Source organism: Bombyx mori, chromosome 7 (assembly GCF_030269925.1).
Source record: "Bombyx mori chromosome 7, ASM3026992v2".
Classification (NCBI taxonomy): Eukaryota; Metazoa; Arthropoda; class Insecta; order Lepidoptera; family Bombycidae; genus Bombyx; species Bombyx mori.
Window position 1 is genome coordinate 6,521,595 of NC_085113.1, and position 72,089 is coordinate 6,593,683.

Consider the following 72,089-nt stretch of genomic DNA (forward strand, 5'->3'; position numbering starts at 1 on the left):
CCCACAGTAGTCCACAGTAAAATGGTAAAAATCACATAACTGGTATCCCAACTAAGTACCTGTCATGGCCACTACTCTCTTACGAACATTGTTTATTGATATCAAAACCCCCTGATTCTTCTGTTCTGCTTCACAAAATCCTTCGCCTTCAATATTATTTCTCGACCAGCACTTTTTACAACTTTAGGCATCGTAAATACTAATTTAAATAAAGAAAAATGAATAAAAAACGCAATGGTAACGAACACAACAGCAGTACTTGACAGCAGCACCTGATAACAACAAACATGGCCGACCTGTCATTTTAGTTCATTTATCGCCGTGGGACTTCTTTCGTGAGACAAACTCTACCACCTACCACAGATTACTAAGAGGTGTGTAGGTCTTGAGAAGAAACTAAAATCTGCTGTATGAAGTTAGATACAGGCTACATGTTTTTTTATGCTGGCATCCAGAATTACTTTCCAACAAGGTTATAAATTGCTAGTTGAAAAAAGCGCGGGAAGCATAAAATTTGGCGGTCGTGTTTTTTATTTAAAAATTTTTTTAATTATCGTATAGTTGGATTAGGATAAGTTTGTACATATTTTTTATATATTTAATTTTTCTTTATTTAGTGTATTTAATTTCGTCGTCGGGTAAGTCTTTTTGACCTTGTTTCGTAAAATGGACCCCCCGGGAGATCCCGGGGGGACTCTTGCTTCTAATAGTTTTAATATTTTACAAGTAAATGACGAATGTGACTTATCGTCAGTGCCCGCAGTGGCGCATAATGTTGTTGTCGAGCATGACGATTCTACTGTAGATACCGATTACTCCGGACATCAAACATCTGTAAATCGCAAACGTGCATCTCGCAGAATTTGTAGACACTGCAATAGGAAAAGGAGCAAGTGTGACTCGAAAGGCAACACCGTCTGCCAGTGCCAATGTGAGGAAAGTGGTCCTAATAAAGCCTTAAAGATTAATAGCTCTGTTCATGATCCAGTGTCTACTAATATATTTCCTAATCATCCGACTCAAATGGAAAGTAATGATATCACTCCTAGATTTATAGGAAGACATAAATATTGTGACTCGGATGCTGCCCCTTACGTCATTCATATTCAAAAACAAATACAGGCATCTAATGACAATACCATTTTGCACCCAATTTCTTTTGGCAAATTTTTGAAAAATTATTCTATTAAAAATATTGTTAATGGCAGTCTTAAGAGAATTGGTAGAAACAGGCTATCACTAACATTTGAAAATTTTAATGCGGCTAACAATTTCATGGATTTAGATATTTTAGAGAAGAATAAATATAGAGCATTCATTCCTACCTTTCAAGTTACTCGCATGGGTATCGTTAGAAATATTCCTACAGAATGGTCTGAAGAAGAAATAATTAATAATATCAGTGTTCCGTTAGGTTGCGGAAAAATCCTAAAAATTAGGAGATTAAGAAGAAAAATCACTGTAAATGATAATAAAACTTTTATTGACACAGAATCCGTGGTAATAACATTTGATGGACAGGTTTTACCTAAAAGAGTATATATGTGTTTTACATCATTACCAGTTGATTTATACATTTATCCTACAGTTCAATGTTTTAATTGCTGTAGATTCGGTCATGTTAGAGCTCAGTGTAGATCGAAACCGCGTTGTTTTAAATGTGGTCAAGATCATACAGGAGATTCTTGTAATGTAGAGGAGGAAAATGTTTCTTGTTGTCTTTGTAACGGCTTACACTTTGCTATAAATAAGAAATGTCCAGAATTTGAAAGACAAAGGGCCATAAAGCAGACAATGGCGAACAGTTGTGTGTCATACTTGGAAGCATGTAAACTTCATCCTCCAGTGTATAAATCGTATGCTGATGTTCTTTCTTCAATTCCATCGGATCGTAAGAATCATTCAACGTTTCATGAATCTATTGCCCCCAGCCCAGTAATTGCCAGTAAAAGTCCATCGTCATATAAAAAAACAGTTTTTATGAAACCTCGATCTCCCTTTAAAGGTGATAAAGGTTTTGATCAAAGGGCCCATAGAAATCTTACAAGAGATTACGTTGCTCCATCTCCTTCTAATGGCTGTGCTTTAAAATTTAATGAAAATTCCGAATCTCCTGTGGCTGAAATAATTATTGCTCTTATTAATTTACTTGCTCCTAATAACGCTACACCGTCCAACGCAGCTGATATCATAAGACAAATTTTAAACAAAACATACAATGGCTCCACAAATAAAAAAGATGATTCAGTGGAACTGTCGAAGTATTCTAAGTAAAAAGTCTGATCTCATTCACTTAATAAATAAACACTCTCCAATCATAGTTTCTTTACAGGAAACATGGTTGAAAAGTATATATCCTTTCAAAATCAAAGGATATACCTGTATCCGTGAAGATCGTATTGACGGGTACAGTGGTGTTGCTCTTCTTGTAAATAGTGTTCTTAGCTTTAAACTTGTAGATATACCTGATCATAGTTTTGGTTTATCCATTATTGCGGTCATTGTAAATAATATATGTATAGTTAGTGTATATATTCCCCACCCTTCTGTAGAGATTTACAAAGAGTTTATAACTATTATTTTGAATCTTCCTAGACCAATCATAATAATGGGTGATTTTAATGCTCACCATCAAACATGGGGAAGCTCAATATCTAATGAATTTGGAGATATAATTCTTGATTTTGTTAATGAACAGAATTTGTGTATTTTAAATTCTGGAAGTCCAACTCGTAGAACTGGTCCTGATCAAATTGTTAGTGCTCCTGATATATCTATTTCCTCCCCATCTCTGGTGCCGTCTTTGTCCTGGAAAACATTAAAATTAAGTTATGGAAGTGACCACTATCCTATTATTATTTCATTTTCACACAATAACATAGTAATTAAGGATCATTCTAAACATAAGTCTACAATAAAGTACAATCTATCTCAAGTAACAGATGAGGATTGGAAAACGTTTCAATCGCGTTTGGATATTAAACTTGCCAACTGTGAAAATATTAATAACTTAGATTCCGATGCACAAGCAAAAATTTTAGCTTCTGCTTTTATAGAAACAGCTGATGAAGTTTTCCCTTCTAAAAGCCCTTCTGGTATTTTTATTCCTTCTCCTCCTTGGTGGGACCGGGAGTGCACTCAGGCGGTAAAGGAGAGAAAAGCAGCCGAATTATTATATTTAGAAGAAACTATTACAGAAAATTTTGATATTCTAACAGAAAGAATCAATAGTACTCGGAATCTTTTATTAAAAAAGAAACGAGAAGGTTTTAAAAAATTTTGTGCTTCGATTTGTCCTAATATCTCACCTTCTGAAGTATGGAACCAAATAAGAAGATTTAGATCTGCATATAAAGAAAATACAGTCAAAGACTTGCCTTATGATCTGGCTGACAAGTTTCTTGATAAATTAGCTCCCCCTTATGTTCCAGAAGAGTGTTTAGTTCTTATCCCGTCTGTCCTTCCTTTCTCATGTTCAGATCCAGTTTCAGATTTTGATTTACCTTTTTCATTTAATGAACTGAAGGGGGTAATCTCGAATCTTAAGGACTCTGCTCCAGGTGATGATAAGATTCCTTATTCTTTCTTTGTCCATTTGAGTGATTCTAGTCTCACATATTACCTCAACCTTATAAATTCTATGTTCATTACATGTGTTATCCCAGAGTCATGGAAAAAACAAATTATTTTACCCATTCTCAAACCGGGTAAATCTTCATCAGATGTATTGTCATACAGACCCATAGCTCTCTCATCTGTAATGTTGAAAATTTTAGAACATTTAATTAAAATTAGACTAGAATGGTTTGTGGAAAGTAACAGTTTACTCAGTGACAGTCAAAACGGATTTAGAAGGGGTAAAAGCACAATGGACAATCTTGCTATCTTTATAGTGGATATTTTGGTAGCTTTCTCAAACTCTGAATCTATTGTAGCTGGATTTCTGGATATTTCCGCTGCATATGATAATGTACATATTCCTACACTGCTTTACAAATTACAGAAAATAAGGGTTCCTGTTAGACTTGCTAACTTGATTATTACTATAATGTCAAATCGAACTATCATTTTAAACTCTACCTCTTCAGATTCACAACAATCTAGAACTTTATGGAGAGGTCTTCCTCAAGGATCTGTGTTAAGTCCAATTTTATACAATATATACACTTGTGATTTGGAAGAGACCCTTGGAAATCAAGTAAGAATTCTTCAATATGCTGATGACCTCCTTATGTACACTTGCAATAAAGACATACATAAGGCTTGCTTATCCCTTAGGAATTCATTTCTAACTCTTAAATCTTGGTTAGATAATAATGGACTTTCCCTTTCTGCCTCCAAAAGTTCTATTGTTGTATTCTCTAGAAAACGTTCTCTTCCTCCAATTAGTATATTGTATGAGAATGAATTAATTTCTGTAAATAGTCATGTTAAATTTTTAGGTTTAATTTTAGATTCAAAATTGAATGGAATTCAACATTGTAATTACATTACAAACAAGTGTTTGAGTAATATGAATATCTTACGTTCTCTTGCCGGTGTATGGTGGGGTGCCCACCCATTCAATTTAAAACTTTTATATAATGCCATAGTAAGATCAGTTTTAGATTATGGTACTTTTTTACTTCAACCAGGGGATGTGAATGCTTTCAAAAAACTAGACACTATACAGTCTAAGTCACTCAGAATTATCACTGGAGCCATGAAATCTAGTCCTGTTACAGCATTACAGGTAGAATGTGTTGATCCTCCTCTTCATTTGAGACGTCAATATTTATCTGATAAATTCGTTTTCAAATCCCTACAAATTCAAAATAATCACATTATTACCAAACTTAAAACTTTAAATGAACTCATAGAATACTCTTCATTTTGGAAACATAAACAGTTACCATGTTTAATAATTAGCTACAGAAAATATTTGTCTATTCAAACTCCAACTAATCACTCTCATATTTTCCCTCTATTTTGTGTAAACTATATGGCATTGATTTTAAAACCGGATATTCATCTTGACATGGGTATTTCTAAGTATCAACCCCAACCAAATACTAACTTTAATTTTGTAATAGACCAAGACTGGAATGACTATAACCATATATATACAGATGCTTCCAAACACCCTCAAGGTTGTGTTGGTGTAGGAGTCTACCATTCGCAATCAAAAATAGTTGAAAAGATAAAATTACCATCTGAAACATCAGTGTTCACTGGTGAATGTTTTGGAATATACAAGGCCATAGAATACATTTTGATATTCAAACTAAAGAAAACTTTAATACTAACCGATTCAAAGAGTGCTTTACAGGCTCTTGCAAATTTTCCTTTTAAATCTCAACCGATTTACCCTATTCTCTTAGACTGTAGAAACCTGTTAATGAAATGTATGAATCAAAATCTTACAGTATCATTTGTATGGATACCTAGCCATTGCGGAATTAAAGGAAATGAAATAGTTGATAGAATTGCAAACGAGGCTATAAATTGTGGTGATATTTATTATTTCAAAAATTATAGTCATGATTTAGTTAGCCTCCCTAAAACATATTTGAATAATGCTTGGAGTGCACAGTGGTATAATGGCGATAAAGCGAAATATTACCGAAGGGTACAACCAACCATTCCTTCCAAACTAGAGATGGCGTTAATGGTTGAATTTATTTATCTGTTAACTGGTAATTGATAAAAAAAATTACCGATATTTTTATTGGTTGAAAATACCGGTAAATCTTTTCGTTGAAAAACTAATTTTGCTAATGTTAAACTTGAATGGTAGAGTTTCTTACATTTATTTTCGATTCAGTGAACTTTAGAAGCTACAGGCTTAGGGCTAACTAGCTTAACTAATTAGTAGGAAATGATTAGTGGGAAAAACTCTTTACAAATTTTCCACCACGGCGGTGCGCTGGTTCAATATTTTTGAATTGATTTTTCTTACAATAATTATACATTGCAATTTTTTCCGCTCCCAAGCACTTTTCGAAATGATCCCATATTTCTGCATTGCGTTTCGGCATTTTAAATTAGATATACACTTTAAAAATCCACAACAACAAAGTAAGCAAAGTCTCAAACACACAAAAACAAAGTCAAAACACACAAACACAAAGTACAAATCTCTTAAAATACAAAAACACAACTTTACCAAAATAATAGAAAAGATGCACTGAGCCGCCAAAATGTCAAGTATCAAACAAAATATTACGTTTAAAAAATCAACCAATCGCGTCATCTTCGCGTTCGGTAAAAATATCGTTTCATTTCAATTTTTTAACGAAAAAAATTATCATTAACTGTAAAATACACCAACTTAAATATTGTGCTTTATTTTGAGGGGTATAGAGCATACAATGAAATCATAAAATTCAATATTTTTTACATGATAAGTTGAAAACATCTGCAAGGCGAAAATGAATCTTACGTGTTGAAATAAAGTTGAAACTTGCATAAATATAATTTCCAATAATTGCCTATGCCACTACACGCAGTGTGTTTGTTAAACGGTATTTTTAACCGTTTTGGGTAATTTTATTTATCGAATAGAAGTGTTAATTTTTTTTACCGGTAAATTTATTGGTTAATGGTTATATTAGCCACCTCTATTCCAAACCATGGTTCTACAAATATAATTTTAAACGCCACGAGACTTCCAGTTTGATACGGATGAGATTAGGCCACACGTGTATTCCGGCACATCTAGCGACGATCGGAGTGCTGGATAGCAGTAAGTGTGAGTGCGGTGCGGACATTGGCGATTTAAATCACATTATTCTTTCATGTCCCCTTTTTGATCATTCACTTCTTTATAGTTCTTTATCATCACTTAGTATTCCTTTTCCTATATCTGTACCTTATTTATTACATACAGTAGACCCAGTTATTTATAAAATTATTATCTTATTCCTCAACAGTTTTAACCTAAAATTATAATTATATATATTATTTATTCTTCCTAATTATATTAATCCTAATCCAATTTTCCTGCCTAAACCTTATCTAACTTATATTTTCTGATTTGATTTTTGCTTCCTAACCTTTATTTTGAAAGTGGCAAATAACACTTGGTGTTGGGTCCAAAATGAAAAAAAAAAAAAAAAAAAAAAAATTGCTAGTTTCATGGTCAATTGCCAAAACCCTTCCCTGTGGCCGTGACGATTGAATTTTTATGGAATTTTTAGACAACGACAAAGAAAAGTCCACTTTATTCGTACGTTCGTAATACATAGTTTTTGTATAACGGTGTCAAAGTTACTCCAACTCAAAAGTAGAAAAATCTCATTGTGTTATAACTTAGGTATTGAAAATCAAAATGTCAACTCCAGCAAGAAGACGCCTGATGAGGGATTTTAAACGGTCTGTATCCAAAATAGATGTTTATTTCTGTGTACATATGTTCTAGATATTTCACTACAAGGTTTTAACAACACCTATTCTCCGAAAATAAAAGTGGATTGCTGATTCATCAAATTACATCACAATGATTTCAATCGATTTCTACTATGAACCACATTTTGATGTAGCATTTTGTATACAAACTTATAATGTTCGTCAGTGTTCTTGTTGTTAGTAGTGAAATAAAAGGTAGCGAATATACGTAAGAGACAGCTAAATAAATTAAAAATCTTAAATATAAGACTTATGATATCGCATTGCTCCTAATATTGCACTAGTTAGTGTAGTTTGAATTTCGATTTCTATTTTTAGGTTCTAGTAAAATTGTCTTCCATATAGTGAAAAAAAAATTCTGTTTGAATCCAAAAAAACTAGATATTTTCACTAGAAAAGTCTAAATTTTGTGTTGTTTTTGTGACCTAAATTTTAAATCTACTATTATAAAAAAGTAGATAGACAAAAACTTTTTTGAAACCTATTTAATTAATTTTGTATATTAAACTTATAATTGTTGTTTTCAGCTTACAAGAGGATCCACCTACAGGTGTGTCAGGAGCTCCAACTGATAACAATATTATGATCTGGAATGCTGTGATATTTGGCCCTCATGATACTCCATTTGAAGATGGAACATTCAAACTCACAATAGAATTTACAGAAGAATATCCAAATAAACCCCCAACAGTACGATTTGTATCAAAAATGTTTCATCCAAATGTTTACGCCGATGGTGGAATCTGCCTAGATATCCTGCAAAACAGATGGAGTCCTACTTATGATGTTTCAGCTATACTTACTTCTATACAGGTAGAATATGTATTCAGAATTGAAATTTATTCATAAACTGGTAGAATTAAAAATTAAATTAATCAAATTTAATCATAGACTTAAAACCTAAAAATATGTGTCCAACATATTTTTGATGGGATCTGAAGGAGTCATATAACTCATACTTTACAACATTTACAATCAGTAATTAGTACATTAAACAAAGTCACAACTGTACAGACTGATATGTGCATGCATTCCAAAGTTGTGCACATTTTAGAGGTATTCAAAAAACATTGATACTGATTGTACAAAAGTTTTGAAAGTAATTAATGACAAAGTCTGCAAACAAATCAGTATTTGTTTTCTTTATTGTATTTTGTTCATTTCTAACCTTTAGCTTAGTTAAGTAAAATCTTAAGTTTAATAGGGAAAATGTGGGTTATGTTGGGCAAATCAATTTTGTGATAGATCCCACAAAATAGTTTAGCTGATGAATATAATTTTATCAATAGTTTGTATTGACAATTGAAAACTCTACATTTACTTTTTCTATGAAATCCTGTTAACAGCTAGAATATATGTATATGGATTGTTCATCTTCTTAAAAGCTTGCAGCAGAGTGAAAATTTTACCAGAAATATGCATGCTTTATTAAGAGAAAATTTAGGATGCTAACCAATCATTGCTCAACTGCTGCCCCGTGACCTCGTTATACATACTGTTAAGCAAGAGAGTTAGATTCACCAAGTCTTACGAAGTATGTAGTGATAAAGCCAAATATTCCATCATAAGATCTGAAAAAGGGAAAACGGAGTACTTGACAATTAAGGCTGAGGCATAAAATTCCACAGGACATCATACAACTGTGCTGTACATTAAACGGTGCGACCCCAGCATCAAGTATAAATTCATCTCCACCCATTATTCAACATTCTGGACAAATCAGATCAAAGAGAAAACAAGTATTAAGCAAAAACAATTCTGTGTGAATTGCTAACTATAAATTTGATTGACACCACACAGGGTGTAAGAGAATCGATCCTGAAGCTGTAACTAATAATGTGCCACCTTAGCATAAAAATGTATACAGGAATCTTTATTAATTTGCTAAGCTGAGCAAAATATGTGAAAGCAGCTGGCTGATGTTCTTTTGCATCACAGTGCTGTTATCACTTGCCTGAAGGATCGGTACCATGCATCAGCATGTTAATTATATGTTTTCCCTTGTAACAAACCTATTACAATGCAGTCCACGTAAACTTATAAGCATTATATAAAGTAAGCAAACAATAATAAAAACAAAATGAAATTCTGCTTGGAAATAAGTTGAATGTAACTGTTTTAATGTCATGCTAGACATTATTTGATAAACGTTGTAGGTTTCTAATTACATATATTCTTAGCCAAATAACAGTAGTTAGGTTTAATAAACAAGGCAATTCTTTATTTATTTATAAATATTCATGGAGTATTAAAAGTTTTATTTTTTTACAGTCATTATTAAGTGATCCCAACCCAAACTCTCCAGCAAATTCGATGGCCGCACAGCTTTACAAGGAGAATCGACGAGAATACGAAAAGAGAGTGAAAGCGTGTGTAGAACAATCATTTATTGATTAGCAGGGGACACTACTGACTTTATTTGTCAGCGTCACATCAACAGTGTTGCCGAGGAAACCGGCGTATACATGCATTCATTGGAATGAGAGTGTAAATTGTAAATTTTATTACTTGCATACTTGTTTGGACATTTTCAGTCAAAATTTATAGCAAATAAATGTTTTCGTTTTGTTCATATTAAATTTATTAGTGAGAGTCAATGCAATTGGTGTAAATCCAAATTGGGTTTATAAACCAAATATTATCCAATGGCAATAACTTGAAAACATTATTTAAAATATACCAAGTTATGTATTATAAATAAAAACTACAATAATATGTACAATGAATAAATCTTTCATTAAATCACATATTTTCACATTACAGGAAAACACTGTACATATTATTAAATAGTTAGAACGCGATTTTTCTAGTTTATCCTAAAACTAGTTTTAACCAATAATTACTTCATAAAACAGTAAATTGTGCATGTAATAAAGAATTTAAGTTAAAACTAGTTTTAACTAGACAAAACAGATAACACTAACTTTATACCTACTAAAAATCATCAAATCATTGTGGTATCGTAGATTTTACCCTTGCACTATAGTAAATTGTGCTTAATGAAACTATAGCTTTTTGGGGAATTCGTTCAAGCGTTTGAGATTATTTTTTTAGTTAAATAATTTCAATAATGCTGCAAACAAATTTGGACTACATAACTTTAAGATTAAATATTATTACGATTTTTGGATTTCAGTAATATGGCTTAGCAGAAATAACCCATATTTTGAAATGTGTAAATGATTACCATAGTGTGTCTACTTAAAATATAATGAATAGTACAAGGTAATTTCTTTCATTTATTAAATTCATAACTCTGATAAAACATTCATAATCCCAAAGCGTCTTGTTTTGTTTAAAGTGTTTTGTATTATAATGCAAGAAATTTAAATCCTTTTATATTTAAAAAATAGGTACATTGTACATGTATTATTGAATTTTCATCTTCTACATAGTAAAATATTATTTTCAGTTTAAGTTTTTTTTTACTTATACCTGATATTCCTAATGCTCAAATTATCATAAGTGATGCTTCCGAAACAAAATTATTAAACTCATAATAATATACTGGGTGTTCGTCAAAGGGTTTAGGAAGCCAAAAACTAGATAAGAATAATATATTCGAGGAAAAATGTTTCCAATTAAATAATTTGTTTCGGGATAAAAGTATTTGAACATAACGAACAAACTATTCTTTTGCCAACCCTTGAATTTTGTTTTAAGCAAGTTGCGGAAACTATTAAAGACGACTTAGATTTTTTTTACCATTTTTAACGTCTATATTGTTGACACCAGCTACATTTCGGCTTGATATACCGACAGTTAATCACCTTCTTGTAGAAAGAATGATTATATAGAAACATTTCGTTAGGTTGGTAGCGTAGGTAATCTGTCTGGATCCCCTGTGACTGAATGATTACCTCTAACCGTATCAGGGGTATGGCAATACATCAGATATAGACATTTAAATTACCTTTATTTCGACCTGCTGGCAAGGAAGCCGTTGCATATACGTAACAGAACACAAAGTGGATAACGAATCAACTAATTTGGGAAATACACTCAATAGTTATGGATACAATATGGTGTTTTTTAAACAGGTAATTTGTTGGCTGTAAGACATATTTAATTTTTCCCTTCCTATTCGCTGATATTCTATGCAGTGCTTTGCCACCACCACCACAATCGACCACCGGATCGGAATCTTGATCAACTGCGAAGATCCAGCGAGAAAATGAGTTAATGTTTGATTCTTGGGTGTATCACAGCACTCTGAAAAATGCCATGCGCATTCGCAGGTAGCTCATTTCAAACGTGAAGAAGAAATACCCCATGCCAAATTCCTGTCGAAGATGTACTCACTCACAGCGAGAGCATGGAGCCGCTTGATACTTGATAATGTCTATGAGCTCCGGTAACCACTCAACACCGTGTGCGCCGTGAGCTCGTTCCCCGATCTCTACAATATACAAAACCGAATGCAACATCGTCTAGGGGCCAACAAAGTTTTGTTTTCGGCGATGTAGCTCTTTCTGAATCAGAACATTAGTGACTTAATTTTGAAACTAGAAGGAATGTGCTTTCGACGCGCTTTAACTAGATGTAAAATTTGGTTGTTTTGTTTCCTACATAAGCTTATAGCCTTGAGAGGCTATATCAGTGTAACCTTAACTATAGTAGAATTATTTTGTCCGTGCAGTTTGGGTCATAAAACATAGCCCGGCTAGGGCGGTGAGCGGTGACAAACTGCACGGACAAAATTATTCTACTATAGTAAGTGAGCTCACGGGGCCCAAACATAGATTATACAGGGCCCAAACCTGACGACGTTGCTAACATGAACCCTAGCAAGAGCCGTGCTTCGCAGAATCTACCACCGGATCAGAAACGCGACCCACTGAGAAGATCCAGCGTGAAACTCAGTGGGCCGTGTCTGAGGGTTAATTTACGCGTCGAGCCCTTCGTCGCAAGCGACGGATTCGGCGAGAACGATGACCGGTGCTTGAGGTACCTAAAAGCACCGTTAGTGGATCGGGAGGAACCGAAATGACGTGTTTGGGGCGACGTCGACTGCTTTCCATTCTGTCCGCAGGATCGGGAATGTAGTTTAGTTACCGGCGGCCACGATGAGAGGGTTCTCGTGTCGTGCCGCTTTATCGAAGTGGCGCATCGACGCCGACTGCAGATACTTACTGATGGACTCTAAGTCCAGGTCGTCACGGAGGTGTAAAGTTTGTTTCGAGGCTATACTATATATATTAAAGTAAAACACACAAACGCGCACACACACACACACACATTTGTTATGTATAATTGGTAATATTGTGGTATATAGTGCTTTTGTGAAGGAGCGGAGTCTCCTAGTACAAGCTTGCACGCTTAAAAGGAGACTCCAATCATTGTACTGTTTTGACTCGCTTTTAAAAATAAAGACTTTTTGTATTCGAATTCGTTGTTTGCAAATCTATTTTTGGAACGAAGTTCCTTACGGCAGGCTTGGAGGGGATAGGGATTTTGCTGCGCGACCGAACTGAAAAAAATGTGATAGTAAAACCGTAAGAAAAAATCCGTGGAAAAAAGTGCGTGGAATAAAACCGTTAAATGAGAAGTGCGCAGGCGCGACAGTCGCATACACAAGCGAGTATATAATACTTTTCTCTTTCTCCGTCTTTCTTTTCGTTCTCTCATCCATTCTCTTTCTATTTTACGTAATTTATTATTTCCTAAAATACTGAATTTCCTAAATACTTTCCTATACTTAAATAAAAACTAATCAGCAAAATTTAAGAGAAAAATCAAGAAAACCTACATAAAATTGAGCACGATTTTTTTTTGCAAATTGTGTCGATTCTACATTAGCCGAAGGAACTTCGTTCCTACCTGGTGTCCCACGACACCACATCTTTCATTTTTTTAGGTTTAGGAGTTTATTTATTTCATTTTTTCGATATTATTTTCGATTATTATCTTAAAGATAGGTACACATACAGACGATACCTAGCCAAAGACAGCCGTGTGCTCTTAACATTGTTAATGAGCAACCGTGACCACTTACGAATCATGCCAAATGCAATTAGACCTCCCACGGATCGGAAAAAATAAGGGTTAGGCACTTGGTGTGTTACCGAAGAGATCCGGATTTGATTCCATTGAAAATGATTTCCTCGATAACAGCCAATTCGTCTCTTAGAAGCAAAAAATTAACAATTCTGAAAGTTCGAAAATGCTATAAGAATGTAATTTAAAATCATTTAATTCAGATTTTATCGTACCTTGTCAATAAAATACGCAACTTCAGGGTATATTCCATAGAGTAGATTAAAAATATTTTACATTTATATTTTCAAGAAAAAACAAACTTCTAGAAATTATCTTTTTTTTTTATTGCTTGGATGGGTGGACGAGCTCACAGCCCACCTGGTGTTAAGTGGTTACTGGAGCCCATAGACACAACGTAAATGCGCCACACTCCTTGAGATATAAGTTCTAAGGTCTTAAGTATAGTTACAACGGCTGCCCCACCCTTCAAAGCGAAACGCATTACTGCTTCACGCCCGGCAGAAATAGGCAGGGTGGTGGTACCCACCCGCGCGGACTCACAAGAGGTCCTACCACCAGTAATTACGCAATTTATAATTTTGCGGGTTTCATTTTTATTACACGATGTTATTCCTTCACCGTGGAAATCAATAGTGAACATTTGTTGAGTACGTAATTCATTAGAAAAATTGGTACCCGCCTAAGATTCGAACACCGGTGCATCGCTCAACACGAATGCACAGGACGTCTTATCCGTTAGGCCACGACGACTTCGAAATCTGCTGAGAATATGAGTCATTTCGGACTTATTTGCTCTGTAATCAAACCGAGACTTGTAATTTTAGGATGTTGACACAATGTATTTATTTTGTACATTAAAATCTTGAAGTACTTAAAGTAAAACAATTAAACATACATACAAAATATATTCAATACAATATTTTTACATCATGTAATGTAATAATTCAGAAACAGTGACTTTCTAAATGTTTAATATTCCATCAAAGCAAATGATTAATTGAGTAATTCATTTAATTTGTTGGATCAATGACAATGTACCTAGTTCTAATCAAATTAATGATATTGCAATACAATGCTATATTTTTCCCACAACTTAGTAATTTAATTCACCAAGACCCAAAATTAATCTCAAAGTAAGCGAGCTAACTTACAATCATCTTGTTTTCAAATACTCTTTTAATTTGTAATGAATTAATTCCATACACACGAGTGCATCTTCTGCACTGTTGTGCCCATCTACAGAATTTTGTATTATCTTCTTTAAATATTCAGAAGATAGGTTTCTTAAAGCTCTTTTATATGGTGGACCCATCTTATGAGGGAATAAAACACTTGTATCTACGACTGTATCATGAATAAGTTTTAAAGCTTTAAAATCTGATTCTAAGCTGTGACCTATCAATATTGTCTTACTATTGAACATTGTTAGAAGAGTGGCCTGAACATCTAAAAGAGTTGTCTTTACTTCAGCCATTTGTTCTTCAGTTATTCCTGAAAATCTAGTATTATAGTCAATTATAGGGTGCAATGGTTTTATAAGAGTTTCATAAACGACTTTACATTCTGCATTAATTATAGTCACCCTAGTCAAGTCTAACCCATGGGTAGTATAACACATCTCACAATCTAATGCATACACTCCATAATCTTCACACTTATTATCTGGAGGTAATGTTTTTACAAACCCTCTCAAATTATCATAGTCTACATATTCATAGACATGGGTAGGTGCTATACAACATCCATCAGATGATCCATCCTGACTACAACATTGATATCGAGCTTCACCTCGTATTCTGTATTTATTATTAGGATGATAAATGCATTCCTCTTTTACAGCTGGAAAACCTTTTTTGTCCACAGTATAATCTTTTTTACATCTACAACATGTTCTTATAGAGCCTTTAGGGGGTTTTTGTTTTTGTTTTTGTTGCACATAAATTGAAGCTCTGCCTTTTTCTCCACTTATGTGTGTTCTAGGAAATCCATTTTCTTGAAGCTGCTCTTCAGTTAATATCCATTTTTCAATATTGTTATAAAATTTAGCACCTGTTAATTCTTTAGATATCTCATCACTTTTTTTATTTCTATTCTCTATGCTCCATGAACCTGTATTCCTAGCATCTACTTTTCTACTTGAATCAGAACTTGATTTTTTCTCACCATTATTTTCCTGTAATTCCTTTCTTAGTCGGTTGACTGTTAATACTGCAGAGTTTTTATAAATAGAAACCGTATTACATTTCTTGCTCGTAGCTAGTTCTTCATGTTGAGCTCTAGAATACGCATCAGTTGCGGAAAGGTAAAGTTTCAAGCATTCATCTATCATAAGATTTAAATAAGTAGATCTAATATTTGCTGGTATTTTTGAAGCCAAAGGCTCTAAAACACCTGGGCGATCTATAAATTTCTCACTAGGCATGTGTGCTACCCTCAGTGCTCCTTTCTTTATGGTTTGGACAGTAGTAGATGAATTAGAGCCGGCGGGCAAACTGTTTTTTGCAATGTCTTGGCTAGTTGAAATATTTCTTTTGGCATTTATCAATGTTGAGGCATATGGTACATGAGCAATACGAATTTTCAAATTACTAGAGTTTACTGTACTAAATATGGATTTCTGAAGTTCCCTTTTTGTTATATTTGTATTGTCCTCACCTTTACTTTCATTTTGCAGAGAATTATTAACTTTTGTGCTATGAAACTCTCTAACCTTAGCCAATCTTTCTGCCATTGCTTGGGCAGCACTAATCTTGTAATCTGGTTTTATTTGTCGTTTTGTTACAACTTTAACATCTACAGCACGTGATACTCTCTTCTTTGTGGGCACATATTCCTCATCTTGTGTTTCTTCTATAGTAGGTTCATTTTCCTCTGCAACTATCTTTCTGATTGGAACATATTCATCAAAAATCTTCTTGCATTCCATCGCTATAGTCTCTTCATCAGGCTCCATTTCACTAGTATCAGATTGGTGATCTACATCATCAATGTGAGGTGGATCTTTACTCTTACTTTTTTGTCTGTCTCTTGAACTTTTGTGTTTCTTTTTTCTATGTTCCTTTTCTTTGTATTTGTGATTATTTGAATCAGACTTGGATGATCTATGACTTGATTGTTTTGAACTTTTATCAGATGACTTGGATTCATATTTATTTTGCTTTTCTTTTTTCTTTTCATGTTTTTCACTTTTACTTTTATATTTGTCTTTATCACTTCCTTCCTTCTTACTTGATTTCCTATTAGGACTCTTTTGATCTTCTTTTTCTTTTAGGCTTTTTTCTTTCTTATGAGATTTATGTTTCCTTGTTTTATTTGTTTGGTTTTTCTCAGGGCTACATTTTTTACTCTTTGAGTCACCATTATGATTCTTGCTATCAGACTTCACTTTATCCTCTTTATTTACTTTAGTTTCCTTATTGCATTTACTACTATTATTATTTTTACTTATATTTTTATCAGCCTTGTTAAGTATTGTTTTACTGTCTTCCTTTTTGTTTTCTTCATGAAGTATTTGATCTAATATGTCAAACTCAGGGCCAAGATCATCAAGCCCATTAAGGTCACTTGATAATTTAATTTTCTTATTATCTGGTTCATCCTCATCACTTGAGAAACATGGAGCTAAGAACTTTGGTGTTGGTTGATATTTTACAGTAGGTTCATTTCTTGACGAAACTTTAGAAGGTTTATATTCGAGAACTTTATTTTTGCTCGAATTCCTGTCCGAAGGAATGTAATTTCGTTTGTTTGTAGTATTTAGGTCTAGTTCACAAGGCTGATATTCTTGCAGTTCTTTTTCAGAACCTGGATTATAGGTTTCTGTACTTGCAGATGATCCAGGAGGCACGTAACTATCACACTGTACATTCTCGTTACTCCCAGGAGTGTATGTTAATGGCGGAGGAATGTAAATGAATGGTTTAGATGTATCCTGCGACTCAGGTATCCTCAAACTTGCACTGACTGGTTTTCTTGGGGTATATGGTACGGGAATATGACGTTTTCTTTGTTCGCTATTTTCGTCGTTATTTTCTGTTTCTAAATGATTTATCTTTTTAAGTTCCGATATTGGTGTAGGGTTGTAGGTTGGTTTACTAATAGATACAAGATTGTCATCGAGATTATTGTTTACTGTCTGTACACTAATTGCGGACCCAGTGCTATCAGTTTGTTGTAGAACCTTTTGTACAGCTGCTGAAACAAGTTTTTGTAATATCGCACCGCTTTCAATTCCATCACTGGATGAATTTTGTAAATCTCTTTTTACATGACGAAAATGACAATAAGGTCTTTCACAAAGGCCATTGTCGTAAAAAGGACAATTAATGGCGTTAAAATATCCCGTTGAAGGCAACATTAATGTTAGTCCGACAGTATCAATCAAACACTTCTAAGATTTTGGGAACATTGGATGCATTCATACCTTACCTATGTCACATCTATAATTTTTTAAGGGATTTTATGACCTGGTAACTGAGACCTTTAAGTCAGTCTTATTTTAATATATATTCATATTTTTATGAAAAATGATATTAAGGAGTGAAACGAAATGAAGATGATTAATTTGAGACATTAATCAACTGGGATGAAATTAAATGAAATGAAATGAGATGATTTGGGATGAAATATAATCTCAGTAAAATGGTGGTCATTAACTAAGATTTTTTCAGTGGACTTTTTGGAGGATCCCGAGAAGTTACGTCCTGCGGCTTTGTTTCATTTTCCCACATTTGTGCACTTTCACAGATATTAAACAGCTAATAAACCACCATTATTACACATTTAAACCTGAAGAACCACTAAATAGACAAACTAAAACAAATCACACAACTTCACTCCTCGGGCTCCCGCCAAAAAGTCCAACATCTATGATTGGTTGGATGGAAGCACTCATTTATTATACATTTGAAACAGTCGGTTTTCATGTTTCTACATAGACGGCTCACTGAATTTGGCGCCCCTTTTTTTGATTTTCAGATTTTTTTATTTTTAATTATTTTTTCGTCGTTTGTTCGTTAATGTTTGTTTGTCTTTTATTTATTTATAGCGACCCGCCCTCGCTTCGCTTCGGAAACATTAAAACACACATGAAAGCAAAAAAAAAAAAAAAGTAGCCTATGTTCATCAGGGACAATGTCGGCTTCTAATGGAAAAAGAATTTTTCAAATCGGTCCAGTAGTTTCGGAGCCTATTCGAAACAAACAAATCTTTCCTCTTTTTTTTTTAAGGGATTTTATGACCTGGTAACTAAGACCTTTAAGTCATGTCTTATTTTAATTTATTTTCTTATTTTTATGAAAAATTATGAAATGAAATGAAGATAAGATGATATGGGATGAAATATAATCTCAGTAAAATGGTGGTCATCTACTGAGACTTTTTCATTGGACTTTATGGAGGATCCCGAGAAGTGACGTCCAGCGGCTTTGTTTCATTTTCCCACATTTGTGCACTTTTACAGATATTAAACAGTTAATAAACCACCGTTATTACACATTTAAACCTGAAAAAACACTAAATAGACGAAATAAAACAAAACGCACAACTTCACTCCTCGCGTTCCCGCCAAAAAGTCCAACATCTATGATTGGTTGGATGGAAGCACTCATTTATTATACATTTGAAACAGTCGGTTTTCATGTTTCTACATAGACGGCTCACTGAATTTGGCGCCCCGTTTTTTGATTTTCAGATTTTTTTATTTTTAATTATTTTTTCGTCGTTTGTTCGTTAATGTTTGTTTGTCTTTTATTTATTTATAGCGACCCGCCCTCGCTTCGCTTCGGAAACATTAAAACACACATGAAAGCAAAAAAAAGTAGCCTATGTTCATCAGGGACAATGTCGGCTTCTAATGGAAAAAGAATTTTTCAAATCGGTCCAGTAGTTTCGGAGCCTATTCGAAACAAACAAATCTTTCCTCTTTATAATATTATTAGTATAGATAATTACTTAAGCAAATGATCACCCTTAAGTTGGCCCTCTTTACTAGATATCTTTATTTTAATCGCTCAGATTAATAAATTTTAATCAATTATCGTTTGTTCGACGACTATTGGTGATTATTCGATCATAAAAACAATTAAATTCCCAATTATTAATTATTTTATATCTTATACACAAACCATCACCTCACGCCTACATTGCGCATGCGCCGGTTTTGTCAGTCAGGGCAATGATACCTACTTATGCAGCTGTGAATAGCACGTAATGTTTGAAATATCGATGCTTACTAATTAGCTAATAAACGCATACATATACCTCCACACTCCTAATTAATGGATAGATACAGAGACTGAAAGTCACATGTAACAAAGAATAGCCCTCTTTTGTTACCTGATGAATTCTATGAGTCAACTCCGATCTCAAGTCACGCTAAGGAACTACGTTGCAAAAAAATGTATGTGCCTAGTTTCTGACAACTTGATAGCTACGCCATGTCTTATTTTGATCTCTGGTACTATAATGATATTTATGAGCCCAGTTTTTTTGATCATAGACGTTTATGCCTGGCCGGTGGAAACGTATTAATTAATGTTTTACAAATTAAAAATTGTCGTTTTAGTTTTAGCTCTATGGCTCGCACTAGAATAGAAGGAGGTAGGATATGTAAAAAAATATAGAAATAAAGAGTCCCAATAGCCCTCCCTTTATTAGTCGTAGCTAGGCATGCAAAGTATGAATGGAATGAATGAAAGTACGAGATGAATAAATGCGAGAACAGGTATGATAAAGAGGCTCGGAATTTTTAAGACCCTTATGGGCAGGAGTATCAATTATAATTAAAATTAAAACAAAAAATGTAAATAAGAATCTCTGGCTTTGTTGTTTGCTAGAGGTACGAACCAAAAAATTATAATAATTAAAAAAATAATAGAAGGAGGTAAATCATAGATAATATTTTTGGAGTTTCACTTTGTTGGAGTTTGAGTATAAAAGTAATAGCCGGCAACACTTGACACATATAAGATTACAGATTTCAAATATTGGAATGCTCTTAAATGTTTAAATCAAACGATTGTCTTTTCGTCAGTGAAGACAAAGACAATTAAGTGTATAATCTATGGGCAAAGACTTCTCAATATATTAAGTGATCTTTTATTATTCTTTGATTAAATCTATGATCTAGACACGGACATCTAAGAGTTTTATAAAGATAAAATATTATAATGGTGTAACAGTGTTCAAAATATTTGCAATATAATTATAATGAAATAGTGTTTTCTAAATAGCCCCTCATCACCTACAGAACCCAGTCACCTCAAATTTAGCCGTCCAACACACTTGATAAAACACTACAATCCCATAGACCTTTCAGTGTACAATGGTACAATCCCTATCCTCGTATGTAAGTCTATAATCTATGGTCCCTATGATTTTGCCTCGTTTTATAAAAAAATGGTATGCAAATTTTGAAATAATACTTGTAAGTCAGTCAAGGTTACTGTACTAATTTTACCATCACTTTACTGTGAAAGAAAGTAATTTTGGTAGTAATAATATCATGTGCGGTATATATTTGATTCTTAATAGCTAAGAACTGATAAATGGGAACATAACTTTCACAAGTAACTAATTTGTAGGATCTAAAAAAAAATTACTGTACTTATAGTGCCTATTATGGAATTATTTATTAAAGTATATAATTCTACATGTCCGACACCATTACGAGACCTTACAAAAATTGTAAATACTTGGATTGATAAATTTGTAAGCTTATTTGAATATTTGTATCCAGATTTTGGAGGCGATTAAACATGTTGGAGGATATAGCAATTGATTATTCAACATATTTCAAAGTGGACGTGTTGGAAGGATTTAAAACAGTTCAAGATGTTGTTGACAACATGTTAACGAGGCTGGAGGAATTGACGAGTGTTCTTCAAATGGTTAAATTAAAGAACGGCGATTGCTGCAATATTGTGACTGAAGATATAATAAAATATCGTAGAGAGATAAATGTGCTAGGGAAAAGGATTTCGACCCTGTCCAATGTATTAATGTTTTTATCAAATAATGTTGATACAGTTGAAAAACAAGTAGAGAGAGCTGAAGGTTTTTTTGGAGTACAAAATGATAACAAATTAAAAAGTCTTCTCAAGCCATTCATAAAAAGAGGTAGGGAGACAATACCTGACAATAGTTTGCCTCCTCATCATAAAATAGATTTGAGTAGTGTAATGGACAATTTTCAAAGCATGTAACATGAGTTCAAGTTTTAAAAGTGATACAATGCACTAATGTTGGGATAGAAAATAATAAATGAATGTCATAGGCACATACCTTTGTTTCATTTCGTAAAGCACTGCCTAATTATTATTGTTTGAATCACTTAATATGAAAATCAGCTGAAAGTAGAATAACAGTTTGTGAAGTTTTATACTTTATTTTATTTATTTATGTACACACAAAAAAGAAGACAGTACAGAGTAATAGGAAAATTATGTACAAAAGCACACTTGGCATACTTGTAATTTTTTGAAATGACCACTAGACCATTCAAGTTAGAATAGGGAAAAAAACCGAGAGTATGAATATAAAACATGAATCGTTTGGATCTAGAGGGACTGGGTGGCTCAGTTTTGTAGTAAGTTTTACAGAGAGTGCTCTAAAGAAATTTTAGATGATTTTGTCACCTTGTTGTTAACATTACACCAGTCTCCTGTGTGCTTAGCCAAACTATATCCTCAAAGCCCTTTTTTGTTATATGCTTCCTACCTGGATCTGAGATAAACCCTCCAGTATTCCTTAATGTTATGACAACCTACTTCCATAGGTTGTTTTAAGCAACTGTGCCTTTAGGCAGTATGAATGTCCAAGTTTGACAGTACCTAGCCACTCTGCATTAGGTAGACTAAATTCTACAGATATTGCATTAGGATAAATTAGGTAAACCAACTAAGTACTCTTTGGTTTTTTTTATTGCCTATATGGGTGGATGAACTCACAGCCCACCTGGTGTTAAGTGGTAACTGGAGCCCATAGACATCTACGACGTAAATGCGCCACTCACCTTGAGATAAGTTCTAAGGTCTCAAGTATAGTTACAAAGGCTGCCACACCCTTCAAACCGAAACGCATTAATGTTGCAACGGCCGAAATAGGCAGGGTGGTGGTATCTACCCGTGCGGACTCACAAGAGGTTCTACCACCAGTAATTACGCAAATTAAAATTTGCGGGTTTGATTTTTATTACACGATGTTATTCCTTTACCGTGAAAGTCAATCGTGAACATTTGTTAAGTACGTATTTCATTAGAAAAATTGGTACCCGCCTGCGGGATTCGAGCATCTCGCTAGATACGAATGCACCGGACGTCTTATCCTTTAGGCCACGACGACTTTGAAATACCTAGGTTTATCTAGGAACTTGCTTTACAATAACTAAAGTTACATATCTTTTCACCCTATGGAATGAACAAAAAGCAATAAGTATTAGAATTGCCTTTTTCAAGAGAACAGATACACTTTGGCAGGTTTTGAAATTTCTTAAGGGCTAGGAACAGAGTGATTGTTCATTTTGAATCTAAGCACATTTCAGTATATTTTGCCTTGCAATATAATAAACAGCAAAACCGTACATCGACGTCCATAAATTGTACCTATTTGGCATATTGGTGACCTAAAGAGCAGTATGACACTGGATAGTCAGTTATCAGACGCGGGTTGCAATCTTGCCAACTATGTAAAACTGCCAGACGTATTACTTTCATCTGAGCCTCTGCAGAGCATTGTTAGCAGTATTATTAAATCCCTACCTACTTTACGACCTATAAAGTACTTTACCTGAAACCAACCCAAGATATGGTTGTTGGTATCCAAGAATCCTGATTTTGCCAAGGTTTACCTGTTTAGACAAAATAATTGTGACCCCTATGACTATAACAACATAGTCTTGTGTAGATAATAGACTATATTATGATACCACCCAACTTGAATAGCAAATATTCTGCTGGTGAAACTGGAATGCATATAAGAGAGAGAGAGAGAGTTCTCTCTCTTTATTGCACACCAAAACACAATTTACAGCACAATATAAGCTTTGTCATAAGAATATCACGGTTGGTGGTAACCACATACAGATTATCAATATTCCCTACCACCAGTACATGTTAGTTAATTGCTGTTACTTGTTCTCAAGAAAATCCCTCTTTCAGTTTACACTTATTCACATCTGCAAAAATAGATGGAATGGTACTATGCTGACACTATACTGCCAGTAGCTGAATGAAGTAATTGAAAACATTTAGGAAAAGCAGTATGATACAAAAATTCTGTAAAAATTTCAGTTCATTTATTTGGTGATGAAACATTAAGTAGAAATATCATTGATAGATAGCTATAAAATGCAACTGAAATTGAAAATGTTTCTAAAAATTAGTTTAGACTGTTTTTCGTACACTTTTAAGAAATTAAAGTTTACATAAGTTTATAAATTGCTTATAGAATAGATAAAAAAAATATGAACAAAATTGAAGTATTTCTTAATGCTTTCTATTTTCTATTTTTTTCCAGTGGAGCCAAATCCACCATCACCCCTTTGAGTTACAGACAAATTAGCAACTTCTTGTAACACAGGATAGTAGATCTTCTCACAAATAAGCTGTGCAATTCTGTCTCCTTTTTTCACACTAAAATCTGTGTCCGAGTGATTAAAAAGAACAACTCCAACATTACCTCTATAGTCCTCATCAATAACACCGGCTAGAACAAAATTTTACAAACGTTGTGTAGTTAGTTGTTATAAAATAGTTTGAAAAAAATTGTGGCTATGAATGAATTAGGGACTTACCACCAACATCAATGAAATTCTTCAGAGCTAAACCAGATCGAGGTGCTACTCTACCATAACACCCAGGCGGTAGTTCTATTTGTAGGTCAGTTTTCACTAATTCTTTGCCTCGAGCAGGAACAGTGTAATCATATGCACTGAAAATACATTGTCTTGTAAACGTGCACTTACTGTTACGTTACAATGTGTGATATATCAATTTCTCTTACCTCATTAAATCGATCCCAGCTGCTTTTTCAGAGCCTCTGACTGGTTGAAAAGCATTTTCACTGAGTCTAGTAAACTTTAGAATAGGTTGGATTTTACCAGACATTTTGAATATACAATAACAATATTGAATTAATCTTTAAAGCTAAGATACGCTTAACATCAAAAATGAAATTACTAGAATGTAAGTTTATGATAATCTTAAATTAAATTAATAAGCAAGTGCAAACATTTAAAATCAAAACAAAAACGGTAGTAAGCAATGTTTGAAAGGAAAATAGAAGAGTTATTGTAAATTAATTACTTTATATGATATTCCTTATTAACAATCAGATGTGCAAACTACTTTTCAATTTTCGTCCGAAGGAAATTAATCGTAGCTGTTATTCTCTTAGGACAAAAACATCTAACATTAATGGAGAATAGTTTTTGTTTGTGGCGGGAATTGGCGCGAAATGTGTATTAACAATCAGTGGGCGGAATTGCCAGTAACGGTTTTTTTTTATTTGGACCCAACACCAAATGCTATTTGCCACTTCCAAATAAAGGTTAGGAAGCAAAAAGCAAATCAGAAAATATAAAAGTTAGGTAAGGTTCAGGTAGGAAAATTGGATTAGGATTTTAGGAATAAATAATTAATATAATTATAATTTGAGGTTAATACTGTTGAAGAATAAGATAATAATTTTATAAATAACTGGGTCTACTGTGTGTAATAAATAAGGTACAGATACAGAGAAAGGATAAATCACTTAGTGATGATAAAGAATTATATAGAAATTAATGATTAAAAGAGGACATGATAGGATAATGTGATTTAAATTACCAATGCACGCGCCGCATCCACACTTACTGCTATCCAGCATTTCGATCGTCGCTAGATGTGCCGGACTACATTCGTGCCCTAATCTCATCCGTATCAAACTGCAGGTCTCATTGCGTTTAAATTATCATTTGTTGAACCATGGTTTAAAAGGAATGGCTGGTTGTACTTTTCGGTGATATTTCGCTTTAACCCCATTACACTGCTGTGCACTCCAAGCATTATTTAAATATCTTTTAGGAAGGCTAACCAAATCATGACTATAATTTTTGAAACAATAAATATTACCACGATTTATAGCCTATTTCAAAGTGGGTGGTGCCATTAACAGTAGATAGTGGTTAGGTGGTTACCTTGAGCTCGTCCACCCATCTAAGCAAAGCCTTTCTTTAGATATATATATAGCGTTCTTTTGTTAACAAATCACATTTTTTTGAATCGATGTTGAATTGAAAAAAATTATTAATTTAAATAATCGCATTAGTAAAAGTTTTGTTAACACATGACTAAATAAATAATTAGCTCATTGATAACAAATGCTACGTAAACCAGCATATTGTTTTAGCATCGGCTATGTAAATTATATTAAAATGCTATGTAAATTATATAAAAAATTATTATTAAATGTTTTCCGAATTAGCCTATAATAAAATTTTGCTATCTGGCTTACTTTGATGTTTCAGAGACTCGATACTGACAGAAATGCATTATATAAAATGCCAAATAGTTTAAATAAATTAAGTTTGATTTGTTATTTTAGTTTAGATTTAGGTTTAAATGAGTAAAAATTTCATAAAGCACAATGCTTTGCACCATTTTGCTGTAAGGTTACTTTTTAATTACTTTTCAAATTACTTTTCATCTAACACCTACGGTGCTATTTTTGCTAACCTGACTTAATATCGTCTTCTTAACGTATTAACATGTGACGTCTTAACGCATTTCGTTATTCTTTAATCAAATTATTTTACTTTTAATTCAATACAAATATTTAAAGTTTTGTTCCAAATAATGGAGCGTATGGGCTATATTCCCTTTCCTTATCTAGTGATCGTTTAAGAAAACTGGTCGTCAAACTGATAAACGTCACAATAAAAAAATACAAAATGTCAGAATAAAGTACAATAATAGTGCCTACATATTTTCTTAGCTAAGTGAAAGTAATCAAAATAGTAGATAGGTACCTACTACACATGCAACAGAAAATATTTAAATATGGAAGATCAAGGAGCTAAGAAAATTTTATTTAACAAATCAATGGTTAGTTTTAAAGTAACAGTATTGCATTACAATTTTATGAAATATTTCATAAGTATTTTTTTGTGTGTCTAAGTTTAAATCATTTAAACGCCTTTCTCCAGGTCTTAGATATAAATTTAACATATTCACAGCATTATTGTTATCACGACGATATAGATTACCAAAATTACACATGATTTGGTAGTATTCAAAGATAAAATTTTCTTTTATCATTGTTACATCCAAAGTATACCTCAAATTCCTCAATGTATCAAATATGTTATTCTCTTTGCAATTAGAAACATATTGAATAGCTACAGGAGCTTAAAATAAATATAGTGGTCACTTTTTCATTATAAGAGTTGAAGAGAATATAAAAAGTTTAACCAGCAAATATAAACAAATAATAATAACCGGGAACTACTCACATATGGTCAGATAGCCCCAAATTAGGACTCCATGTATTATGGGAACCAGAGATTGATATGCATACTTATATAGTATTAAAATATTATCATATACATATAAAGATAGTGAAAATAGTAAAAAATCCAGATAAAGGACAAAAATCCTTTTCATTATATTAATACTTCCCTGATGTGGAAATTAAACTGTTGTCCCTTGGAACAACAAGTAAGGATCCTAACTGCTGCACCACAGATTCAGCTCGCTACTAATGTTCTTGTGTAACTAAAATAAATTTAAAACCAAATTATATGACAAGTCTTAATATAATTGAGTTTTTTTTTTATTGCTTAGATGAGTGGACGTGCTCACAACCCACCTAATGTTAAGTGGTTATTGGAGCCCATAGACATTCACAACGTAAATGCCCCACCCACCTTGAGATATAAGTTCTAAGGTCTCAAGTTTAGTTACAACAGCTGCCCCACCCTTCAAACCGAAACGCATTACTGCTTCACGGCAGAAACAGGCAGGGTGGTGGTAACCACCCGTGCGGACTCACAAGAGGTCCTACCACCAGTAATGTTTGTAATCTATATATCTATAAAAATGATTTGCTGTTCGTTAGTCTCGTTAAAACTCACTAACGGCTGGACCGATTTGGCTAATTTTGGTCTTGAGTTATTTGTGGAAGCCCAGAGAAGGTTTAAAAGGTAGATAAATAGAAAAATGCTCGGAATTAAATAAAAATAACAACTTTGTTTTTCTTTTGATGTGCCCCCCGTCGGACGGATTCCTGTTGTTTTTTTAAGTTTATTTTATACAAAAGCTTAGATCTTTTATTTATCGATTGAGGCACTACAAAGTCTGCCGGGTCAACTAGTGAAACATAAAAATTAATAGTACAATATATTAATCCTGTACTATTTGTTTATTTATATGTAGCTATTTAGCCTGAAAGCTGAGCTACTGAGGAAACAAGAAGAGGTTCTTGTGAAGAAGCAAATGCCTCAGCATAAAGCTGAAAATTTCAAACCACCTCCAGTAAAAACTGACAAATCAGAAAAATCAGATAAAAAATCTTTTAAAGAAAACTTGAAAGCTGTCGACGTTGAGGAGTTACAAGCAAGTAGAAAATCAAAGTAATGTTTTGCAAGAGATCACTATTATTTCTGTTAGCCTAAATTCATACATATATGTAAGTGCGATGTGCTTTTGGTCTGTTAAACTTTTGTTTGTTGCTGAAATGGTCAGGATGCTGATCCATGTTCTAATATAAACAATATTAGATTTGTATCTAAGTCTGTGAAGACAACCTAGTCAAACAATGAAAATTGTGTAAACTAAAACATTTTTCTATTGTTGCATAGATGGCTGCACAAATTCACTGCTGGTTTATCTGATCTAGACGATGGGTCAACACAAAACGGCACTCGCTCAAATCGTCTTGTCGGATGCCCCTGATCCACTCTCAGTGCTTTTAGGCTCTTCAAGCACCGGTCACCTCACGTCCGTCGTGCTTGTCGACTACAACGAAAAGTTTGACGAGCGAATTAACCCATAGACACAGCTCACTGAGCTTCTCACTGGATTTTCAAAGTGGGGGCTTCAAATCGGTTGAAGGCAAATTCTGCGAAGCACTACTCTTGCCAGGGTTAGTGTTAGCAAATACTCTTAGGTTGAGGCCCTGAGCAGACCAACCTATCTGCACATGGCTGGAACAGTCTCTCAGACTACCAGTGACTAGGTAGGAAATCAAAATGGCTGGTAGCTCATCCGGTTATTAATTTCTAAACATTTCAGGTTGGCATTGGAGAAAAAAGCTGAGCTTTATGAACATTTAACAGACAATGCTGGCAATTCGCAGCTAGCAGGAAGATTCTTGGTAGATTTCAGTACAAAAAAACAGCAGCAACAAGAATTTACTAAGACTATCGTAGAAAATAAATCTGGAGATGAACAAGTTGTGGCAAATGACAATGATGACAAAGATGAGAATGAGTGGTAAGAAAAGTTGTAATAATATTTGAATAAGGCAAGGTAAATCTCCTGAAACATTACACAGCAGTGCTAAGTCAGGTACCAGAATTTTTATATGAATTTTTATTAGTCACATTACATGGAATTTAAAATCAATGGACTGAAATTAGAATATCTATTTGCAGTATTCTTTGCTATTGCTTAGATGGGTGGAGCAACTCACCGTTCACCTAGTGTTAGGTGGTCATCGGAGCACATAGACATCAATTCCTTTGCTGTGGAAGGTATTCGTGAATAGTTGTTAAGTCCATATTTCATTAGAAAAATTCTATTGTCTATTAAAAAAGGTTACTCAAGATCTCAAGGGTTTTTCGATTGGTACAACATGGCTGAAGTTATTACATTAAAGTTAACATATCCTATAGCTATGTAGTGTAGAGTAGATGCGTGCAGTAGATATCTACTACTACTACTACTATTACTGCAAGGCTAATTGAAATCAATCCAGTACTCTCAATTATATTTGTTTTTTGGTTTCATTGCATATATAGTTATATCATCTAAATAAATCCAAGATTTTCTCAAAATGACTAAGTGAAATAGGAAAAAGAAATAAAAATAATCAAATAGACTTCATATTACAAAGAATCGTTTATGCTTTTTTTAGGGTCGAGTTTACAGATTGTCTCGGTAGAACTAGAAAATGTCATAAATCGGACCTCGAAATGTTTACGACGCGGGATAAAGCACTTAGGAGAACTATGGGTATTGACACAAGCACTGAAGACCATTCCACCAATGAGGTAAGTAATACCTATTAGAAAAATGTTTTTTTTGCTTGATTTCAGATTATTCTATGGAACAGATTAGTTTGAAATCATCATTTGAATGACAAGAAAAGAAATAAATAAATAAAAATCGCCCTCTCTTCGCTACGGAAACTGTAATTTATTACTGATTTCTCCACTATTTAATGGATGTTATTATACATATAAACCTTCCTTTTCAATCACTCTATCTATTAAAAAAAACCGCATCAAATCCGTTGCGTAGTTTTAAAGATTTAAGCATACATAGGGATATAGGGACAGAGAAAGCGACTTTGTTTTAAACTATGTAGTGATTTAAGCGGTTTACGTGAATCGTAGACAAAATTGATAATTATTTTACGGTTAAATTTCGCATTTTATTATTTGGGACGTTTCGAATACTTTACTTGAGTCGTCTATTATCAAAGGTGGCAATCTGTGCATTTGGACAAAAAAATGTTATTGATATGTCAATACAGATTGATTTGAATATAATCGTCTCCTTCAAAGAATACGGTTCAAAACCTGCTTTAAATAAAGGTTAATACTTAACCTGTTATTTATCTAAGATGACGATCAGAAGAGTTTTGTGACTGCCAATGGAATACAAAGTCAATAATTCGTTTTTCTGATTTACCAATAATAATTGTCCAAAAGTCACATTGCCGGCTTTGATAATAGTCGACTCACTTACAGGTTTTTAATTGATTCCGATCCGGTGGTAGATTCTGTGAAGCACTGACCTTGCTAGAGCTAGTGTTAGCAAATTGTCTCAGGTTGAGTCCGTGAGCTCACCTATCCGTCCGCGAGTAGCTGGAATAGTCCCTTAAACTCCCAGCGAATACTTAGGGAAAAAAGTACAGGTTTTAATGATCGAAAATAATAAAAACAAAATAAACGACAGATTAAACCGTAAAAATTTAAATTTCATTATATAATAAAGCAATATCACGAATACTTAACGTGACCATACGTCCCGCTTTGGGCGAGATTGTCACGCTTTCAGGCTGTCCGTCCCGTTGTCCCCAACGAGAACAAAAATGTCCTGCTTTCATTTATCTGTTGTGCATGTGTTTATTAGAAACTTATCGAATACTTATTTATCCCAAATCCTTATTGTACCTATTACAAAATACATACTAAAGTAACAGTAACTCTAATTTGCTGTAGAAAAGTTTTTTTTTTTTTTTAAGGGCAAGTTTGTGTAAGAATTAAGATGTCAGTGAGGGTAGGATACCATAATAAATCTGTACCTCAGAGGTAAACAATAGTAACTCCACATTTTGTCGAAATTAAGTTTTTTATACCATTAAAATCGCAAGAACCAGTTCTACATAATGGTATAAAGCATTAAATCCTACGTTGCCTATGAAAAGAGATATACAATGGTATATAACATTAATTGCACAAATATTAACAGGGTATAGGATCTCAAATGATGTTGATATTTTTTGCCTCTAACCACAGCGCGACGTTAATGCTGTTCATTGGATATAATGTTCTATACCTCTTAAAAAACGCGGGGGCGCTCGCGATACACGTGAAACTGTCGTTGCTTTGAGCGTATAAAATAACGCAATTAATTGTATAAAAGTGTAAAAATAATATGTTTTCACGTGGAAAATTACTATGTAATCTTGCAAATGCCGGAGAACAGTGTAATGCAACTCCTGAATATAGTAAGTGCTCTTATTATTACTTCCATTATCATGAACATACTGGGTAAATAATAGAAATGTAAACAAGTGGTAATTGCATGCTTGTCGTATAAGTGGCGAGTGGCTGAGTGGCGAGCTTTCTCTCATATTGCCCGTTATTCTTTTCTTCGAACAAATTTTAATCCAACCCATGATAGTGCTCAGTAGTTGTTAATGCCTCTCGCCGACCTTCTGAGACTGACCGGGCTGAACGTTGTTTATTTTCAGTGGTCGATCCGAACGAATGCTTCAGTGATGACTACTTATACAATTTTGTATTGTTGTTTTCTAGAGCCCCGGAGAAAGCAGCAACATGTACCTGAATGCCACGATTCACCCAAAATGTTATCGCCAAGGCCTTACAAAGACCTTGATGTGCATTTGGATCCATCATAAGAACTACATACAGATAATTTTGATACAAAATCATCCCCCTTCGCTTTATTTACTGATATCTCAAACAAACATGAAAAAGATATAGAACAGAGAACAGAGAACCTCACGGAGAAAATCTGCATATCCTGGAATGGAATTCCGCCGAAAGTAGATTTGCAAGACTTTGCCTAGAGCTTAACGTACTTTTAGCTCCATCTCAAGAAAAGTGTACGATCGGTGTTGCTAATGATAATGGATTCCAACTGTCAACCACTGTTTTGCTTACTGATATTTCTAAAAATTTCGTACCATCTACAAACTTTCAACACAAAGGTACAGTTAAGTTTATGAGCTGAAGATTTTTCACCATTAGATGAAGAATATATACCAGACACCGATGTAGACGCTACAAAGTGCGAGTATGTTGGAAACAGGCAGGTAACTATACCAGAAACAAATAACTCATCCATCGAAGATGTAGAAAATATGATAGAAAACAGAGAAACCCAATTACTCAATCAATCAGTTAATTCCTTTAAATCCTTTCCTTCCGTTAATTCCTTTAAATCCGTTAAATCCTTTTAGCGTCTGCACTATACGCTAAAAGGATTTGACAAAGTTGAAGCGAAAGAAAGCCATGGTGCCAAAAAAATTCTAACTGTAGATCTCCAATGATGTTTACCAACACTCTATTTGACTATAGCCAAAGTTTCTATTACAGAAAGCTGTGGACGTTTAACTTTACGATTATGGACTCAGTTCCAAAAGATAACTGGTGTTTTATGTGGGACGAAACCGTGGCGGGTTGAGGTGGAAATGAAATGGCATCAGGAATAGTTAATGTTTTTAACGATAGAGCGTTGAAAGAAGTAATCTTATGGAGCGACAATTGTGCGGGGCAGAATAAGAATGTATACTTGATGGTGGCTTAGGTACTTCTGGATATTGACTCAAAAAGAGCATTTGTAAATAATAAACCACAAGTATTTACTAAAAGGACACACTTGGAAGTGGATGTGATCAACTCAATAATAGAACGAGAAAAGAAAAAGATCCAAGAGTTTCCCATTGTTACTCCCTGGCACTGGCAGTAGTTTATTAAGAGCTGTTCAAGAAATAATAAAAGTAAAATGATTAATATGGAAATCGATCACTTTAAGGATTTTTCTGCTTTTTGTGAAGGATCATTAACTCCTTTTGTTCACAGAAAAAATCGAATGCAGGAGAAACTGTGCCTTAATCAGCTATAGTGTGGATGCAGTTCCAAAAAAATTAGATGGGTTAATTTGACCAGGAAACATTCTAACAAGTCAGTTTTATTAGAAACAAACGAAGAGCATGTTCGATGTCCGCGACGAAACCTATTGGAGAAACTCTAAAACCCATTTCAGGACTGAAATACAACGACTTACAAAAATCGTTGCAGTGGATTCCATCTGTTTCATAAATATTAAAATAATCTTCCATGAGCGGAAGTTCCTGACTTGCCTGAAGCCTGCGAGTGAGCTATTAGTCTCCTATAAATAATCAGATAAATAAATATTTCAATTTCTTAGCACAGACTTATTATTTTTATTATATAAAATAAATCCTCCTGTCTCCCTCGACCCCTTCAAAATTACTTACACATACATTTGGATTACCTTATAATATTGTATACCTCTAAGAAATACATTTTTTTTAAAGGTATATAGCCTCAAGTCCATAAAAAAAGATAATAGATAGATTTATCGTAATTATGAAGTATTTCATGATACTTCCCTCTATTTATTATAAAAAATACAGCTAAGTTAATTACTCTGCCTCTATTATAACTCTCTCAAAATTACATTCAAAATTTCTCTACGCGCATTTTTGCCTCTCCTGTAAAATTTGACTTTAGGCTCTTAATGTTGTATGCCTCTGAGGTACAGAAATTATTTCAAGTAATTTTTTAAACCATTTTTTTTTATTTTGCACTTAAATATTACATCTTACCCCGTCATACCCTATATATGTACATATTTATTTATATACGAAATTCCGTAGGCGTCCCGCTTTGACACGAAAAAAAAGGTCACGTTGTGAATACTAGATAATTATACTGTTGTATTGATCTTCCAAAACAGTATTTGTAGATAATTGTAAACACAATGTCGATTATTGACAGGATACAAATCAGTCAACAGAGAAACCGTATTTGGTACAGAAGACTAATGATTACCTTCAATCGCTTCGAAGAAAATGGGAAGAGAAAGAAAAGGATCTTCTTCAGAAAGACAAAGACATCCATTATCAGGATTTGTTGTTTGATGGTAAGTATACTTTGTCCAGTATACTACTAAATTTATCAATTTCAATAAATTAGTTTACAATTCTTATGATAGGCTTAATTTGTCTTCATACGAGGTTTAATATTATATTATAGTGTTTAATGGGGATTGATGCTGTAATGGCACATAGTAAGTAAGCATGTTAGACTCGGTCAGCATAAACTATAAGAAGGAATCTGCTAGTAGTTGTACTTTTAAGTGTTAGGTTTTACAGTAATTACGTGGTAGCCAGTGCAAGAACAACACAGACTCGTCCTGGCAGTAAAAGCTCTGTACCAGCTGCGATCCTTCCATCCAATGAGAAAACAACGACATAAGAACTAAAAATGTTGTTTTACTTATTTATTGCTTAGATGGATAGACGAGCTACAGCCCACCTGCTGTTAAGTGGTTACTGGAGCCCATAGACATCTATAACGTAAATGCGCCACCCACCTCGAGATATAAATTCTAAGGTCTCAGTATAGTTACAACGGCTACCCCACTCTTCGAACCGAAACGCATTACTGCTTCACAGCGGAAATAGGCGGGGTGGTAGTACCTACTCGTGCTGACTCCCAAGGGGTCCTACCACCAGTAAAGATTAAATATCAAAAAGGAATCAGTCGGCGATGTCGCCTTCTGACTCAGCTTTCGGCTGTCCCGTACCATTTTCAAGGGAAATCGCCTCCTACGAACTTCTGCGCTCGGCTGACACCAAAGTTGGGATGTGGTTCGAATTGGTAGCGCAGGTCTCATAAGTACTCATACTTGGCATCAATCGTCTCCGCTTCTAGATGCCATCGTGGGCACACCTAGTTCAAGATGAGTGGCGGCATTGACGCTGCGATATCTACCGAACTTACTATTAAACCAAAAAAAACCTACTATTTTAAATGTCTGTAAAATTTCTGAATTTTATTTACAGAGGCAAGAATACACGGCGTCGGTTATTACTCGTTCAGTACTGATGAGACTGAGCGTCGTAAACAGATGGAAGAGTTGACGAAACGTCGCCAGGACACGTTGAAGAAACAAGAAGAAGCTGAGGAAATGAGGAAAAAGCGTGACGAGCTGATGGCTGCCAGGGTCGCCGCCGCCAGGGCCAGGCAGCGAGCGCGCGCTGGTCTGCCGCCCGAACCGCCACAAGGTCTGGATCTTTCGTATTCTAGATTCTTCTTCATATTGTACATTGTAGATTCTTCATATTGTAGATTCTTCATTTATTACCTTCTACTAATAGTTAGTTAAACAGACATTGTAGACTAGCTGACCCGGCAGATTTCGTAGTGCCTCAATCGATAAATAAAAGACCTAAGCTTTTGTATAAAATAAATTTAAAACAAACAAAAGGAATTCGTCCGACGGAAAAGCACCCATCAGAGGAAAAACAAAATTGTTTTTCACTTTAATAATAAAATATACTGAACAATTCGATAGCTAATACAAACACAGTAAACTTTATCATTTCAGAAAACCAAAAGGATTTCTCCGCTTGTCTTCTTGAATTGCTAACGCGGCAAAGGAATGAAGTAGAAGAAAAAGCTAAAGCCGAGGAAAATAAAATAAAAGAAGAACAAGAAAAAGAAAGGCAAAAGCTAAGGGAAGCTTACATTCGTGAGTGGGACTTGGGAAAGGAAGGTGTCGAAGATAAAGTCAAGAAGTTTCGCGAAATGACTCAAGAAGAATATGTTGAACAGCAAAGGAACAAGAGAATAAATGAATTCGCTCCGCCTCAGATATCTGAGAAGAAATCAAGTTTTGTTTTCGATAGTAAAGGACGAAAAGTTAATTCAGAAGAACCAGCTACGCAAAATAAAACTTGGTCTGACGTGAGACCTAAAATTAATACACCGCCTCCACCTCATATTGGGGAAATAAGTTTGGATGAATCGTCATCTCAAACATTTATAGAGGAAAGCAATTCAATGAAACGAAAAGGCTTATATTTCTCAAGTAAAGAAACAAGATTCAATTACAGGAACTTCGTTCCGCAGCAAGATCTAACGCCTATAGTTAACGAATTAAGTGATGATGAATCAAACAATGCCTTAGAGACCAAAAATACAGGAAATGTCCCAAGCCATTCTGAAATAGCTCCTCCTGCTACATATGAGTATTATGGACCCGTTAATAAAAAGCGAATTATCGAGAGACCATTTAAATCGGACATTAGAGAAGCATACGCCCAGGGAAGTAAATATTTAGAAGCGTCTAATAGTAACCGAGAGTCGAATATACCTAAACAGTACGATTTTATGTTTAACTAAGGGAGGTTAATAAATAACTAGTAGATATTTGTGTGTTTTATTTTGTGCTAATATGAAGCGAATCTACATTTGTCAATAACTAATAGCTATTCTAATATCACATTGAATAGTTTAATCGCGTATAATCTATCTTGAACACTAATAGTGATGTTATTATTTTAAAGCCAACAACGAGATCAAGTCTACAACATGATATATTTTAATTATGCATTTCACAATTAAATATTTGAAAATTACAAATGAAAATGCAGCATTAAGCCCGCAATCGGCGTAAGCATAATAGGTTTGATATGTGTTGCAGTATTATTCTTGCTCACTTGTTTATTTGAGGTAGTTGGTTCAGCTGCACTTATGTTTTCCATTTTAGTCTCTTGCCGGTTTTGCATAGTCGTTTCTATAGATGCTTCAGTGGTTTTCTCTACGGGATTAGCATTTTCTTGAAGCACTGGGACGGTTGGTAATTTATCATTCCCATTTGGTTCTTGTTTGTCAATCGAGCTGCTAGGTTGCGTTGTATCACTAGGTTCTGCAGTTGAAGCTGGTGCCGAGCTTTCGATTTGAACTTCACTGTCCACCATCATTGTGCTGGATTTTTCAACTTTGATTGCTTCGCCTATATCACTTTCATCAATAATTGCATCGTTGTCTCTTTTTAAGCTTTCTGGTTTACCGATGGTCGAAGGTACGTCGAATTGATCGTTAATGTCAGTTGTGTTCTGAGTTGCATTTAGGTTGTTGATTTGAAACTTTCTACTGGTAATGAAGTTTTCCGATATAAGATGTCTCTTTGGGCGTGATGCAACATGCCTTCGCAATTCGGTGAAAGCTTCTATTTCTCTTTCGGTATTACGTCCGTTGCAAAGATCTCCTCTGCATGGACAAATCGTACGCCAAGTTCGTGTTGAATTGCAAAACACCGTATAGCATTCAGTCTTGTAAAGTTTCACGCACAGTCTCGATTCCGTGAAAGCTATAAAATAGAAAATCAAAATTTAATGTTATAGGTATCTAATTTACTAATTTCTTCGGCTTTCGCGATATTTATAGCTTATTCTCGAATTTTTTGGTCTGTAAAATATTATAAGTATAAAATGTAAAACTGTAAGGTATACAAAAAAAAAAACGCGAAATTAATCCGTAAAAGTATTTTAAAATAAATATGAAATTTTATAGTGATTTATCCGGTATTCAGTTCAGGTATATGTGGCTTTTCCCAAGTCACGTATGTCAAAAGGACCACAATAAAAAGAAGAAAATAATAATGCAATATTATCTGGAATGGGATGGATAAATGTCGAAAGGTTAAGGCGTAACCTTGATTTTATATAGAGCTGTGGGGAATATTGGAAGCTTGTAGCCAATATAGCCGATATTGAGTTACCTTGAGTGCATGTATTTTCCATATAAATATATAATATTTAGATTATGGTTGAAGGAACTCGAGGCCGCTAAAAACATGTAGGAACAAAAATATGTAAAAAGCGACAATACTGCTGGTGAAAATAAAAATCGGTCTGTGTGCTTAGTGCGAGTTTTTAACGTTCTCGATATCGTAAAAGTTATTCCAATTTTGTATGCAGTTGGAACAGCGCCCCTAGCGGCAAACGTACGCAAACGATCCCATTCCATACAAATACGAGCTAACTTTTACGCTATCGAGGACGTTAAAAAACTCGCACTAAGCACACTGGTAGTAGTCTGCCGGCGGTGAACTTTGATAATTAGGACTAGTTAAAACTACTTTTTATTAGATCCGACAGTCAAATTTATGGGTGGCCTAATTAAATAATTTATAATATGCAGCCCATTTCAACTTACGTGGCACCATAGCGACCACAGCACAATGTTTATAACCCTCATCACAAGACGTTTCGTAGAGATCGCTGACATTACACGGTGGAGCACGGTTGCTTCGGTGGACCTGCTCGGCTAATGGGCCACACCAATAACATTTCCGAGGCTCATTCCCTAAAACTAGACCTGCAAAATGATAAAAACCTCAGCTCTAATACTTTTAAGTCAACAGACCCTCCGTCCTCCGTCTGTTTTATAGTATTAATTGATATGTAATTGTAAGATAACAAAACTTCCAAAATAAATTTATTTCCCATAACTAAAAATCATTTGTGTAATTATTGTTTTTCTTATCACATAGTGCGTTCGATATGTTGATAACTGCACCAATTAGGCGCCACACACAAGGAATTGAAACATATCTAATTTAACCGCCATTTTGAACAAGTTATTAAAGTAATTTGAACTCTTTACTTATTCACCGAGTTCAGTGTAGTACAACGAATAACAACTATATTGATTCTTTATTTTCAATGCAACACTGGTATCCACTGGTAAATTATAGGAGTGTACTTTGTATCTAATGTAATGATATGCAACAACAAATATTCTTATTTTTTGGCAAGTGCCGTATGTTCTGAATTAGCTTTAAAAATTATTTGTAATAGTTAAAGATAGATATAAGGAAGTGTGGGTGCATTACAGTGACATTATCTAGTTAGCTGTCACATTGTAATGATAGTGACCTTTTTTATTTGGCATAAGCATACCCCCACAGCCATAGTTAAATAGTTTCTAAGTTCCGTAGCTACCTATATATAAATGAATAAAAGTGTTTGATAAATAATAATCTTTTATTGATGACGTTTGTAAATCGATGTTTTCTTTTTATGATAATATTTTGTGCTGCTAATTGGTTTTCGAAGCCCATAGAACTCTCAACGTGGATGCCATCACCGACCTTGAGATATGGGACTTAATATTCAATTAGTTTAACGACTGTTTCGTGTCTATGTTAATATCTGAGGGTGTACTGTGATGTCTATTGGTTCCGGTAATCGTTCAAAACGGTACACGATCCCTTGGCAAAGCCAAAAAAAATACCGATCAATAATAGAGTATTTCTTATGAATTGGGAGATATCATAGGAAAACTACTAACTAATTCATCGAGCAATGAGCGAGGTGGCTAGTGCATAATCATTTATTCACACTGCAGTCTACCCCGCCTGCTCAGTGTTGATTACTGCGCAAGGTTGCTTGAAATATTTGCCGAACCATATTTATTTTTCTAATATCTTTCTCAAAGAATTACCTGTTTTTTATTTGATGAAGAAGTGAGCAAAGGATGTATAGAAGTAAGAACTTATGAGTGAAGAATAAATGCAGTTGATTCGAAATAGCGTTTTTTATCTATCAATAAGTGTTTACGCCCAAAGGTTTCTTTTTTGCTGTCCGAAATAAAAAATACTGTGGTATACAATCTATAATATTATAGGTAGCATTCCAATTTACAGATGGTGTATACACGATTGAAGTTTTTTATCCCTGGTAGAGCGTGAAGTGGACGTACATAATGCAATAAAAATTAAAGGACTAGGAGGACTTTTAAATTAATAATATCTTTTACCGAGCGGAGTTATTACTCAGTAAATAGATAGATATTCCTCTTGTTCTTCTTCTTGGGGACTTGGTTATTTATAGCAAGTTAATCTTTTGGATGTCTTTTAGCGGGATTCAGCCGGATTTTCCTATACAGTAGCCTTGACCTCTATTTATTTGATTATCTACAAACTGTGAAGTGACATACTGTGAAGCGAACAGAAAGACAGTGCGGAGAAATAATTAAATGTATAACAATAAAAACGATTTTTAGAGAACGTCGCGTAGCGTCGTGGCATTTGTATTAATTTTAAAAGTACATACGTCTATGGCATATAGAAATTTACTAAAGTCAATGCGAGCTCATTTTGTATATATTTAATGTTGAAAAATCCCCAAACAAATTAATGAGTTTTTTTTTTTAAAGAACATATAGAGTTATTGCGTCGTCTAAATTTAACTTATGATATTAATTGTAGTTCTATTAAAGTTGTCCCTTTATAATTTGTTTGGGAGTTTTACATATGCTTCGAAGGCTGATACTTATTTCATGAATACTTTAAAGTCCCAGTGGCATGGAAAGTGTATTATGTAACTTAAATTACTTTAAATAAGATGGTTTTACATTTTCGATGATGGACAATGTAATTTGTAAATTGTGTTTGTTTGAATTATAGAAAATTCGAGAAAGTTAAAAATATATTTAAATTAAAAACATAAACATCATAACATGACAATGATAGAAGCAAGAAATCAAATACATATTAAAAAATACTGTTCGCACAACAACAACAAACATTTAACCACTATCAAGTTTTAATAATGGCAATTTTTTTTTGTTAATAATATTTCAAGAAGTATTTACTATTTCCAATTGTTTTACTGATAGATAAAGCTCACTATTAGGTCAAAACGATTGAAAAATACAAGAGAAAAAGGGACTAACTGTAATTTTTAATTGTCCGATTATCATGAAATGGTTATTTATTACGAAATAAATCGTATAACGACCTAATAATCTGTTTCATAAAAAAAGATAGCTTAAAAATAACGCTTTTGTAGGTAGCTGTACGAAAAAGTAGAAAATACTTTTCTATAAGTTGAAAAAAAATAAGACGGCTTATAAAAAAAAAACCTAAAAATATGTTTGTGGAGTGTTAGATATCAATTATTGTGTATATTTTATTGACATATATATATAGGTAAAGCAAAATCCATTATAAATCTTAAAAGCGCTATAAGTACGCTTTTCTTTGTATGTTAAATTAATTTCATATATACAATACCTATAGTAATTTCTTAAATTCATTAGATGAAGAAAATAATGAGAGCGATACAGAAGGGTGGTTCCATCAACATTGAGGAATAAGACGCAAAGAGGAAGTCTTCATATATTTTCGACTAAGTATTTAAAATATTTGTAAATTAATATACTATTCAATTTTATTAATACTAAAACTGACCAAGAGCTACTAAACAAACCAGAAAATCGGTTGGCAAACAGAGAAAATGACGATGCGGAACTGTTTTGTCTTTATCCACTTATGGTCAACTCACCGTATGATTCTGTAGATATTATATTGTTTTATACATATATATTGCCCCAAGGAGATTTAGAAAGTGGTAGATATGAGTCGACTATTATCAAAGCCGGCAATGTGACTTTTGGACAATTATTGATAAATCAGAAAAACGAATTATTGACTTTGTATTCCATTGGCAGTCACATAACTCTTCTGAACGACATCTTAGGTAAATAGCAGGTTAAGTATTAACCTTTATTTAATGCAGGTTTTGAACCGTATTCTTTGAAGGAGACGATTATATTCAAATCAATCTGTATTGACATATCAATAACATTTATTTGTCCAAATGCACAGATTGCCACCTTTGATAATAGACGACTCATATATCTGATCGATTTCGTAATAGTGATTTCAATTTACACGACAAATCCCGAACAAGACGCCCTTCGGGAATTCATAATGACTTTGTCCGAGTTTTAACAAATATCTAGGGCAAAATGTCAACAATTCACTAGAATAGATATTTGAATCCATTTTGATCCACTTCGACGATTTAATTTGCTATCGCTAAGTGGGATGAAAAAGTAAATTAAATCATTCAAGAAAAAAAAAATTTAAATCTATCATGATTTATTTTTCAAATGGTCGATATTTTTTCATATATGCCATCGAACTTACATTGGGTGTACATAAGCCCTATCAAACTATCTACTGCTCTTCGAGATTTTTAAAGAAAGAATAAATAAGTAAATATTGTTTATTTGTTTGCGTTAGATCATTAATAACAGAATTCGATCCGTGTCAATTGTATACGACTAATAATAAGAATATTTAATAGTTTTAACAACTTTGAGTTCAAGTAATTTGAATTTGTAACAACTCTTATACTTTTAGATAAAGCTCACATCGCTTTTTATTCTGATAACAATGCAAATTTAAAGTTCTTGTCTCGTTTAAAATTAGGTAATTTTTTATTAGAGGCCAATACCAAAACAAAAATTAAGAGTATAATCGATGAAATCGGCTTAGAATGTCCCCATTTAATGTTGTTTAATATTGCAATCTTAAGTAGTTGGATTAAGGCTGCATTGTGTATACAGATTTTATAGGAAGTAAACATTTACATATTTCTACTTGACACGAATACACTACATAAAAATAAATCACAAAATTAACCACAAATGAAAAATAATATTATATTTGTTGAAATCAAGGAAGTTGGACAGCACATTTATTAGAAGTGATTGGATTTTTCGCAACTTCAATTTTGTAAAAGACTTACCATTCAACGAAATCAAAGTTGCAGTTAAGACGAGAAATCCTGACATACGCCAGAATTTTACACCGAACATTTTCTTTTCCATATAATTTCAAAAATTGTTCTACAAAATTATTCTATGTTTTAAAAGATTTTACACACGCTACGCTTTGGTGTCTACGCCCCAACTACATTTACGGCAACTCGTAGCTCCTTCCACCGTAGTCCCTACGTCATACAGTTTACACATTCATGACAATTACTCATATCAGACGTGACATGTCCCACTTAGGAAAGAGTGACACACACATGTTTATTTTTGAAATATGTATGTTAGTAACGATAATGCTAAATTTTACCAGCAATGTAATTTTCAATGCAATGAAAGTGATTTAAAATTATGTATTTGCATATAAAAATGAGTCCTGCAGACGAGGAGAGTCTTCAGCTGACGGCAGTGGCTTAACTGTATCCTTTGATTTTGTGGTGTCCACTGGCGATGGTGACTATTACCAAGAGGTTTTTTTTTTATTGCTTAGATGGGTGGACGAGTTCACAGCCCACCTAGTGTTAAGTGGTTACTAGAACCCATAGACATCTACAACGTAAGTGCGCCACCCACCTTGAGATATAAGTTCTAAGGTCTCATGTATAGTTACAACGGCTGCCCTGCCCTTCAAACCGAAACGCATTACTGCTTTTCGGCAGAAATAGGCAGGGTGGTGGTACCTACCCGTACGGACTCACAAGAGGTCCTACCACCAGTAAATAATTGGTAGGTCTTATGATCGTCTGTCGCAATGGCATTAAATTTTAAAAGAAAAGACACTAAAAACTCAAATTCGTTCGTTCAGATCATGTCATATTAAAAGCATTTACATTTATAATATCGATAAAATGCACAAGTTGTTTCAGTTATATTTATTGAAGTTTTAGAAAGAACGGTTAACGTTAACTCTAAGTTTAGACGAGAGCGGAAAAGGGTTCGATAAATCCAAAAAGGTAAATTATGGCCAACAGAGGATAAAAGTTGGTACCTCGTTGATAATTCCTTTAGATATATTTTTTTCGTAACTGAACTTTGATCGATCTATATTTAGAAAACGTATATCCGTATAGTACTCGCGAACCGACTGATCTACGTCGTAGCTGAGAAGTACGTATTTCAATCGACTCGTATTTTGAATTTTGTGATGTGATTTAGGAAAGTGGTATTGTACAGAGCTATTACGTTTCGATGTTATACTTCACGTGGTTCTATTTTTTTTTATTTAGACGTGTGGACGAACTCACAGCCCACCTGGTGTTAAGTGGTTACTGGAGCTTATAGACATCTACTACGTAAATGCGCCACATATCTTGAGATATAAGTTCTAAGGCCTCAGTATAGTCACAACGGCTGCCCCACCCTTCAAACCGAAACGCATTACTGCTTCACGGCAGAAATAAGCGGGGCGTTGGTACCTACCCGCGCGGACTCACAAGAGGTCCTACCACCAGTAAAAGTAAGTAAGTATGGTATCATGAACCACAATTTGTGTCTAAATTATTTTCTATTATGTTGAGAGATTATCGGTAAGTATTCTATCTGGTTAAATTCGTCTAGAACAATGTGGAATGTAAATATTTCAAGTGCGTACGTAAGTCATCTGCGCTCAATTGTACGTAAGATGAAGATTTTTAATTGCGTCCATTCAAGATCTTCTTGATATTAAGCGGCTACTGAAATCTGTAGTTGGGCTAACTGGAATGACATCGACCGTCTTGTGACTCTAAGACTAGATATCTAAGGGGGCCTAATATGTAAGGGCCGTGTTTCTGGCCGAACCAAGCGTGTGCACAATACAGCCTAACGCCAATTCTCGATTTTTAAGTCACATTATAATTCTGCAAGAAAAAATTCTACCATCCTGCCTATTTGCTTATGCCTTCATGTGTTTCGGTTTCAAAGTAGGGCAGCCGTTATGCATTACAATCGTGACTCATGTATCCAGATGGATGACGGTATTTGCACTGTCATTGTCTATAGGAAATGAAAATCGATTCGTAAATGAATCACAGAAATATTTTTAACACCTTGGATTTGTGAGGGCTTGTGGTATTGTAATTATACCGTTTCGAATAACTCCATTAGGATATAATGTATATACCCGGAGACGAAAATATGTTAAGGTAAGTTTGAAGCATCCGTAATTAAAACACATACTCGTAGTTAAAGTTTTAAACATTAGTAATATTGCTAAGTCCATTTTTTTCGTGTCGCCAATAATGGAACTTGGCTAGATCATTGATATATTTAATATGACTAAGAAATATTTTGTAGCCTCGTTTAAAAACGAATCACTGAAAAGAGAAGTAGAGTACCTTTGAGAGTTGATAGAGTGCGTTTTTTTTTTTTTATTGCTTATATGGATGGACGAGCTCACAGCCCACCTGGTGTTAAGTGGTTACTGGAGCCCATAGACATCTACAACGTAAATGCGCCACCCACCTCGAGATATAAGTTCTAAGATCTCAGTATAGTTACAACGGCTACCCCACCCTTCGAACCGAAACGCATTACTGCTTCACGGCGGAAATAGGCGGGGTGGTGGTACCTACCCGTGCGGACTCCCAAGAGGTCCTACCACCAGTAATTAATAATTATTAAAAAATCGGTTGTCTGTAAAGTCGGTTTACTGACGATAGTTGAACGTGATAACGTCATAAGAAAATACGCCTCAGAGCGAGGTAACGCCGCATGAGTAATGTTTTTTCGTGCGTGCAGCCAGCTCCATCGAATTATAAGACTTTGTCACGTCAAAACAAAATATCTTCATTTTTAAACGTGATAAATCTCTTTGTTGTATGTGTGCTTGTTCGTAACAAAGTTTATGACATTTTAATGCCAGAAATTTAGGCAATATCTGTAACCTGTCCTATAACCAGTTGTTATCGACTGACTGAGTAATTTTTTAGTTGTTTTTTGTGAACTAATAGTTGTTCATTATACATGCAATAACACCTAATATAAAATAAAACAAATATTACAGTAAGTACAGAAAACAGGGCCATGTTCTATCCCGGCTATTCTAAGGCCGTATCACATCAGCGATAAACAAGTTCATAATGATAAATAAATATTTGTTCTGTTCTATCGATTTCCAATCCCCGTCATCCGCTTCGAGATAAGATATTTACTGTTTTTTTTAAACTAAATTATAGCTATAACTTAATCGACAATGGCTCAACAGTTTTCAAGTAATACTCGAGTTGATAAATAACGAATCAAACAGAATATTAAGGCACGGGTCGACTAGTACTTACGTTGCCTTTATTATATTTTATGCATCCTTAACGCAGGAGAGAGTTCCAGTTTTGGTTTCCTGAATTAGGAACGTTTTATATTTATTAATTACTATTATATAATTACTTAATACTAGTATATATTTACTAATTTAATCAGTGTATTTTACATAATTTTTTACGTTAAGACCTGCTATCAGTCGTTAAAAATAAAATCGAGGTAGTTCCAAGAAGTCAGGGCTTAGCGCGGTAGAGCCAATGCTCCGTCTTCTCTTAGTAGGATAGTACATCGGTTCTCTTGAGACTTTGAACAACGGGTTTGGGTGAGCTGACAAGCGGTCTTTATAGTTAAGGTTATAAGTTAAGGTTGAGTAACGTTTAACTACCAAGTCTGCCTTATATGATAAAAGTGTCTTCACCGATTAGTTAGAAGATACAGATATTAGAATAGATCCAGGCCTTCTTGATCTATTATGACTATTTACATCTCCTTCATCCGCTCGGGGCAATAATATCTTCGAGCAATTTTGTAACTTAATCCACTCACTAGTTTTCCAATCAAACTCACCCACTTCAATGTGGATTGGCGTCTTGTACAACAATATATATATATTATTATATTTTCTAACTAACCTTTCATATAGACAAAAAGAAGAAAAAGGAATCAAGCGCCATGAATTGATTTCATATCTATATTTTATTGGCTGAATATGTTGATTATTTGAAGGCAGACATTATCTCGCTTGTTTTCCTCAAAGTATCTATAGCGCAGCTTCTAAGAAAATAAGGCTTTATAAAATACGACCGTGCAAGGACCATAAATTGAAGCATGAATAAACACTCAACAAAATAGATTACTTTGTGTATAGTGAAGCCTTTGGTTCAAGTAAGGCCCATGTTTATTACATTTTTTGTCAAATAAATTGCTATAATGACGAGAAGATCAGTCTATTTTGGGTAGGTAGTATATTGCTTGTTCTTTTTGGTAACAGAATTAGGGTCATTACTTCTTTTTAATGGAATGGTATGGAATTTTACTGATGGTAGGACCTCTTGAGAGTCCGCACGGGTAGGTACCATCGCCCTGCCTATTTCCGCCGTGAAGCAGTAATGCGTTTCGGTTTTTCGCATTTATGTTGTAAATGTCGGTGGGCTCCAGTAACCACTTAACACCAGGTGGGCTGTGAGTTCACCCCATATAGGCTCGGTGGGCTCAAATTTTTTTTTTAATGTACGTAACTGCTCCATCCACCTTGAGATATAAGTTCTAAGGTCTCAAGTATAGTCCAGTAACCATGTAACACCAGGTAGGCAATGTACAGAGTTTACAGGATAAGTTAGTAGTTATATTCTAAGTCATACATACATATGTAAGGTTTCAGCTATTTTCTATTATTTATGAATTATTTACACAATGTTAGTCCAGACAGTTAAAATATTTTTCTTACGCATATTATGCCATAATTTTATTCGGGAATCCTTGGACAGAATAAAAAACTTAGAGCAATAGTGATACTTTACAAATACTTTGCACACATACATATAAAATATTTTCCCGTACACGCCTATGCTAGGCACCAGCTAAACAAAAATCATTACCTTTTCTATCAGTTCTTTCTCCCAGCTTAATAATCCAATTCAAATCTAGTACAGCTCGAGTTATTTCTTGTACTACCATAACAAAATCGTGACCTGTTTCAAATCAGCAACTGTTTAAGTTGAACTTTGATTGGTAGAGCCCGTCAGCTAATTTCTCTAATAATCTGCTATTCTACTACTACTCCAATAATTTTCTAGAGAAGCTACTTACAGTGCAGTCTACGTGGTTAAATTGTAAGTCCAAGCCATTCAGGGTACCACTGCTTAGGAGGAGTTCAGTAATAAACAAACGTACAGAATTTTTATATATCCATAAAATTACAATTTTTCTATGCACTGTGTCAATTCAACGTATCCTATCGATTTTTCTGTTGGAAGCGGCATATTTAGAACTTTTTCAAACCAACTAGAAATAGTTCGAGAGTCGCTCTGAATCTGTGTTATTAAGCACTGAATCATTTCGATCACTCTCTTTTGCATTTTGCGAGAATGTTAGCGTCCTGAACATAAACAATTTTATATTATACTCATAATACTTTATAGCCTTTGAGCCCGGTCTACTTTGAAATTTTGAAAGGATAAGATGTACACCATTCTTATGAGTAGTTTATTCAATGTTCACGGAGAAGTATTCTTCGCAACCAAACTCAGTTTCTCTTCTTATTTCGAAACTTATCGGCTCGCTGTGATAAAATGTCAATTCGAAATTTCACTTTTCTATCTTCTTGGAAATGCTTCAAAATACATAACATAGTAGCTAAATGTCTTCTTTTGTAAGAAAAATTAGAACTGAAATTAAAATTATTTATTATAGCACCAGACTATTTATCGAAGAGTGCAGTACACTTTAGTGCTTATAGAGGATGTTGCCTACGTTATTTGACTGGTTCGGTTTAATTACTTTAGATGCATATAACGGAACCATTCCGAAACAAATGTCCATTAACATATTTCAAACCGTTTATTATAAAGCTTATACCGATCGGTGGCAGGTGAATGGCACTTTGTTATATTTTACGTTTTAGATATAGCTAACCCCTGCTCCGAATAAGGCTTTGTGCCTTGATGTAGGTCATCGGCACATCGGCCGTGCAACCTGCAATGCGACGTGCTTTAGCATACTAAAATTGAAATGAATTTATAGAGGTAGGAGGACTGGAACTTTTTTAATGGGCTGATTATTTGGAAAAGCAGTTAATAAATATGACTAAATATGTAATAAAAAAAAGGTATATGATAGAAGAGTATGGAAGGAGAAAACATGTTGCGCCGACCCCAAGTGACTGGGAGAAGGGCAAGATAATGATGATGATGTAATAAAAAAAAATCCTTTTTCTTGCAAGTATCCAAATTAGGATATTCGTTTAAGTACATACCTATTTTCTGGATCCTCCAATTTGGTCCAAAATAATGAATGTACCACAATGTTTATATAGAACCTGTTAGAAAACGAAACAAAAAATTACGAAATAAAAGTAAAGCAAAAAAAAGACTCGCATTCATTCAGAAATTAGATATACATATAATGTAACTGCGTGTATCCCAATATATCCCAATTAACAAAGTACTTAGTTTATTTTAAAGTGGGTTGGTAGTGTAGAAGTAAAAGATAATATTAAAAAATATAATATAATTTCCTATTTGTTCAAAGAAGGCAAAATGGAAGTATGATACTGAAATATTGTTCTCTTGAGAATTCTTGTTTCAGCGGTCGTGATACAGAATTTGTGAACGTCAAAATCAAAGTTATTGAACAAAAACTGGACGTAATAGGTATTCCAATATTTCAACAAATATTACATCATATTGCAAAAATTTCTATAATCATTTATGATTTATTTATTTCGACTTTAAATAGGGATATATAAAAATGAATATTCTAATAAATATAAATAATTCAAAGGAGAACAGAAAAAAATTATTAAATGAAAAAGTTCAGTATAATTGCATCTGTAGAGCACCTGTGTTTTGTGTGAAATCTATACAAATAGAGTCATTCATTGTACTTCTTGGGCGAGACTCGACATTCACATGAAGATGGAGTATTCGCTTCCCGACCTCCGCGATAAATCACTAGTGAGGAAAATATGTCACTTCTGTTTCTGTTTTCAAATTCTTTATAAATTGTATTGGATATCTAGATTTCAAAGACACTGAATATTTCTCTGTTGTATTTTAGCTTTTAATCAATGCCGCCCCCGCCGTGAGATTTGAGGTCTCAATTATGAATTTGGTTTTTATTACCTTATACTGTTAATTTTTATGTTCTTTTGACGTTAATTATGAAATTATCTTTTGAAATGAATTAGTATCATAATTAAAATCAAAGAAAAAACTCTGAATTATAACCAACGAGATTTGGCACAGCTTTAAGGCAGCTTTGAAATTCGCATTTTAATGAATTAATAATAACGTTTACAAAAAAAAATGTATCCCAATGGCGGCTTCTAGTTCTTTCAACGACTTGAACCGTTACATATGTTATATATAACTTCCTACTGAACCTTCAGGGTCATGTGGAAATTATAAGCTGTTCAATCACACAATTAAAACATCTATTGCGGTTTAATCTCGCGTTTTTTAGTGCTCTTCTTTTATTTTCGAAGGTTGAATATTTCACAGCTCGCTCGGTCGCATGAGCATTATTATTCTTGAGTGAGGTTGATTCTCATTCTCAGTGACCGTCGCGTGGATCATATAAAATATGATGACGTTTGATTTCATCCTGCCAATCAAAGATGTCTGCGAATTGTGTTAAATTATATTGGCCATGAACTTAGCGTCGGTCACTTGTCATCGAGATAATCGCAATAATGCAGTGGCCTACTTAACTCCCCAGCAGTGAGCGCTGGCCAACAACCATTGTTATAAATAAACGCTTGCGTTCCATTTTGTTAAATTCTATTTTACTATTAACCGCATTTAAAAGAATGTCAATTATTTTTATTAAGTATTTTTTGTTACGCCTTGTGACGTCTTAAAACTCATTTTTAGGGTACAACATAATATGAGTTGAGACATTTAATGGTTGAATTTTCATCATTAATATTCCACACCATAATTTATCGCTAGTGAGATTTTAAATTTTAAGTACATGACAAGACAATGTTAGTCGAATATAGTATTTTTTTGATTTTCGCGTATTATAGATATAATTAAAACTGCTTTTACGGCTTAATGTTGTTCAAATATTTATATTAAAAAATATCTATGTTAACTATGTAGGTATTGTTAATCAGTAAGACATTGCAATCGAAAACGGCTTTGTCGGAAACACAGTCCTGCTATTAGCCTAATGGACACGGCGAAGGACAGTTGAAAATTGAACCTTGTTTAAAAATTTAGAATCCTTTCATAGGGTACCGAAAATAAATAAAGTCGAATTAAACAGGGCCTGAAATTACTCTATAAAATAAATGACTTTTCGTGCAGTAAAATATTTTTTTCAGAGTAAACAATTCAGAATCAAATTTGTAATAGGGATAACAACTAATTTAAAAAATCTATTCAGAATATTGTCGCTTTAACATTATTCTCTAAATACAGAAAAACGAATGCAATATGATCTTTTTATTCTTTTCAATATTTGAAAATTAAAATTTTAGTTTATAGTGTTTACAATTCTAAAATGCAAATCATGGAATCAAAATCAGATGAAGTAAATTAAACACCACAAGAAGAAACAGAGAAGTCAATCTACCTATGCACGTTGCAATAGACTCACTACGGGTGATATGTAATATAACCCAAGGAGGGTTGATTTGAAGCAGGCGGTTGGTCGTAAAACTCATGCTAAATAGGGATTTACATAGGGATGAGGCATGACAAGAGGACATGCTACACCGCCTCCACTTCATCTACATAAGGACAAGAAGAAGAGATTCTAACTATTAAAAAATACTCGTAAAATATAAAACAAGTATTAAAATAACTTATCTCAATACATTCATCTGTGGTTGTTACCTGAGGTTGTTACGTTTTGCCAATTCGTTGGCAGAACAAAATGTTTTAAAAAAAAAAAGTACCTATTATTGTAGATAGCACTCATGATTTTTTTTAACGATCCTACACAAATAGCTTGTTTCTTTTTACACGCCAACAGACATTACATTTTATGCGTCGCAAAATCATTCTAAACGTAAGAGAGATGAAATTAAAGGTCGCTCTCCGAAGAACAGTGAATAATATTCCCGGTGGTTTCCCTTGAGTATTCTTGCTTTTGTCATGTAACATCATTTGTTCTGCTTGAACATATATTTTCCCAAATCAAAAGATGAAAGGTTTCGTTTTTGTATTATACATTCAGCTACATCACATACTGACTACGCATAGTTATTTATGTTTTCAATTTCGAAAATTAGGTATTAAACCAGAAAACATTGTGATTATTGGGTATTCATGGGAAGAGTCAATATCTCAGCTTTTTTTTATATTTTATTTCAATGTAACTGTAACTGTAACTGTTAAGATTTTTTTTTAATTTTCATCGATTTCCTTAGAAGAGCGACAAGAAAAATCAACTTCAGTTAGAAGAGTAATCTAAAGAAAATGTCTAGGCTCGTAAAATGAATACCCTTACCTCGTCTGCGTAATTACGTCATGATAACAAATTACGTAACGTACTTGTATGTGGTAACGTTATTTCAATAAGGAACCATCTTAGAGTACGGCCAGACGAATGTGTGTGCAGGATGCAATAAGTGCAGACCCAACCGCTGGCGGACACAGAGTTACGCGCACTCGACCTTGTCACTGTTTTGCGTTTCCCGTTCGGGATGCTGGTCATTTGTTCTCTTCCGTAGGCTATTCAAAACAAAGTAAGTTACGCTCAGAGAATATATTTTTTTAATACGATGTTAGCGTGAATACTGTTGCTTTTTTTTCCTACCTAAGCTGATAGCCTTGAGAGGCTATTTCAGCGTAACCTAGCAAGTAGGTGAGCTCACGGGGCTCAATTCGAAGTGATGCTAACACTGACCCTAGCCAGAGAAGTGCTTCGCAGAATCTACCACCGGATCGGAATCGCGACCCATTGAGAAGATCCAGCGAGAAACTCAGTGGGCTGTGCCTATGGGTTAATTCGCTCGAGGACGAGGACGGTGACCGAAGCTTGTGGTATCTAAAAGCACCGTTAATGGACCGCGAGGATCCGTAATGACCTGTTTTGGGCGACATCGAACACTGTTGCTCGTCAGTGTTCGACGGTTAGGAATTTTTCGTAGGTAATTCCGTCATATTTGAGAAATTTCTATAAATTTCCTGACATCGATGATTAAGTATCCTCATATCAATGAAGCCGTGAACTTATGATTAACTTTTATGAAGGTTTTTTTTAATCGTATTAAAATTGTAACCATCTATTTTTGTTATTTTTTTTTTAATAGTGTTCCTTATGACTAGATTTGTTTACGGACTGAGGGGCTCGACCAAAAAAAGTATAATAATTTTATAATAAATTTTTTACTATATTCCAACAAAATTATCTCAATATCAACTTTATTCGCAACTATTCACATTTTATGATACGTTTCATTATTTTATATTGAATCTTTTATTTTTATTTAGAGAATACTTCATATAACAAAAAATATGTAGCAAAAGGAAAACCGTTACGAATGGGAGACCATAAGACACCTCTCTTTTTATTGCTATCTATATTTAGTACAACGTAGTACCGAATGTACATTATTTTCAGCTCTGTTCAATGATTGTGTAGTCATTCCGATCCAAGCACTCGCCGCGTGCTGACGTGCTCATTGTTCGTTCGATCGCCCGACCTCGGTTCGTGGCACATCTGGCGTCCAAGTGTTTTCTCGGAAGTGACTACCTGTGCTAATTGCGTCGCACCGCCGTTTGTGAACGGGCGGACCCCTAAATTCCTGGAATTCGTTCGGCAACTTAGTGGCCCGTTTGTAAGCGGACGGTTGTGTGCCGTAATTAATCGTGATTATTATAATTTTGGGGCCCCGCCGTAAGGCGAGTGTGTTTAAAGTCCCGAGGTAGCCCCCCCTGGGCACGTGACAGTTACAATGGAGTCCACGATCGATCTGTTCGCGGAATTCCTCCGTCTGAGGTACCCGACATTATCGGCCGAATTTTTAGAATTTAAGGCCAATCACGCCGCGAACTCAGAAGCGGTCTCCGTCGCGCCCGCCGCTCCCGTGTCCCCAATACTCGCGAGCAAAGCTCCCGCGTCGATCGCTGCGGTCTCGGTTCCAGCCCTGCGCTCATCCGCAGCACACGTCGCGTCCACGCGTTCATCCGCGGCCTCCATCGCGCCCACGCCGTCCTCTGCCCCCGAGCGATTGTCCGTGGCCTCCGTCGCGACCGTCAACCCCGCGCCCTCTAAAACGCCCGCCTGCGGGTCGCCCGCGCCCTCCTCTTCATCCGACTCGGAGTCGGACATGGAGGTCGATCTTTCCCCCGCCCCCTCGACTGATGGATTCACAGTAGTCCAAAAAGGTAAGAGGCGCGCTGCGGAAGCCCGAGCTCCCGCGGCCGCCAAAGTAAGCAGAGCCGCGAACGCGTCGCACCTCCGTCCACCGACCCCCGTTGCTCCCCCTGCCCGTGCTACACCGTCGCCGCGTCCGGTAGTACAAAAGAAAATCCAAGCCCCTCCCCCGGTAATCCTTCAAGAGAAGGCAGCCTGGGAACGAGTTTCCCTGGCCCTTAAGGCCAAAAATATTAATTTCACGAATGCCCGTAACCTCGCGAACGGCATTCAAATTAAGGTTCAAACACCCGACGACCATAGGGCCCTCTCTTCTTACCTCCGTAAGGAGCGTATAAGTTTCCATACGTATACGCTCCAGGAGGAGCGCGAACTTCGTGCCGTCATACGTGGCATCCCTAAAGAGTTGGATGCCGAACTCGTCAAGGCCGACCTTCTGGAACAAGGCCTACCAGTAAATTCAGTGCACCGCATGCACACCGGCCGCGGTAGGGAGCCATATAATATGGTTCTAGTCGCCCTCCAGCCTACCCCCGAGGGTAAGCAAATTTTTAACATACGTACCGTCTGTAGGCTCTCCGGTATCGCCGTCGAAGCCTCCCATAAAAAAGGCACTCCTAGCCAGTGCCATAACTGTCAACTGTACGGGCATTCTTCCCGTAACTGTCACGCGCGCCCCCGATGCGTCAAGTGTCTATGCGATCACGCTACGGCCCTTTGCACTCGCGATCAAAAAACCGCGACGGAACCGCCTAGCTGCGTCCTGTGTCGAACACAGGGTAACCCCGCAAATTACCGCGGATGCCCCCGAGCCCCGAAAATAAATCGCCGCGTCGCCCGCCAAAACCGCCTCCGAGCTTCCCACCCAGACATCAAAGCCCCGGCACCCTCTGTGTCGCAGGCTAAGCCAGCATTCGTTCCGGCGCCGGTGCCCAGTGGCTCGGCCTGGGTGAAACCGCTGCCGTACACGAACACGGCTACAACTCCCTCCTCCGCGATTCGTCCCGCCCCCGCGATACGCCCCTCCCCCGCGAATTGCCCTCCGACAGCGTCCGACAATCTTGCTCTAGCGATCGACTTCTTTCAATCGATTAGCTTTGAGCGCGTTAACGCTTTAGGTGACGCCATCCGCGCCGCCTCCACTGCACAGCACTTCATCGCCGTTGTGCAAGAATACGCCGACGTATACGCGTCGTTAAATACGTACGTCCTTCCCTCACTCCGCCGGTAATCAATGGCGTACAAAAGTAGGCTGAAACCCCTATCCGTAACGATAGGATTTTTTAACGCATACGGTCTCGCAAATCAACGCGATCAGGTTTGTGATTTTTTGCGTGACCATCAAATTGACATATTTTTAGTACAGGAGACTCTACTTAAGCCCGCGCGCCGCGACCCTAAAATCGCGAACTATAACATGGTTAGGAACGACAGGCTCACTGCTCGTGGTGGTGGTACCGTCATCTACTACAGAAGAGCCTTGCACTGCATCCCGCTCGATCCCCCCGCGCTCGTTAACATCGAAGCATCAGTATGCCGAATCTCACTGACGGGACACGCGCCGATCGTTATCGCGTCCGTTTATCTTCCACCGGATAAGATTGTTCTAAGCAGTGATATCGAGGCGCTGCTCAGCATGGGAAGCTCTGTCATTCTGGCGGGCGACCTAAATTGTAAACACATCAGGTGGAATTCTCACACCACAACCCCTAATGGCAGGCGGCTCGACGCGCTAGTCGATGATCTCGCTTTCGATATCATCGCTCCGCTAACCCCGACTCACTACCCGCTAAATATCGCGCATCGCCCGGATATACTCGACATAGCGTTATTAAAAAACGTAGCTCTACGCTTACACTCGATCGAAGTAGTTTCAGAGTTAGATTCAGACCACCGTCCCGTCGTTATGAAGCTCGGTCGCGCTCCCGATTCCGTTCCCGTCACGAGGACTGTGGTGGATTGGCACACGCTGGGCATCAGCCTGGCTGAATCTGATCCACCATCGCTCCCGTTTAGCCCGGACTCTACCCCGTCTCTTCAGGATACCGCTGAAGCCATAGACATCCTAACGTCACACATTACCTCGACATTAGATAGGTCATCGAAGCAAGTTGTAGCGGAGGACTTCCTTCACCGCTTCGAATTGCCCGACGATATTAGGGAACTCCTTAGAGCTAAGAACGCCTCAATACGCGCCTACGACAGGTATCCTACTGCGGAAAATCGTATTCGAATGCGTGCCCTACAACGCGACGTAAAGTCTCGCATCGCCGAAATCCGAGATGCCAGGTGGTCTGATTTCTTAGAAGGACTCGCGCCCTCTCAAAGGTCTTACTACCGCTTAGCTCGTACTCTCAAATCGGATACGGTTGTAACTATGCCCCCCCTCGTAGGCCCCTCAGGTCGACTCGCGGCGTTTGATGATGACGAAAAAGCAGAGCTGCTGGCCGATACATTGCAAACCCAGTGCACGCCCAGCATTCAATCCGCGGACCCTGTTCATGTAGAATTAGTAGACAGTGAGGTAGAACGCAGAGTCTCCTTGCCACCCTCGGATGCGTTACCACCCGTCACCCCAATGGAAGTTAAAGACCTGATCAAAGACCTACGTCCTCGCAAGGCTCCCGGTTCCGACGGTATATCTAACCGCGTTATTAAACTTCTACCCATCCAACTCATCGTGATGTTGGCATCTATTTTCAATGCCGCTATGGCGAACTGTATCTTTCCCGCGGTGTGGAAAGAAGCGGACGTTATCGGCATACATAAACCCGGTAAACCAAAAAATCATCCGACGAGTTACCGCCCGATTAGCCTCCTCATGTCTCTGGGCAAACTGTATGAGCGTTTGCTCTACAAACGCCTCAGAGACTTCGTCTCATCAAAGGGCATTCTCATCGATGAACAATTCGGATTCCGTGCAAATCACTCATGCGTACAACAGGTGCACCGCCTCACGGAGAACATTCTTGTAGGACTTAACCGACCAAAACCGATCTATACGGGAGCCCTTTTCTTCGACGTCGCAAAAGCGTTCGACAAAGTCTGGCACAACGGTTTGATTTTCAAACTTTTCAACATGGGCGTACCGGACAGTCTCGTGCTCATCATACGAGACTTCTTGTCTAACCGCTCTTTTCGATATCGAGTAGAGGGAACCCGCTCCTCCCGGCGACCACTCACGGCTGGAGTCCCGCAAGGCTCCGTTCTCTCTCCGCTCCTATTTAGTTTATTTATTAACGATATTCCCCGGTCGCCGCCGACCCAGCTAGCCTTATTCGCTGACGACACAACCGTTTACTACTCAAGTAGAAACAAGTCCCTAATCGCGAGTAAGCTCCAGAGTGCAGCGTTAACTCTCGGACAGTGGTTCCGAAAATGGCGCATAGACATCAACCCAGCGAAAAGCACAGCAGTGTTATTTCAAAGGGGAAACTCGCCGCTTATTTCCTCCCGCATTAGGAGGAGAAATATCACACCCCCGATCACCCTCTTCGGCCAACCTATACCCTGGGCTAGGAAGGTCAAGTACCTGGGAGTCACCCTGGATGCATCCATGACATTCCGCCCGCATATAAAAACAGTCCGCGATCGTGCCGCATTTATTCTCGGCAGACTCTATCCCATGATCTGTAAGCGGAGTAAAATGTCCCTTCGGAACAAGGTGACACTTTACAAAACTTGCATAAGGCCCGTCATGACTTACGCGAGTGTGGTGTTCGCTCACGCGGCCCGCACACACATAGACACCCTCCAATCCCTACAATCCCGCTTTTGCAGGTGAGCCGTCGGGGCTCCGTGGTTCGTGAGGAACGTCGACCTACACGACGACCTGGGCCTCGAATCGATCCGCAAACACATGAAGTCAGTGTCGGAACGTTACTTCGATAAGGCTATGCGTCATGATAATCGCCTTATCGTTGCTGCCGCTGACTACTCCCCGAATCCTGATCACGCAGGAGCAAGTCACCGTCGTCGCCCTAGACACGTCCTTACGGATCCATCAGATCCAATAACTCTTGCATTAGATACCTTCAGCTCTAACACTAGGAGCAGGCTGAGGAACCCCGGTAACCGTACTCGTCGAACTCGACAAAGAGGTCGACGTGCAGCCTAACCCATGCATCAGCCCGCTGAGTTTCTCGCCGGATCTTCTCAGTGGGTCGCGATTCCGATCCGGTAGTAGATTCATTCGCGAAGCAACTGCTCTTGAGTTGTTAGGTCTCCTTCGGAGGCGCTCGGGCAGTTGTTAGCAAATCCCACCCCTCCTGGCTGAACCTTTGCTCGCCCACCTGTCCTGGTGAAGCTGGAAAGGCCTCCGGGCCACCAGTAATCTTTCAATCATAAAAAAAAAAAAAAAAAAAATGATTGTGTAGTATAAAAATATTTTCGTAAAATAATGAGTACTGGTTGATTTATCTTATTAAAACTTTCATCCTTAATGCTTGGTTTGGTTCTATTTTTCAAATTTCGCAATTCCATCAAAACGACATAAAATCTTGTTATCGCATGCTTAAGCTTACCGCTTCACCATAGAAAACGTCTCAGTTAAGCGGTAGGCTTGTAAAAGTCTGGTGGCATTAACTATCAAGTTGCAAGTATCTTGACAGCTAGAATAGGGTTGCCAGTGTCGAGATCAGTGATCAGTCTAATCCTGCTGTCGGGATCGCATCTACCGGATTATGCTATCGACGCCTATTCTGTAGATACAGCTTTTCGTCGACTTTCATTCCCAAAGACTTATCTACGGTTGTTTAGATAAGTTTCCGCAGCTTTATGTATGTGATATATTACTTCTGTATATTTTGTTCGATAAGTTACTTTTTAAGAATATTGTGGTGATTTCATAACATTGCTGTCACGATTTAGAGTCGCGCGTTGTTTATTATTTTCTGTTTTTTTTAGCTTTGATACAGGAGACAGATTGGTCGACCAGTGGGTGGTTGGAGCCAGTCACGCTGTCATGTCTATAGGCTTCGTCGACCACTAAGCATTAGACGAGAAGTCAGTTTGCTCAAGTACTGAACAAGTCGTAGTTGATTTATTTAAAACAATAAAGCCTTTGGTGAAGTTGTAATAGATATATTATTTGTCCTGACTGACTGATTTACCAAATCAGGGCCTAAACTGCCGGCCCTACAAACTTGAAATATTCGGCAGTTGAGGCCTTTTGTGTTGTAAGCGTCCACTAAGGAAGGTCTTTTTGAAATTTCACCCCTGGGAACCTTGGGGGGAGTAAAATAAAGTGTGAGCCCCGCAGGGGTGTCCGTCAGTAAATGCTTTTATAAGCTTAGTATGTATACTTGTTCGTATGTGACAGAATTTTCAACCTTATTTTTATCGACTTCAACACGTCCAATTAACTTGAATATTCGCACACGTATCAAGGTCTGATCACAGTACAATATTAGTATAACTTCGCTCGCTTCGCTTGTCAGGATATTGACTAGTATCAACAGGATTAAAAAAAAATATAAACAAGTTTTAATTCAGTTTAAACGTGTTTTTTTTTTAATTACATTTTTTCAAAGTAAAAAGCATGGAATTTTATAATCCTTGTTCTGGTTAGAAGTCTGTTTCGAAGCAAATGTAACAGTATAGGCCTTTTTTAAATTGTTGCCTCCAAAAAGGTCTTAGTGTGTGAAAGTATAATATATATATTGAGATTTTTACTACTTTTTAAGGAAGAAACGCAAATTTCAATAATAAATCATCTATTACTACAAATATTATGAAAAAGTACTATAAATTATAATTGATATAATTATAAAACCTTTATAATTACTATAATGTACTTTCTGCACCATATCCTTAATTCATTCGTGCGAAGTGGCGGCGAGGCGCTGCTTAAAATGTATATTTGTTAATTTGATACGTAATATATGTACATATGTAACACAACGATGTTTCAGTTACATCATAATCGTTCTCAAAGCTGAACAGGGAATCATTGTATATAATATAATAAAGGTGCAAGTCTACTTTTTTTTTATTGCTTAGATCTGTGGACGAGTAGTTACTGGAGCCCATAGACATCTATGACATAAATGCGCCAACCACCTTGAGATATAAGTTCTAAGGTCTCAGTATAGTTACAGCGGCTGCCCCACCCTTCAAACCGAAACACATTACTGCTTCACGGCAGAAATAAGCAGGGTGGTGGTACCTACCCGTGCGGACTCACAAGAGGTCCTACCACCAGTAATAGTAGTACATTTTGTACCAGTAGTACATTTTGGGTACGTTTATGTTTATTTTTTATTTTTTAGTAATACAGATTTTTTTAGCAAGAGCAGTGCCTCGCTGAATCTACCACTGGATCGGAAATGCGACCCACTGAAAAGATCCGGCGAGAAACTCAGTGGGCTGTGTTTGTGGGTTAATTTACTCGCCAAGCCCTTCGTCGTAAGCGACGGGTTCGACGAGAACGATGACCGGGACAGTACTGCCAACCCCACGTAATTCGTGATAATGACAAGAAGAAGAAGATTTATGAATACATTACATATTCGTTTACTAGTAGGTAATTTATAACTTGTTCCTAGTACGTCATAATTTTGATCAACCTACTATCTACTATCTCTTTTTTTAATATATTTTCACACTTTCACTCTTTAATATCTTTTATTTTATTCCGTTTTACTCGTCCTTATAATATCCGCCATTTAGGAAGTTAATAATGTTTTTTTTTATATCGTGAGGCTATAATATAAATCCAGGTCAGATAACTAGTAGACAGCTAACTAAATTTTTATATAATACTGATCTTATAAATAACATACGATTGCTATTATAGCTTAATGAATCATGTAATGTAGAATTCCTAAACTCTTAGTTATTATTTACTAGCGACCCGCCGTCGCTTCGCTTCAGAAACTGTAATTTATTATTGATTTCTCCACTATTTAATGGATGTTATTATACATACAAACCTTCCTCTTCAATCACTCTATCTATTAAAAAAAACCGCATCAAAATCCGTTGCGTAGTTTTAAAGATTTAAGCATACATAGGGACAAAGAAAGCGACTTTGTTTTATACGATGTAATGATATGTTGTGGTAGATTTTATTGTGAATGTACACATAAATAATAATGTATGTTTGAATGTGATGAAAAAGCAAAAATTAAACAAGATTGCGGTAAAGTCCTTGATATTCGAAGCGCGCGGAGCTCTTGATCACGGCTTTTCGATCAATTACGTTTCCAAACTTCTGAACGAAACCCAAACAAGTTGTTTCCCTTGGATTTAACCGTCCATTACTTGTGACGACTCTTTCTGATTTTTAATAAAACAAACCCTATTGCTCAATGCCTTTTTAAGCAACGACTATTGCTTAGACGTAGATAAAAACGTTGTTATAAAACCTTGGAAATCGAATTAATATATGAACGGTGCTCACAAATGAGGACTCAGATACTTTATTGGCTCTTAAATATGTTATTAAGAATGCGAATATCGAAATAAACAGTGAATGTTGCAATTGCGAATTCGACGAAATAACAACAATGACTATGCCCGAATCAATTAAATAACACCAGTCGAATGACTTGCGTATTACGTTATTAGTCTTGGGGTTCAATCAATGTAATTTTGCCAAAGGGGAACGAATACAAACATTGCTTCGAAATACGTTGTCTATGCCCAGCGGCGTGTGACGCGTTGCACCAGATATCACAGTATTCAAAACAAACATATCTCCGAAGGATCACTTTACTGTATCATAAGCCCGTGTAATCCTTTAGCATATGCATGTTGATATTCTGATTCAACTTATTTGTCCGCTTACACTAATACAATATCTTATATTGCTAGTACCTACAGCCTTAAACAGTAAAAAAAATAGTATTCTCTTCGGCTTACGCGGGTCGGAGACACTGCTTTTACGGTGTTGTCTGTGAAAAGGAAAACTGTGAAGTAATTGAAACGTTAGAAATAATAATTATAAAGGCAGTAAAAACGTAAGATTAAATCGTAAATGTAGTTTTAATTAGTACATAATGTTATTATCTATCTCTATATATAAAAATTAATTGCTGTTCGTTAGTCTCGCTAAAACTCGAGAACGGCTGGACCGATTTGGCTAATTTTGGTCTTGAATGTTTTGTGGAAGTCCAGAGAAGGTTTAAAAGGTATAACAATTTTGGTTTCCCTTTGTATGTCCCCCGTCGGACGGATTCCTTTTGTTTGTTTTAAGTTTATTTTATACCAAAGTTTGGGTCTTTTATTTATGGATTGAGGCACTACGAAGTCTGCCGGGTCAGCTAGTTATTAATATTATTATGATCACATTCAGTGCTATTTTTAGTTTTAGAATAGCATAATGTTTGTTTTATTCGTTCCGTATAGTTAGATTGAGTTTTAGTGTGTAAATTTGATGAAAAAACTGTTGTTTCCAGACAGTTAAACGTCGATGAAATAACACTAGCATGACATAAAAGTTCAGTTTTTAACATAATTAGAAACGACGAGTCGAAATTCAGTCTCGACCATCCATTGGTTGTTGGTTTTGATTTAATAATAAAATAATAAAAATATTTGTAGCTCAATATAGATTATTCAACGCACACGAAAACGAAGTGGAGTTTTTGTGAAAAACAAACAGAAAACGCCGACAGCAAGTCTTTGAGCAAACATTTTGCGGTGAAACAAGGTTTCAGATTAAATGACGGCGCTCTACATTCACTTACATAGATCATGAAAGAAGTAACACATACAAAAATTTAATTAGGAAGTTATTATGTGGAGGCTGAAGGCTTCGGTTAAGTTTAATGGCAGGGGAATTAAACCTGCGATGAAATTAGCCGTGTAATCCGTTGCGAAGTTCACTTAAAACTTTTCAAATATTATTCTTTGGTGCTCGTTAGTCGTAACTCACGCCACGCCCGTGTCTGTTCGTTATATTCGACGCAACTTTTGGCATTTATTTGGAATTGCATAAATTTAGTGAACGTCGTGATTAATAGCTTCGTACTTCGTGTTACTAATTTATAAATACGAATTGTATTTCCCCTCTATTCTACTTCGTTTTCTTCTTTGACGTATTTTTTGTTTAAAATTAATAAATTCGAAGTCGTAATAAACGGAAGAACCGATTCACATCAACAACATAACTATCGATCGTTAATATTCTAATCTAGCTCAGGTAATCTCAGAATATTCAACTTCAAAAGAAATTGGTAAGCAGATTAGGAATGTTTGGAAACAATATTGGAGCTTGAAAGCAATTACGAGTATTTCAATCAAGCGGACACTATCCGATTCTTGTTTCAAAGTTGCCTGTACTCAAATATGGTTGCCATACCTGGGTAAATATTACAATAAGTTTACCGATAACTTATATCGCGTTAACACACCGAATTAAGTACTTATGGATTCATCCAATTATAAAAAAGCAAAATATATTGGAATATGAAAATACAATAACTATCAGGAAATTTAAATGGAAATGAACGGGTACACTATTCGAGGTCAGAAGAAGCAGTCGAAAATAATTGTGTCAGAGTATTAATTAATCAGTATTACAATGGATTAATTTTGGGTGGATTTTTTTGTACGCTAACTCAAGATCTCTGAGGAATTGGTCTATCAATGGAACCGGGTTGGCTTTAGAAACGGTTGAGTGATTCAAGAACGTATTATAATAATATTTTTAGCTTTAAAGAAGTATTTGTTGAATATATAATAAAATATTTTCTGACTCTGAAACCATTCTGATTTAGATTAAATTTTGAATTGAGATAATATTCGCATTTATACACTTAAATATATGTCTATCTTTTTATTAGGGAGGGATCTTTCGTGAAGAAGCGAAACTTTAACGAAATACACAGAAACATTTTATGACGCCTTCTCGTAAATTGGCAACTAATTAAAGTTGTCGTGGCCTAAAGGATAAGACGATCGGTATAATCGTATCGAGCGATGCGACTTTGCCTGTTTTCAAAACCCGCAGACATTTATCTATTTTTTTAATGAAATACGTACATAGCTCATGTTCACTAATGACTTCTACGATGAAAGACTAAGTCTATCGCGCAAGTACAAAATAAAAGAAATCGGAATTAAAATTAAGAAATAGATATAAGGTAGTCATACTACAATTGGGACCTCAAGTCTTAAGATGGTTTGTGAAATTCACATTATGATATCTATGGACTCCGTTAACCAATTAGCCGGGTGGACCGTGGGCATTTTCCGCCGTCTAAATATTTTTTTTATTGCCTTTGTAGGCAGACGAGCATACGGCCCACCTGATGGTAAGTAGTCACCGTCGCTCATGGACGTCAGCAATGCCAGGGGCACAGCCAAGCTGCTGCCTGCCATTAAGTACTCTCCGCAAGCCTCGTTTGAAGTAGGACATGTCATAGCGCTCGGAAAACACCGTGGAGGGGAGTTCTTTCCAAAGCCGGATGGTACGTGGCAAAAAAAAAAACATTGCAGATCTTGTTGCAATTGGATGTTAGCATACTTATATTTCAAAACATTAGCCACTATAAAAATATTGTTACGGATAAAAAAATATCAAAAATGTCATTTATGTAAATTGGAAAATTAAATGTCATAACGAAACAACAGAGCTTGGTCCCTCAATTATTACGTTCAATTATTATTGTTAATTATTAACAGAAACTAAATGATTATTGTCTCGACTTTTGGCTCTGTCACATGTCACTTCAAGACCGAGTTTATAATACGATTGTACTGTTAGAGCAAAACAGTAAACTAATATAGCTCTTGACAATATCTTCCCTAGAGGCATCATAAGTCACTTAGTTTGCAATTAGTTCGCAATACATCTGATTCAGTAAACATTACTGTATTTATACGGCTTATTAACACGATTTTTGGGTAATTTCTTCAATGTAGTGTAAATATATATATATATTATTTATATAATGTTATAATAATAGGCAGTGTCAGGTTAACATCACGTGAGGACTGCCAAAGCCAATTGACGCGGTATTTTGATCAGAAGCCCCAAAATTTCTATAGCAATGGGATCATGTCCCTACCAACAAGATGGCAAAAAGTTATAGAACAAAATGGTACTTACATACTTTAGTTAAATGTAAATAATAATAATAATAATAATGTTTTTATTGCAAGTAACCATGACTCATATAAATTGTTTATAAGACTTAGACCTATGTTAGTAATTATATTTACATCACAATGAATTACTGTCGTAACATCCCATGGGAGATGGCACCACAGCGACCCATGTATACACAGTCCAGCCTGCTTGCGATCATGCTCAGGATACTGTTGGAGCTGGCCCTCACTCTGCTTACCTGAGATGCACACCTCTTACGCATGGTAGCGTAAAAACAATCTATGTGCGCGTTTGCAAACATCCCTGATGCGCTACAAAAGCGGGGCAGCACCACCAGCACCCTAAACGCGTTATTATATTGAACACGGAGAGCGTTGTACGATCTTTGAGTATATCCAGCCCAGAAGCTGCACGTGTAAAAGTTAGTACAGTAGGCCCTAAAGAGGGTGACCTTGACTTTAAGTGAACACCGTGCAAACCTGCGAGCTATCATGTTTGCTCTAACCGACAACGCTCTCCGCTCTCGTTCAATATCTTCATCATCTTTGAGATCAAGGGTCAACACATGGCCTTTAAAATAAACTATTTTAAAACATGTTGTGAATTTTCTTAAAAAATGCGAAGAAACTTTTTCCCCAACCTATTAAATCAATATACTATGTAATACACCATCTACGTCACTACTGGTATCATAACTTACTTAAGTTTATGTTAGCAATTAGTTATAAGTTCAACAGATACAAATCTACCCGGTTATGGTTTTTGGCAACAAGCCAAATATTATGACGCAGTCGGACACTGCTCTCCGGGGCATTACGTTTGGAAACACGTTACTAGTCTTATGCTAAATATTATCAAACACCGTAAGTATTTATAAAGCTTAATCTTGATTTTTTTTTTTTTTTAAAAAGGCATTTTGTGGAGCACCTTATCTTATATAATATAAATAGTCTATACTAATATTATAAAGCTGAAAAGTTTGTTTGTTTGAACGCGCTAATATCAGGAACTACTGGTCCGATTTGAAAAATCCTTTCAGTGTTATATAGCCCATTTATTGAGGATGGCTATAAGCTATACACAACACTCTAAGACCAATACAGGTGGAACACCAATAAAGAATGGTTCAAAATAGGGGTTTAAATAGCTCCTTAACATTCTATAATTAAAAAATATTTTCACTTTCTACGTAATTGAAATTGCGGGTAAGATTTAGCGTTATGCCAAAGTAACTATTCCACGCGGATGGAGTCGCGGGCAAAAGCTAGTGTTTATATATTTGTTTTATACAGCTACCGATTTGAAATTTAGACATCATTGAATGTTATCATTTAATTTTTATCTATAAAAAATTATACACTTTCGTATGTTTGTAGGTATGATTATTAAATTTCAATCGCCTACAACGTTAAACTACGTATAGATATTAAATCGCTCTACAATATATCTGGAAATGAAATGGAACACGTTTCCCGAAACCAGCACTTGGCGGGCTTGTTAGATAGTTTGTGTTGAATTCTGCAACTATATACCCGACAAACAATAACTGACAAAGTTTCTTGGCCTTATCGTTTTGTCTTAACAAAATCAAAATTCAAAAACCTTCGCAGATACCGATATTTCTGCAAATCTTTATTTTAGAAAATGATTTATTTTTATAAATGGAATTTATTTATTTTATAATTTTGGTAAATCACTATACTGTGCCTAATGAATAGGTCAAATGTTTTGTAGGAATAGTTAAAATACACGTTCACTGAAACAACCTACTATTGGAATAAATATAACGGCAATAATCGAAATCTAATCTATTCCATACATTGTTATGGACACGTTCACACTATACTGTACTATATATTATTGGCTAAGTATAGGCTGCTATACTATATATGATATATAGTGCCATGCTATAGTATAGCGTAGTCTGAAAGCAGCTTAAAGCTATTCAGTTTTATAAAACAGTCTTTCAATTGTTACACGTCCACTGTATTTTATTGATAGATAATAATTACTGTTAAGCTTCAAAAAAATCAATAGAAAAAGAGTGGGATATCGGACATCACGATATTTTTTTATATATTAAAGTCACGATTTGTATTACATTTTGTTGAGGAAATCGGATTTGCTGTGAAAGATTTCGTAATCTTCTTTGTAATGTTCGAGATTCAAAGAAAACAACTTGCTACCTGTGGGTTATCCGCTTGTGAATCACAAACTCACACATGGATATTTTATGTTTTATAAATCTCAAGTGAATCTCAATCCCAAAGAAAGATATGTTTGGTAAGCTGTTAAGCTGATGTTGAACAAAAAATAAGTGATATCATGAATCATGATTAATTAAACATAAAATACATATTGGCTTTTGCCTATATTCCATAGATTTTTTTTCTTTCTGAAGATTAAACTATTTACTTTTCTTTATTAGGTTTTCGTCAAAGAAATCGCTTCTATAAATGAAAGGTTTTATTGTAAAGGATATCCTGCTTTTTTTTCCGACCTAAGCTATGCCTAAGCCTAAGCCTTGAAAGGCTATGTCAGCGTAACCCTGACGTGTAAGTTAGCTCTTGCGGCTCAAAATAGAAGGCGTTGCTAACCCTGGCCCTAGCAAGAGCAGTGCTTCGCAGAATCTACCACCGGATCGGAATCCCGACCCACTGAGAAGAACCGGCGAGAAACTCAGTGTGCTGTATCTATGGGTTAGTTTACTCGCCAAACCCTTCGTCGCAAGCGACGGGTTCGACGAGAACGCTGACTGGTGCTTGAGGTACCTAAAAGCACCGTTAGTGTATCGGGAGGATCCGTAATGACGTGTTTAGAGCGACGTCGACTGTTTATCATTCGGTCCACAGGATCGGGTATGTAATTTCCGGCGGCCATGAAAAGAAGGTTTTCGTGTCGTGCCGCCTTCTCAAAGTGGCGCACTGATGACGACTGAATATATTTACTGATGGAGTCAAGCTCCAGGTCATCATGGAGATCCACATTCCTCATGAACTCCGATGGCTATCCTGCAAAAACAGTATTGAATGACTTGAAGGGGCTTCAAAGTAGTGCGGGCCGCGTGAGCGAACACTACACTTGCATATGTCATGACCGAGCGCATGCAAGTTTTGTAGAGTGTCACCTTATTACGAAGATCCTGCTGTGTATACTTTTAATACATAATGTTTAATAACTCATCGAATGCAACCAGAAGTTCGTCGTGAACCTAGCCCATAGCCACACTGAATTTTGCGCCGGATCTTCTCAGTGGGTCGCGATTACGATTCGGTGGTATATTTAGCGAAACACTGGTCTAGTTAGGGCAACCTCAATTAGGTTGAGCTCCGTGAGCTCACCTACCGGCCGCCCGTTTTTGGTAAATCTCCTTAAGCTACCAACGATTAGGTAGGAAAAAAAAAGCTTAATTACATCGGCAAAATAAATTTAGCTTCGCTTCTTTCAACGCTATCATCTAAACGAATTTTTACAGTTGATGGTTAGACAACATAGTAAAGCCACTTGGGTACGAGTTTAAATTAGATTTGTTTGTAGATAGTAGTACGCTTATTGAATTATTCAGGACCGGCACAGGATCGCACATTTTAAATTACTCTCAAAGTTAAAGCTTGTTTTGAAGTGACGTCGACGTTCAGTTTCGGAATTTACAGGACAATAATAATGGATATTACGAATTAATTTGAAACAACAGGTAAGCTTTTCTTCGAGATTTTTATTATTACGATGCCGGATTAAGATTCCACCAACAAGATAATTATTTAGAAGATAAATGCTTTTTAAAATCTTCATAAGTTTTAATATACATATTGTTTTTTTTTGTTTAAATATTTTATTAAGCATCGGTATGGATAATGTTAATTTTTTTTTGTTATAGAAACTGTTTTTCTAACTAAAATTTCAAAATTTGTGTTGGTGAAGCCGGAAAAGCAAATCGACAGGTACCTGGAGTTAATAGGTTATTAGAGCCACGTGAATGCCGGCATTTATTTTGAGGAATGTAGCCAAAGTCCCAATTACGTTATTAAGTGCAAAATGATTGTCATACCCTCAAACAGGCTATCATCACCAATACATAATATAGTAACAAAATAACAAAATATGAATTAAAGTATAATGTATACGCATTACATAGATAGAGATATGTTTTTCCTCCTACTAAATCATTAGTAGCCTACGGGGCTTATCCAACTACGCGCAGACGGGAATAGATATCAAGAACAATAGTTCATAACATAGTTTAAACTTGAACGCCTAATGGATACCAAACTTGGGTCTGCTTGGAACCACTGCCGTACTTAACTGAACTGAGAATGTACATTTCATTTAATTACGTAGTTGCTGTAAGTATCAAACCGTATCACGTTTACCATCATAGGCATATTGATATGACATATTGATAAAATATATATATGATATGATGATATATTCATATGACCACATCAAAACACATCAAAATAGGCACAGCGCTTTTGGAGTACGTATACAAATTATCTTGATCCAAGTTCAAGTAAAAGTATAATCGGGTTACCCTCAGAAACAGCCCACTGAGTTTCTCGCCGGATCCTCTCAGTGGGTTGCGTTTCCGACCTGGTTGTAGATTCTGCAAAGCACTGCTCTTGCTAGGGCTAGTGATAGCAAATTCGCCAGGTTAGAGCCCCGTGAGCTCACCCACTCGTTCGGGGTCCCTAGAATGGGTAAGAAAAAGAAAGAAAAGCCTGGGTGAACCAATACGGATAACATTCAAATTAACTAATAAATTTAGCCGGAGCTTGAAAAGCTACGTCCTGTGTATATCCTGGCTGAATCTGAATGCTGGCTGGCTGAATGAAATGATTTTGAATTTTCTTCTGATTTTAAATTTGATTGTTTGAAAAGCTAAATAGAAGAAGACAAACAGCGATCGTGCGCTCCGCTCAACGTCGCTACCACAATGATGCCTTATCTATTCAATTTATCTATAATGGTACCTGTTGTACACGCAGTCTAGAAATATTATTCCATATACAGTAAAAAAAATTGAATTTACAATGTCATTCCCATATAAATAAATATTCATTATGTTTTCTCATTTGCGCGCCAAATTTCATTAAATATTCTTGTGATATTAAAATGGAGCGGGGTGATAAAGAGAACGGAGTTGCTGTGATATCATTACACAAAGTGGGTATGGACGCTGAATGTAATTTTTGAATTTCTCCATCTGCTTTCTATTAGTTGAATGTTTGTGTTCTGTGATAATGAAATGTCTTCTGTTTGTGACAGTACAAGAGCTAGTTTTTTTTTTTTGCATACCAATCTGCTTGTACCCTTAAGGGACTTATTATGGCTGATTGGTGGGCGAACTTACAGGACTTATAGTGAAAGAATTTCCTAATATCTACCTTAGTAAGAAAAGTGCTTCGCTAAATTTACCACCGGATCAGATATCACCGTCCATGTAAGAATATTTGTACAAAAGAAGCGATCAGATTAGTAAAGGCATGAATCTGACGATTTTTTATTTCTTCGAAATCTAGATAAATGAATATAGCATTCAGAACTATGTTGCGTGATTTGCAATATTACTTAGGACTTGTAAACTTACTAGAGATACATTGGTCATTATACATATATACCAAACCGATAATTAAAAAATGAATAGGATGCTACAATTATACTAAATACATAGGCAGTACGCAAAGAAAGATCACAGATTTGTTTTTGTTTAGTGTCTGAATTTGTGAAGTAGCTTATAGCGTGCCATTTTTAGGTACCACCAACCTATGCTTGCTGCAAAGCAATCCTATAATTTTGTTTGAAGAGTATTGATTTCACTGTCATACAGCGATCCATGTTGTACATTATTACAATTATGTCGATGTAGTGCTAATAGCTTAGTTGAAATCATTCGAGATGAACAAAAGATAATCTGCAAGATAAATGAGAAACTAGAAGACTTATGTATGTTTATTTGAAAAGATATACATGCGAAACATGTTTTCGTTCTTTTTTATATGCAAATAAATATTAACAACAAGATCGGAGCGAGTCATTAATTTGTTTCATTTAATTAGCGAGAGATATTAGCACCCGGAGGGTGAAGCTACGATATTAATGGCACGGACGAGATTAGCTCTTGCCACATTAAAATGAGAATATACAATATGTTAACGAACAATATCTTCGTACCTTTCTTTTATTATTATTTTTAAAAATAGCAATCTCGTATTTATTGTTTTCATTTTACGAATTCCGAAGTTGCAAAGTTCTTAGTTTTCGTGATTACAGACGATTAACGTGTTAATTTGTCGAAAGTTGAGTTTTTATGTATGCGACTTACGTTAACAACAAAATACTATAGCACAGTTATGTCTATGGTGTACACTACTACAATTGAAAATTCACATTGATAAATGTGAAACATGTTTTAATTAAACTCACCGTTGTATAGTACAACATTAGTAACATAGTACCATTAGTACAACAGTATCTATCGTGTTTGGCTCTCATTCAAGAGCATACTAAGCCTAGTCAAGCAAGCAGGAAAGGCCTCCGAGCAACAGCAACAGAGCGCAAGCATTTGTTAGCGTTTACGATATAATTTTTTCAGTTTTTCTTACAAATTGTAATTGTCTGCGTTGAGTGTTCGCGTATTTCTTGATATTTATTTCAATAATTTGTTTTAGAACTATCATTCAAATTATTGATTGTAAAAGGCTGGCAGATGTCCGAGACTTTTAAATTTAACGGTCGTCAATATCGTTAGCAAAATCAATACAACTATCAACTGACCAACCACGAGTATTCGTTTATTTATTAAACAAGTGCCGACGACAGAGTGAACAGCCAAAAAACCATTAGAAAAATTAATATTTAAAACTAAATACATATAATTTAATATTTGTTTTTTTTTTTTTTTTTTTTTTTTTTTTTATGATTGAAAGTTTACTGGTGGCCCGAAGGCCTTTCCAGTTTCACCAGGACAGGTGGGCGAGCAAAGGCTCAGCCAAGAGGGGTGGGATTTGCTAACAACTGCCCGAGCGCCTCCGAAGGAGACCTAACAACTCAAGAGCAATTGTTTCGCGAATGAATCTACTACCGGATCGGAATCGCGACCCGCTGAGAAGATCCGGCGAGAAACTCAGCGGGCTGATGCATGGGTTAGGTTGCACGTCGACCTCTTTGTCGAGTTCGACGAGTACGGTTACCGGGGTCCCTAAGCCTGCCCCTAGTATTAGAGCTGAAGGCATCTAATGCAAAGGT

General features: G+C 35.7%; 5 protein-coding genes and 2 long non-coding RNA genes across 8 annotated transcripts; 4 read left to right on the forward strand and 3 right to left on the reverse strand.

The window, feature by feature from the left end:
* The first annotated feature begins 7,100 nt into the window (after nt 1-7,100).
* Nucleotides 7,101-10,803, forward strand: LOC101741122 (ubiquitin-conjugating enzyme E2-17 kDa). The gene is made up of 3 exons (XM_004931252.5): nt 7,101-7,353; nt 7,914-8,199; nt 9,658-10,803. Exons 1-3 carry the CDS (start codon nt 7,310-7,312, stop codon nt 9,781-9,783), a joined length of 456 nt encoding a protein of 151 aa, XP_004931309.1. The 5' UTR covers nt 7,101-7,309; the 3' UTR covers nt 9,784-10,803.
* Nucleotides 10,804-14,276: 3,473 nt separating this feature from the next.
* LOC101742366 (RNA exonuclease 1 homolog) lies at nt 14,277-17,834 on the reverse strand. Its single transcript, XM_012694891.4, has one exon. It carries the CDS (start codon nt 17,741-17,743, stop codon nt 14,540-14,542), a length of 3,204 nt encoding a protein of 1,067 aa, XP_012550345.1. The 5' UTR covers nt 17,744-17,834; the 3' UTR covers nt 14,277-14,539.
* Nucleotides 17,835-20,786: 2,952 nt separating this feature from the next.
* LOC101741453 (uncharacterized) lies at nt 20,787-21,666 on the forward strand. Its single transcript, XR_009973509.1, has 2 exons — nt 20,787-20,954; nt 21,125-21,666. It is a non-coding gene; the product is annotated as an uncharacterized LOC101741453 (long non-coding RNA).
* A 1,992-nt stretch (nt 21,667-23,658) lies between these two features.
* On the reverse strand, nt 23,659-24,557 carry LOC101741979 (deoxyuridine 5'-triphosphate nucleotidohydrolase). The gene is made up of 3 exons (XM_004931260.5): nt 24,388-24,557; nt 24,179-24,315; nt 23,659-24,090 (listed from the first exon to the last, which is right to left on the reverse strand). Exons 1-3 carry the CDS (start codon nt 24,489-24,491, stop codon nt 23,888-23,890), a joined length of 444 nt encoding a protein of 147 aa, XP_004931317.1. The 5' UTR covers nt 24,492-24,557; the 3' UTR covers nt 23,659-23,887.
* Nucleotides 24,558-26,246: 1,689 nt separating this feature from the next.
* Nucleotides 26,247-36,301, forward strand: LOC101742517 (coiled-coil domain-containing protein 174). 2 transcript variants are annotated; one of them, XM_038012120.2, is made up of 7 exons: nt 26,247-26,468; nt 27,798-27,994; nt 28,656-28,856; nt 29,500-29,635; nt 33,863-34,007; nt 34,933-35,154; nt 35,478-36,301. In XM_038012120.2, the coding sequence occupies exons 1-7, from the start codon at nt 26,424-26,426 to the stop codon at nt 36,272-36,274; spliced, it is 1,743 nt and encodes a 580-aa protein (XP_037868048.1). In that variant the 5' UTR covers nt 26,247-26,423; the 3' UTR covers nt 36,275-36,301. The 2 variants fall into 2 exon arrangements, with proteins under 2 accessions (XP_037868048.1, XP_062525364.1); XM_062669380.1 differs by lacking the exon at nt 26,247-26,468 and having other exon boundaries at nt 27,938-28,050.
* Nucleotides 29,650-31,803, forward strand: LOC134199152 (uncharacterized). The gene is made up of 2 exons (XR_009973510.1): nt 29,650-31,320; nt 31,631-31,803. It is a non-coding gene; the product is annotated as an uncharacterized LOC134199152 (long non-coding RNA).
* On the reverse strand, nt 36,298-42,661 carry LOC105842364 (uncharacterized). The gene is made up of 3 exons (XM_012694885.4): nt 42,478-42,661; nt 38,093-38,254; nt 36,298-37,244 (listed from the first exon to the last, which is right to left on the reverse strand). Exons 1-3 carry the CDS (start codon nt 42,557-42,559, stop codon nt 36,508-36,510), a joined length of 981 nt encoding a protein of 326 aa, XP_012550339.1. The 5' UTR covers nt 42,560-42,661; the 3' UTR covers nt 36,298-36,507.
* Nucleotides 42,662-72,089: the final 29,428 nt, after the last annotated feature.

Coding starts and splice junctions, on each gene's coding strand:
- LOC101741122 (XM_004931252.5), top strand. CDS start 7,310: ATGTCAACTCCAGCAAGAAGACGCCTGATGAGGGATTTTAAACG. Junction 7,354..7,913: donor CTGATGAGGGATTTTAAACG/GTCTGTATCCAA, acceptor TGTTGTTTTCAG/CTTACAAGAGGATCCACCTA. Junction 8,200..9,657: donor CTATACTTACTTCTATACAG/GTAGAATATGTA, acceptor ATTTTTTTACAG/TCATTATTAAGTGATCCCAA.
- LOC101742366 (XM_012694891.4), bottom strand. CDS start 17,743: ATGTTGCCTTCAACGGGATATTTTAACGCCATTAATTGTCCTTTTTAC.
- LOC101741979 (XM_004931260.5), bottom strand. CDS start 24,491: ATGTCTGGTAAAATCCAACCTATTCTAAAGTTTACTAGACTCAGTGAA. Junction 24,316..24,387: donor GCTGGGATCGATTTAATGAG/GTAAGAGAAATT, acceptor ATGTATTTTCAG/TGCATATGATTACACTGTTC. Junction 24,091..24,178: donor GAATTTCATTGATGTTGGTG/GTAAGTCCCTAA, acceptor ATTTTGTTCTAG/CCGGTGTTATTGATGAGGAC.
- LOC101742517 (XM_038012120.2), top strand. CDS start 26,424: ATGGAAGATCAAGGAGCTAAGAAAATTTTATTTAACAAATCAATG. Junction 26,469..27,797: donor TTTTATTTAACAAATCAATG/GTTAGTTTTAAA, acceptor ATTTATATGTAG/CTATTTAGCCTGAAAGCTGA. Junction 29,636..33,862: donor AAGACCATTCCACCAATGAG/GTAAGTAATACC, acceptor GATTATTGACAG/GATACAAATCAGTCAACAGA.
- LOC105842364 (XM_012694885.4), bottom strand. CDS start 42,559: ATGGAAAAGAAAATGTTCGGTGTAAAATTCTGGCGTATGTCAGGATTT. Junction 38,255..42,477: donor AACTTTGATTTCGTTGAATG/GTAAGTCTTTTA, acceptor ATCATTTTGCAG/GTCTAGTTTTAGGGAATGAG. Junction 37,245..38,092: donor TGTGGTCGCTATGGTGCCAC/GTAAGTTGAAAT, acceptor TCTATTTTATAG/CTTTCACGGAATCGAGACTG.